The sequence below is a fragment of the Mytilus trossulus genome, chromosome 5, assembly GCF_036588685.1.
Source record: "Mytilus trossulus isolate FHL-02 chromosome 5, PNRI_Mtr1.1.1.hap1, whole genome shotgun sequence".
In the NCBI taxonomy this organism is placed as follows: Eukaryota; Metazoa; Mollusca; class Bivalvia; order Mytilida; family Mytilidae; genus Mytilus; species Mytilus trossulus.
Window position 1 is genome coordinate 4,815,260 of NC_086377.1, and position 72,089 is coordinate 4,887,348.

Below are 72,089 nucleotides of genomic sequence, written 5' to 3' on the forward strand. Positions count from 1 at the left end.
TTATGTTTTCAATTTGTTATAATTTAGTTTCTCAAAAATACTATTAGGCAATATTTGGATAACTGATTTAATAGATACAGTTATATAGAAAGGATGTGTATCTGACCCATCATACACACGTATCATCAGCTATGTATAAGGTTCGTCGGCACTAATATCATCTATACCATATCGTGCGTAAGACAATAACAATCAAAACCAAGGAGTAAACTAAATTCTCCGTTATAGATCAAGGGATATTTGAGCTGATAAAGTCAGTATACAATATTTAACATCAGCATTTTGTTTTATATGTTGATATGAATATGTAATAAAATACAAACTTTGCAATAGGCAAAGTTGCGGGAATGAATTGGTGTTTTTACGAATTTCTGTATTTATTACCGCAAGGAAGCCAATTTTGAAGAAAGCCAATACTGTACATGTATTAGTACCGAAACAAATGAAGCGCCATATGACCAAAAGGAACCAAAAAGTAATAGCCAAATTCATTTAAAGTCAACTTTGCCAATTAATTTGTAATGACGAGGAAGATGTAATGAACTTAACGGACGTTGATCTTAACCAAATGTAGTTGTAACAACGAGTTTTTGATAAATCCGTAATCAAAACTACGACGAAGAACACAAATGTCAAAGCCAAAATGAACTATGGTTGCTAATTGTCGTATTGGCAATTATACCACATCGCTTAAATTCCATATTATCAGAAAATAAATATTATTTTTTGTAAAATGAAGACTTAATTTAACACATTTATTTATGCTATTATTTCTTGTTTCATTATTTAAATATTGTTTATCCCTTCTAAACCACTAGAAAAGAACCTAAACTATTAATGAATATATAATTAATTCAATGTATGCTAATTTTATTCAATACTTAAACTTTAACAAAATGTCTTCTCCATTTTATACGTCTCAAAATTAATTGTAAAAAAATAACGAAAATTACGCCACGCACGCGACAAAGTACAAAGTATGTCTTGTCTCAAATAATTAATATCAATTTTCATAGTAATAAAGGCAGTGTTTTCTTTCTAAAATACTATAACAACAATTTAAACATCTAAGCTGTTATATAATAATACTTTATACTTTTTACACCGGAGATGTTATTCTGTGTAGGTAGCGATCTTTTGTTTGGAGGTAGCGATCTTTTGTTTGGAGGTGTCAATGTTGTATTTGCCTGTGTGGTAATTGTCATAGGTTAATAGATTTGTTAAGATATTAATGCAGAAGTGTCGTCTTTGCATTAATTAGTTAAGGGATATCCTTTATTCGCCACATTATCGGCACGTACACCTTGTATTAGTATTAGTTGCAGTTAAACCTTTCGTAACAATAATGATTTGAAAACTAATTTACTAGTTTTTGGTGGGGTTCGTGTTGTTTATTCTTCAGTTTTCTATGTTGTGTCATGTGTACTATTGTTTGTCTGTTTGTCTTTTTAATTTTTAGCCATGGCGTTGTCAGTTTGTTTTATATTTATGAGTTTGACTGTCCCTTTGGTATCTTTCGTCCCTCTTTAAAATTAGTATAAAAAGGTCACTTTTCCTAAACAACGTCGGAGAACTGTCCGGAGATTGGAACAAACTTTAAAGCAGTTTCTCTTCACTAGAGCTGTTTCAACGTTTAGAACAGTTGTATCGGTCTGCATACAAATCAGAAAGAGAGCTTATCAAATGGTATCAATATCAAAACTGATCAATATTAGTTCGATACTCTGAGCCACGGTAATTGATAAAAATAACACTGTATACATTATGTGGTTCCCAAACGCTTATCTCCATTAGTAACACAGTCAGCTCCTTTTTGGTCATTTTGGTCTTTTGTGGATAGTTTCCTCATTGGTAATCATACCAAATCTTTTTTTTCTACTGTCGCCTTACACACAAACTTTTCTGAATCCAAGTTGATCAGTCATATATATATATATATAGCTCCTCCTGGAGTACCAATATACACATATACGTAAATAAAGACTGACATTACTTTACAGAACTATTTTGCATGGCAAAATGTGTAAGTCACGATGCAATATCTCCTCTCTTGTCCTGCTATTAGTCAACGTTTTTCCGACCTAAATGGCAGGCAATCGTTTGCAGCACCCGTCTTCTATTGTGATTTCGTGTTATTATAAATCAACCATGACCATTGTATTCAGTTATGTCACTTGAAAATCCCGTCATTGTGTTGTTGTGCTATTGTAAATTTTGGTATTCTTGTTTTTCGTGTTTGCTTACGTGCGTTGTCTAAATGACTTTTTGGTTTGTTTTTTTTGGCATATTCGCTTTTTGTTGTAGTTGTTAAGATTATGGTTCAATGTTGACTGCTGTACTCTTATTTTTGGATATTTTTCCTATTATTTCTCTGTTTGTTTTGTTCACACATAATTGTCAATGTAATGCATTTAATGCGACTGTCATACAACAAGTTCAAGTGAGAGTTTTATCTAGTTTTAAAATCTGGTTTAATTCACCATTGTCTGCATAAAAACGCTCCCGCCAAGTCAGAAATATAACAGGTGTTTGCCATTTTTTATGAGTTTGAGTTTTGATTTTATCATATGCTTAAGGACATTTCGTTTTAATTTTCATATGAGTTCATAGATATGGGAAGATGTTGTATGAGTGCCAATGAGACAAATCTCTATCCAAATAACAATTTATAAAAGTAAACCATTATATATAGGTCAATGTACGGCCTTCATCACGAAGCCTTGGCTCACACCGAACAAGTAGCTATAAAGGGTCCCAAAATACTCGTGTAAAACCATTCAAACGGCAAAATCAACGGTTTAATCTATATAAAAAAACGAGAAACACGTATAAATTACATAAACAAACGACAACTACTGTACATCAGATCCCTGACTTAGGACAGGTGCTAACATTGTCAGCGGGATTAAATGTTTTAATGGTACCGAACCTTGTCCCTTTTTCTGAAACAATAGTACAACATCACAACATAGAAAACCACACGATGAAATATCAATTCGTTTTTTTTTTGTTATTATATTATTATATGAAAAAACAAATCTTTCTTTTTACTATTAGTATTCTGTTGTAAAAGTTTGGTAAGCATCAATATTTTATTTGAAACAATAAGGACAGTTCAGTGTGTGGGTGTTTGCTATGCAAGTTGATTTTAACAGTTTTGAACTTTATCAGTATACTTTTCGTAATATCATAAGATATACATTGTAAACAACCTTAGGAAACCGACAAGAAATCAAACCACCACTGCATAATAAATATAGTTGAACAATTTACGCTTGTAAATCGCCGAAAAAGACATTCGCTCCATGTTGAACGGCATTTGCGTTTAATAGATTTATCCTACCGATGTTGGGTCATTATTTCTTGTCATCAATGTAAAAAATATAACGACATTTGATGAGACGTTCATTAAAGTGAGAGGGTAAGCGCTTTAGAACCAGGTTTAATCCACCATTTTCTACATTTGAAAATGTCTGTACCAAGTCAGGAATATGACAGTTCTTGTCCGTTCGTTTTTGATGCGTTTTGTTATTTGATTTTGCCATGTGATTATGGACTTTCCGAATTGATTTTCCTCTAAATTCAGTATTTTTGTGATTTTATTATTTGCTTACTAAATATATTGTTCCATTCAAATATGTCTAGTCATTGGTGTTGTTATGTGTCACATTAGGGTTTACTTCATGGTTCCTTTTTCATACATTCATATCCTATTATAACTAAATTCTTGTTTTAAGCATTATTGATTCACTATTCTTATTTCTACGGTAAAAGGGAGATAACAATTTTCAAAAACTAAAACAAAAAATAAAAACTCTTAATTATAATTGATGCTCGATTCGAACGTAAAACTTTCGCAGTCGAATGCAAGCTAATCCGAAAAATTAAAAGAAACTTAGAGAGAAAACGTCCAAGATCGGCTAAGAAATGCGTGTATTATACCAACAACACCACGATTAACTAAATTATTAGTTGCATTGGCATTCAATCTAACTTGTTAATTTTATTATAAATAAAATAAATTCGTTATCTCCATTTTAAAATTGTGAACATTATATTTAACTTGTGTATGAATGATTCTTAATTCAGGACACCATTGTGGTATGATTCAGATAATGAAATGTGTAAATTGTTCAGGATCTCATGTACAGTGGTTGTCGTTTGTTTATGTAATTTATTCGTGTTTCTCGCTTCTCGTGTTTTTATATAGATTAGACCGTTGGTTTTCCTGTTGGAATGGTTTTACATTAATAATGTTGGGCTCCGTTATAGCTTGTTGTTCGGTGTGAGCCAAGGCTCCGTGTTGAAGGCCGTACATTGACCTATAATGGTTTACTTTTTTAAATTGTTATTTGGTTGGAGAGGTGTCTCATCACACCACATCTTCCTATATCTAAATTGTGTCTATTTGAGAAGCATATAAATTCTTGTCATTGTAATAAACAAACAAATGCCAAATACTTTATTTTTAAATCCTCAAATCGGAAAAGAAGTTAAAATGAAGGTAGGAAAAAAACATTCAACAATTTATGAAAAAATTACCATCCGTAACAGTCGAATTTCCAGTATATGTTAGAAACCAATTAAAGAGAGATAACTCTTGCATATTATGAGCTATGCATGATTATAAGAATGGTTGGTTTTTGGAAACGTATTGTTACTGGCAAAAAAGAGAAAATTTCTCGTACATTGTATGAAATGCTTTATAAACTTGATTCTGGTAATGTTTTCCACTCTAAGTGGTTGAATTGTGTAAAAGATATTATATCTGAATGTGGTTTTATTAATGCCTGGAATAATCAATATATAGATACAAATTGTCATTTGTCTAAAAATGTGAAACAGTATTACCACAATTTGTTTGTAAATGAATGGAAGGCTCAGATATTTAATACCTCAAAATGTTTAAATTATAGAATGTATAAGTCTGAGTTTGGTTTTGAAGATTATTTAACTACCTTGCCTTTTGATCTTAGAATTAATTTGTGTAAATATAGATGCAGTAGTCATAGGTTACCTATTGAATGTGGTAGATTTTATAGCATTGATAGATCAGAAAGAATATGTGATTTATGTAACAGCAATGTGCTAGGAGATGAATTTCATTATATATATGATTGTACTTTCTTTAATGCTGAAAGGCTGAAATTTTTGCCTGCAGATATTTGTAAAATTAAAAATACTATGAGCTTCTCTAATTTAATGAACAGCAAAGATAAATTTGTTCTTGTTGGCTTAGCCAAATTCTGTAAAATTGTAATGTCAATTTATAAATGATATTTACCTTCCCATTTATTCATGCATTTGTAAATATGTTTGTTATATTGTTGTACTATCATGCCTCATGTGAGGCCTTTGAAATGTTTCAATGTTTCAATGTTTCAATGAGTATAACTTGGGCCAGTTTCTTAACACAGATTGTTTTCTGCTTGATAACCGTCTACTTTCCAACGGGTTTACTTTAAATTTTCATGGCATTGTTATTTAAACTTTTACAAACTCAGGCATCATCTATTTGTTAAAATAGTATTAACGCATCATTGGTTTCTTACATCTTAGAACATGTTTTAGGAGACATGACGCTCATATACATAGATTAGAATGGTTTTGACATTAATCAATGCGGTTTTTTTTTCTTTTGAGTTCAAGTGATATTTTATCTTAATGGTTGCTTAACAGTAAATAACTAAAATTTCGAACTCCAAGGAGAACTCAAATACGGAAAGTCCCTTCCTTATCACATGGTTAAACCAAAACCTCCAACACATTAAACGAATGGATAACAGCTGCAATACTCCAGACTTGGTACGGTAGAAAATGATGGATTAAACCTTGTGTTGTTGCCATATTAACCTCTAGCTTGTATGAAAGACGCATATAATTTTATTATATGGAACAACGAACAAAAACAAACAAACATTAAAGTAACACAACAATCAAACATACTCGGTCCGGTAATTGGTAAAAATGTCAAAATAGGGGTACAACTTCCTACTCTTTCTATTCCAAGAATATTTTGTTCTTTTTATTCTTTTGAAAATTCCGGTTTTTATTAAGCATTATTTATTCGCTTTTTCTATTTCTACGGTGAAAGGGAAATAACAATTTTCATACACTAAAACAAAAACTAAAAACTTTTTCTAATTGAATAATGTTGATGCACGGTTCTAACGTAAATCCAAAACGTTCCAAGACGAAAAAGCAACAAGATAACAAACAAATCTGACACCTCAAAAGAAACATGGAGAGATAACGTCCATGATCGGCTAAAAAATGCGTGTATTTGACCCACAACAATACGATTAACTAAATAACCAGAACCTTTAATATAACTTAAATTGTGATTTTGATAACAAATAATATTATTTCGTTCTGTTAAATATTGAATTGTGAACATTATATTTTGATTGTTTAAGAATGATTGCACTTCTCAATTCAGGCCACCGTGGATAATGAAATGTGTGTATTTGACCAGCTTATAAAAATATGACGTTGGAATATAGAAACAAATGTCAAATACTGTATTTCAAAATCCTTAAATTGGAAAGGAAGTTAATATGAAGGTGGTGGGGGGGGGGGGGAATGCGACATTCGTCATTTCATGAAACATTTATCAATCGTAAATGTCGAAGTTTCATCGTATATTAGAAACCAATTAAAGAGGGACAACTCTTGCATGTAATGCGCTATGTATATGTTCTATGTTTTATGTAAAGCGAGAAAGTTTAGTTGGCCCATAGATATTGTGTTACAATTATTTGATGCAATGATGGCACCTATTTTGTTATATGGTGCAGAAGTATGGGGTTATGAGCATTTATAATTTTTCAAGTATAGATTAAGGTTATAAATGTACTCCAAACTATATTGTATATGGCGAACTTGGTAGAACACCCATGTCTATATGTATTAAAGCTAGAATGGTTAGTTTTTTGGCAGCGAATTTTTTTAAAATGGTAAAAAAGAGAAAATATCTCGAACATTGTATGATATGTTGCATAAACTGAATGAAGGTGATGTGTACCATTCTAAATGGTTATTATATATAAAAATTATTTTAATTGAATGTGGTTATGGAATTATTGGTATGACCAATCTGTATTAAGAAATATAAGCCTGTCTACAAATGTAAAGCAAGTTCTTCATGCAAAATTTGTAGAAAGTTGGAAATTACAAGTATATGACTCAACGAAGTGTATAAATTACCGTATTTATAAATCTGATTTTAAATTTGAGAATTACCTCACTGTACTTCCACCTGACTTAATGTATAATCTTATCAACTTTAGATGCGGTAGCCATAAATTGCCAATTGAAGCTGGTAGATTTTTTAGTATCAATTGAACTGAAAGAATTTGTGATCTTTGTAATAAGCAAGTACTGGGTGATGAATTTCAGTATATATTTAATTGTAGCTTTTTTACTCAAGAAAGACTCATGTTTATACCTGATCATATATACATGAAAACAAAAATACTGTAGGCCTGTCAAATTTAATGAATAGTCAAGATAAGTATGTACTTGTTGGGTTATGTCTGTATTTAAATGGTAATATATGAATATTACTCTTTCATCTGCTTACACCTACTTCATATGTATATATGTTAGTTACTATTGTTTTTTAAATTTATTGTTTGTTAAAAAAAAATATTGTACTATTAAAAGTGCTTCATGTGAGACCTTTAGTGAAATAAAAAGGTTTCATGCTTTTAAATAAAACTTGGTCTAGTTCCTTTAATTGACCAATTATTTTTCTTTGCTATATAACATTGTACTTCTAAACGTGGTTCCTTCCAATTTTCATGGCATGGTTATTTAAGCTTTTACAAACTTCAGGCATGACATATTGTATTGGTTTAGATCATAAAAAAGTTGCAATGAATCTTTACATCTTTGCTCAATATTCAGACTTTTTCTATAATGTGATGTTATGCTATTGTTTCAGAAAAAGGGAGGGAGAAGGTTTGGTACCATTAAAACGTTTAATCCTGCTGCAATGTTTGCACCTGTCCTAAGTCAGGAATCTGATGTACAATATGTTATGCCTCAAGTTTGTAAAAGCTTATTCGATGTGAGTTAAGGCTCCGTGTTGAAGGCCGTACATTGACCTATAATTGTTTACCTTTATAAATTGTTATTTGGATGGAGAGTTGCCTCATTGGCACTCATGCCACATCTACCTATATCTATTTTAAATAAGACTTGGGCTAGTTACTGTAATAAATCAATTGTTTTTCTTTGCTAGATAACATTGTACTTCTAAACGTGGTTCCTTGGTATAAAGACATCATTCGTAAATATAGCTCAACATGCAGACTTTTTATACGTTCAGGTATTTCACATCCAATTTTTTATGGAAATATTCTTTATAAAGCACAAAGGTGTCAGTATTCACCTCAGAAACTTACAAAACCTTTAAATAGATTGATTAAGAAGGGATATACTAGTAATTACGATACTGTTGTCAAGTCATTAAAGATTGCATATTTTGGCGTTAATATTGAGTCACTGATATACGGAAGCCCATAGGGGACCTAAAAAAAAATAAAATATTTCGTTATCTCAATATATATATCGTTATTTCGATATAATTAAATCGTTATTTCGATTTAATTAAATCGTTATCTCAATATATTTATATCGTTATCTCGATAATTATTTATTTCGTTATCTCGATATCATTATTTCGTTATCTCGATATAATTATATCGTTATCTCGATATTTAAATCGTTATATCGATATAGTTATTTCGTTATCTCGATATAATTACACCGTTATCTCGATATATATGTGGTGTATGGAATGACTGTAGCGGGTAAATGTCTGTCTGGCAGGTGTCATTTGTCCTTGACCTCATTTTCATGATTCATTGGTCAATGTTAAGTTTTCATGGTTTGGTCTTTTTCTTGTATACTATAAGCAATAGGTCAACTATGTTTGGTGTATGGAATAATTGTAAGGTGTATATGTCTGTGTGGCAGGGTTCATCTGACCTTGACCTCATTTTCATGGTTCATTGGTCAATGTTAAGGTTTCATGGTTTGGTCTTTTTCTTGTATACTATAAGCAATAGGTCAACCATGTTTGGTGTATGGAATGATGGTACGGTGTACATGTCTGTCTGGTAGGGTTCATCTGACCTTGACCTCATTTGCATGGTTCATTGGTCAATGTTAAGGTTTCATGGTTTGATATTTTTCTTGTATACTATAAGCAATAGGTCAACTATGTTTGGCGTATGGAATAATGGTAAGGTGTACATGTCTGTCTGGCAGGGTTCATCTGACCTTGAACTCATTTTCATGGTTCATTGGTTAGTGTTTAGTTTTCCTGTTTAAGTCTCCTTCATTCAAATAATTATCGAGATAACGATATAAATATATTGAGATAACGATTTAATTATATCGAAATAACGATTTAAATAGGTCAACTTTATTTGATGGATGGAATGATTGTAAGGTGAACATGTCTGTCTGTCTTGGTTTATATGACCTTGACCTCATTTTCATAGATCATTGATAATTTTAAGTTTATGTGATACTTGTAGTGAAACTTTATCTGTAGGACTATCAACATTAAACCAATCATGGTTAGTAAAGCAGGCGAGACATTTTAGCGTGTGCACTCTTGTTTAACGAATCCACTACAAAGTAATAGCACTTGTGTAGGACCTTTATAGTGAACACCTATATCAAGTTTGGTTCGATTCTGATAAGTGATTCTCAAAAAGGGAGATGCAAATGTGGTTTTCCATAGGGTTTCAATGCTAATTTTTACCTCCGCTAGTGGCCATACAGTTTGAATTTCGTATCGGCTCAAAAAGTAACAACACTTGTTAAGGACTTTGGTAAGAACATATTTACTTATAATTAGACTCAATCAAATCAATTCAGTAGTTAACTCTTGTGGCGAGTTGTCTCATTGGCAATTATACCACATCTTCTTTTTTTATATTTATATGTTGGTTAGTGTTTTGTTGCACCTAATCTGAAGAATCACATGAGCCTCAGCCATGCCATCATCATGCATCCGTCTTCCGTCCATTAACCGTTTAGTTTAAAAATCTTCTTTGGAATTGGAACCACTATGGGTATTCTGGCATATAGTGTCATCCTTGTCCGTCCGCCCGTACGTACGTACGTCCACCAGGGGACTTTGAACATTCTGTTTGGTCGATTTTCAAGAGTTTTCTATAACTACTGAATTGATTTGATTGAATCTAATTATAAGTAAATATGTTCTTACCAAAGTCCTTAACAAGTGTTGTTACTTTTTGAGCCGATACGAAATTCAAACTGTCTGGCCACTAGCGGAGGTAAAAATTTGCATTGAAACCCTATGGAAAACCACATTTGCATCTCCCTTTTTGAGAATCACTAATCAGAATCGAACCAAACTTGATATAGGTGTTCACTTTATAGGTCCTACACAAGTGTTATTACTTTGTAGTGGATTCGTTAAACCAGAGTGCACACGCTAAAATGTCTCGCCTGCTTTACTAACCATGATTGGTTTAATGTTGATAGTCCTACAGATAAAGTTTCACTACAAGTATCACATAAACTTAAAATTATCAATGATCTATGAAAATGAGGTCAAGGTCATATAAACCAAGACAGACAGACATGTTCACCTTACAATCATTCCATCCATCAAATAAAGTTGACCTATTGCTTATAGTATCTAAGAAGGAGACTTAAACAGGAAAACTAAACACTAACCAATGAACCATGAAAATGAGTTCAAGGTCAGATGAACCCTACCAGACAGACATGTACACCTTACCATCATTCCATACACCAAACATAGTTGAACTATTGCTTATATTATACAAGAAAAAAGACCAAACCATGAAACCTTAACGTTGACCAATGAACCATGAAAATGAGGTTAAGGTCAGATGAACCCTGCCACACAGACATATACACCTTACAATCATTCCATACACCAAACATAGTTGACCTATTGCTTATAGTATACAAGAAAAAGACCAAACCATGAAAACTTAACATTGACCAATGAATCATGAAAATGAGGTCAAGGACAAATGACACCTGCCAGACAGACATGTACCGCTACAGTCATTCCATACACCACATATATGTCGAGATAACGGTGTAATTATATCTAGATAACGAAATAAATATATCGATATTACGATTTAAATATCGAGATAACGATATAATTATATCGAGATAACGAAATAATTATATCGAGATAACGAAATAAATAATTATCGAGATAACGATATAAATATATCGAGATGACGATTTAATTATATCGAAATAACGATATATATATTGAGATAACGAAATAATTTTTATTTTTTTTAGGTCCCCTATGGGCTTCCGTACTGATAAGGTCTTTGCGTCGGAACTAAAGACATTTATTCTAAAAACAGTTGTTGGCATGACACGGGTTATGTTCTTCTCATATATGTTATGATGGTATGATACTAAACCCCTAACGGGTGCCTGATGTTCATATGATAAAATCATAATCTTTCAGTCAGTTTAATTGAAGTCTGGAGCTGGCATGTCAGTTAACTGCTAGTAGTCTGTTGTTATTTATGTATTATTGTCATTTTGTTTATTTTCTTTGGTTACATCTTCTGACATCAGACTCGGACTTCTCTTGAACTGAATTTTTATGTGCGTATTGTTATGCGTTTATTTTTCTACATTGGTTAGAGGTATAGGGGGAGGGTTGAGATCTCACAAACATGTTTAACCCCGCCGCATTTTTGCGCCTGTCCCAAGTCAGGAGCCTCTGGCCTTTGTTAGTCTTGTATTATTTTTATATTAGTTTCTTGTGTACAATTTGGAAATTAGTATGGCGTTCATTATCACTGGACTAGTGTTTATTTGTTTAGGGGCCAGCTGAAGGACGCCTCCGGGTGCGGGAATTTCTCGCTACATTGAAGACCTGTTGGTGACCTTCTGCTGTTGTTTTTTATTTGGTCGGGTTGTTGTCTCTTTGACACATTCCCCATTTCCATTCTCAATTTTATTGACCTATAACGGTTTACTTTTATAAATTGCTATTTAGATAGAGAGTTGTCTCTTTGGCACGCATACCACATCTTCCTATATCTATCATATATTTGTTTAAATCGTAAGAAAGTTGCACTTGTTTTTACATATTTGCTCAATATTTGGGAGACTTGAACGCTCATATACATACATTTTAGCCGCGTCGAATTTTATATGTTCCTGTTCCAAGTCAGGAGCCGTAGCTTTGCAGTTGTATTCGTTTGTTGTGGTTCATATGGTTTTGACATGAATCAATGCGTTATTTTTTTCGTTTGAGTTGCTCAATGTCATATTTTGTTTTATCGGTGGCTATAGTTGCTTAAAAAGTAAAATCACTAAAATACCAAACTTCGAGGAAAATTTAGAACGGAAAGTCCCGAATAACAAAATTAAAAGATCGAACACATCAAACGATGGGATAACAACTGTCATATTCCTTACTTAGTACAGGCAATTTCTTATGTAGATAATGGTGAAATAAACATGGTTTTATTACCAGGTAAACCTATGACTGGTATGAAAGACGCTTAAAATCCCCATGTATTGGCAACAATGAGTGAACAAAACAAACAGACATAATAGGTAAAATGCCAAAATAAGTGTGCAACAGTCAATATCGTGTTATAATTTTAATAACAAAACAAAAACAAAATAACAAATATATGAAACTAACAAACACAAAACAAAACCCATATAGACAAAGCACACACACATAAATAAAAGGTAATATACAACAACAAAAAATACCATAGAATAATAACACAATGACGGGAAATATAAGTACCGAGCCACGTCAAATAGATATCACAAAAAAAATAAAATAAACAGTCAAAAGCAATACTCAAAATGACAAATAAAAGAATACTATACTAGTAACACATTATTACGAGGATAAACAACTTCAGTACCCAGAAACAAGTGCATAATTTAGGAAAGTACATTTTTTACTGCATTTAAAGTCAGAGACATTATCATCCTCTCTGTCTGTTTACTTGTTTACTTTATAACATTTGTTTGCCGAGTGAGAATGTGTATTGCTTACGACGCGTCTCGGTATTTTTCCTCAGTCATAATAACCTTTCATCATTACCAAACTGAACAAAGAAATAACACGACGGATGCCGTATACGTTGCAGGAAATGCTTACCCTTCTGAAGCACTTGATTTCACTCCCGGTTTTTAGTGGAGTTCGTGTTGTTTCTTATTTAGTATTTATAACTGTTGATGTAAATGTCCTTTGGCTTTGAGAGTCATGTTTTCTCCTTGGTTTTGATTGATATTGTCAGTGTGCATCCAAGGTTCGTGCATGTGTTTATGCATGATGTCTCTGTTGTGGTTTCGGTTGGATATTGTGTTATATCTTATCGTCAGTGCTTTGAATTCTGTATTTTCGGTAATTTCAGTTTTGTCTAAATTGTCAATGTAGTCGGGTTCATTTCGATTGTCCATGGATAAAGTAATGTGTTAGTCAGAATATGTATGACGTCGTCTTAGTAGTTATTTCAAATAGCCTTTTATTAGACATTTGCGAAAACTCGCATACACCTACGATTAGGATAACGATTACACTTACAGGTAACATTTAAACTTTGGTCGTCTCAAAGTGTAAATACAAACTGTCGTTCCAAACAAATGCTATCTCTTTTATGATGATTTTAGATGTTGAACAATTGAGTTTTCAAGCAAAACATGTAACTATAATTAACATATTTAATATTGGTCGTTGTATTAAACTATAGTTTAAGTATGCCATATGTTGAAGGCCGTACATTGACCTATAATGGTTTACTTTTATAAATTGTTATTTGGATGGAGAGTTGTCTCATTGGCACTGATACCATATCTTTATATATCTTTATATGAAAAATGAACGAACATCATTTCATGAAATGATTTGACAACTGAGATTTTTTTTAAGGAGAATGAGATTCAACAAGTTGTTGTTTAAGAACTACATGAGTATATTATATTTTTTTCGTGGTATTTCATGTCCCTTTCGGTATTTTTTTTATAATCTTTAACTTTATCTCAATCGAGAAAACAGTTTGTTTACGTTTCCTCTATCAATAAAAACTATAATTCATCAGGGCCGGATTTATGCGGGAGCGTGGCGGGCGTGCGCCCCCCCCCCTCTAAAATTTGCAAAGCATGGGTTGAATTCAACATATTTAAGTATCAGAAGAGACCATTCAATCTTTTTTTACATTCAAAGTATATAAAGCAGTCAGTTCAACAGAATCAACGTGATTACTAATCAACTGGCCCACGCTTTATTAAAGTTATATAAATAATTTCAAAGATAGGTGCCATACGCGGAGCTGCGATTGATGACAAATTTAATAGGTTTTTAGCAGTTAAAGTAAAAACAAATGTTACATTGTATTTGCGGTTTTTATAATCAATTTGTTTGATAATCGAAGTCAGCAGGTGAGATTCTTTTATAATATCCGTAATAAAAGATAGAAATACTGTTTCAAGCGAAAGGTTAGTTTATTAGTTTGTATATCTGTGTCTATATTTTTTTCTCACTTGCAACCTAAATATTTAGCCGAATTCTGTACCGTTTTACTGTATGCTTGGGATCCCAAGCAAATAAATGCATCTCATTCTGACCTTATAGTTATTTTTGACGAACACAGTAAAGTCTGGCACGACCTCCGAAAACCAAAAAAGTAAAAAACAGATAGTATGAAAGGACAATTGAAAATCGCTGGTAAAAGTAGAACTTTTCGTTTGAAAAAGATATTGGTCAGGTGAGCAATTGTGATCTGTCTCGTCTCACTTTGTGTCCATCTGTCCGCCCGTCTATCTGTTGATTGTCGTCCAGTGTGGATTTAGGAGGATGCAGCTTGAAACTTTAGTTCCTCGCTAATTTTAACACATAATAGTTCGTGATATCTACATTTCACTCCTTTAGAAGAATATTTCAATGATTTTACGTAAAAAAAACTCCAAAATTTTTTCGCCACGCTTCGCTCGGCGAAATTAGAAATTTGCGCCCCCCCTAACTGGAATCCCTGTTCATCATCGTCAGACTCTTATAAAGAGACACCAAGACTGCGTAGGAACTTCGGAACCTTTTTGGTAATAAACTTGCTGTAGGCCTCATGATTTTTTCTAATCAAATTCATGAGCGGCATTATGGGGTTTTGGTTTTTGTAGCTTGGCCTTCTTGGCAGCTTTGGGTTGCTCAATTTCCTCCTCATTCGAATTCGTGTCGTCTCGTTCTTTTGGTTCCTCTAGCTCTTTTGGTTCTTCATGTTCTATATTTTTTTGTACTGGAGAAGCATTTTGGGTTTTTTTTTTCGGCTTAAGTGGCCCGTTATTATCATCTTCAGAGAACAGAACCTCAAGTATCTTATCCCTTTTGTCATTTGCAGATGATGGGCCAGGGACATTTTGATGATTTTTTTTATGCAACTATTGTAGAGATCTTGTGCTTCGGTTGTCAGACTATGAATGTTTTCCTTTACTGCGTTAATAATTCTGTCCCACGAACACGGGTGTATCTGATATGCCCTCATCTTAAGTAATAACTCCTGGTCAGATACTGCGACAATTTTTTTTTTTCGTTTAAGGAATTGAGGGTCATGCAAAAAAAGGTCAAATAATTTAAAAAAAATATTAAACAAGAAATTGTAAAAGTTATCAAAACCAGGATATGTTTTTGATAGCAAGACATCTAACGTGAGTTTCTTTAAAGTTCTGATTAATATGCAGAGAAAATGTAGAAAGCTAAATAGACTGATAACCCACTATAGAGTTAAGATTAAACATGCAATCGATTAATTAAAAAAATATAAAGTTATGGGGACTTTGTGGAGCATCCAAGACAGCGATTAACATCTGTTATGACCAGATGCGTTGCCCTCGTTTGCCGCCGTGAAGATTTATTCACATAATAAAACAAAATATTTTACTATGTATCTTTATTTGTTTTTGTTTTTTTCATTTTGAGATATCCCTTTGTTTTTTTTTTTATATGTAGTCGTAAGTCTGCGGTGTAATCCTAGGTGTAGACCTAGTTTCCGCAAATGTCTAAATGCATCACAATTACTATAATTGTTTAACTATAGTATTGTGAAAATAATTGTATGACTTTCAAGATTGATATTCGTTAAAAAAAAATATACGTCACTGCATGTTTGTAATGTCCTGTGTTGTTAATGGGTGTGTGTGTGGGGGGGGGGTCGTTTTTATTCTGCATTTGACACGTTGTATCGACTATGTTATTTATTCATGTGTTTCTTTGTGTTGAGTGTTATTGTTTAAAAAAGAAGATGTGGTAGATTGCCAATGAGACAACTATCCCACACAAAAGACCAAAATGACACAGACATTAACAACTATAGGTCACCGTACGGCCATCAACAATGTGCAAAGCCCATACCGCATATAGTCAGCTATGAAGGTCCCCGATAAGACAATGTAAAACAATTCAAACAAGAAAACTAACGGCCTTATTAATGTAAAAAAAAAATAGGAAACGAAAAACAAATATGTATCATATAAACAAACGACAACCACTGATTTACAGGCTCCTGACATGGGACAGGCACATAATAAATAATGTAGCGGGGTAAAACATGTTAGCGGGATCCCAACCCTCCCCTAACTTGTGTTTTTTGTGTTGCATTTCTGTCCAATAATGTGATGTCATTTTAGCGATGTTTATTAACATTACTATATAAGCAAGAGGTTTGGCAGGCCATAAAACCAGGTCCACCCCACCATCTTTGTATTAAAATGTAATGTACCAAGTCGGGAATGTGACAGCTGTTATCTAATAGTTCGTTTCTATGTACTAGTATGTTCCATTGACGTTTGTTTATTTGGCACTTCAGTGTTTCTGTTCTATTGTTTTCTTCTTGTAGTTGATGTGGTGTGGTAATGAGACAACTCTCTTCCAAGACTCAATTTGTAAAAGGTAGACCATTATAGGTCAAAGTACGCGGTCTTAAACACGGAGCCTTGGCTAAAATCAAACAGAAACCTTTAAAGCCAAAGGCCCCGAAAAGACTAGTGTACATTCATGCAAAGAGGAAACCCAACAGTCTAATCTATATATCTATGTATAAAAAACCTGAAACGACAAACACTTATGAACAACACCGACAAACGACAACAAGTGAAAACAGGTTTCTGAATTAGGATACACAGCTAATTTTCCATATGTATTATTCCTGTACCAAAAATCTGTAGTACTGGAAATTTACTTTTAATATTCAGTACTATTTTGTATTTTTTAGTACTTGTTTTGAACTTAAATATTTAAATGCTATATGTTTTTGGTTACAACGCTACATATTCAGCATTTTGAAAGTATGTCTATTTCAAATCACTTAAAATCATGATTTTTAAACATGAAATATTGTGATCGCTCTTGGTACTATTTCTGTACCTAAATTTGAAGTCCAAATCAAATACTGTAAAAAAACAGTCAGTATATAGTACAATAATTCTAAAGTAAGGAAATACTTATAAATATCAAAAGTGAATTTCCAGTACTACAGATTTTAAGTAAAGAAAAAGTACCAATGCAAAAGTAGAAGTGTAGGGGTAAAACATATTTAGCTTTAAATATTTATAGCATTTACAATTACACGGTTTTGCGATATAAGGCCAAAAATTGGGTGTTTTTTTGCTAAAATTGTTGACATTCTAGGACTGGTCACTTATTAAAATGGGTTCTATAAATATTTTTTCAATTACTAAATAGAAAATACGCCTTGAAATTTTTACCATTTCAGTTTTGCTCTAATTTCTTTATTATTATTTTTTTCGAATACAAGTGGAAAACAGCATTTATCCCCTATGTTCTATTTTTGCTTATTTTTGAATCATATCCCAAGATGTCCGTACAATTTTTATACTGTACTTCCCTAAAACATTTAGGTAAAGTTTGGTAATATTTTTTTCAGATGAGTAGTCTTTTTAAAAGTTTAGGACGACGGAAATGATGGCTAAGGCTCACAAGGCCTTGTTTGCCAGGTTGGCTAAAAAGACAATGAATTGCACATATGACAAATTTTACGTTTGTTTTATTGTCTCTTTACACTAAACCACGATAATAAAACCACAAAAATGTAATTAAAACTTATTTACAAACAAATTAAATTGTTATGTATACAATGTCACACTTTTGTGTATAATTTATTTACAAATTACGGATAATTTAACTTATTTATGTTCACATTGTGGTTTAACTAAATACTTTGTTTTAATTGACATCATTTGAACCGAAGGTGATATAGGCTTTGTGTCGATTATAAAGAATTCGGTTTTGTTTGATAGACTTTCTGACTTAAAAGTTTTGACTCGATCTAATCAAACAATGCCTTCAGTTTTCAGTCTTACGCTAAAGTTAAAGAAGATTTACAAATCATAGTTTTTAAACGGGGGCTAGGATGAAAAATGTTATCCTATATTTTTTTCATTTGAAACCTCTGTCTTGCTTTTTTTATTTGGCAGTCGCTGTTCGTCCGGCTAGCCAGACCAATAGTAAAAAATGTCTTTTTATCCGAACAAGCCGGACAAATAGCATTTTTACGGTATTTTGTTATTTGTCCGGCCAAAATATAATGGTGGTCTGGAGATGTATGAGTCTGATCACTGATTATTGGCTTCAATAGACATATAATATGATTCCAAGATAAGATTCTGAATTTATTGTTTCCTTGAAGTGTATTGCAAATCAAGTCGTCAAAAGATTTTCAGACACGATTTTGTATTCAAAATGTTCGGGGATTTTTAACTCATAGGGACGATAGGCACGTGTCACCTTCCCCAAAAGTAAGAATGTGTTTACGATCGACAATATAGAAACAAATGTTTATTAAGTTAAATAGAAGGGTAATCCTATTCCGAGTCGAGGTATATCAGTGCATGTCCATAGATCTCCATTGTGGTATAGATCTTAGAAATTATGCATCCTAGCATATTTGAATTAGTCATTATCCGAATGTTTTTTGACTCCATGGAGTAAATAAGCAATTTCAGTTTAATGTCAGGCTTTATTTTTCTCAGTTTATACATGTATACTATATACGCTATTGTTCTGAAGTCACTTATAAATAAAAAAATGTTTTAAGGCAATCACATTCTCTCTAATTTTGTTTGTGACATCTTTAAACATAAATCACGATCTCCAATTTTCAAAACGTCAGTTCGAAAAATGCGATATTAGCATGATCCCAAGTTAAGAAAGCTTTGACATCCAGTCTTAGATGCATGATTATTTAATAGTTTTTATTGGCTTTGAACTAGCTGTCAGTTAACTGCAAGTACTGTCAGATCTGTACATAGAGTTTTAGTTGTTGTTGGGATGTACAATTACCCGGCCACGTCTACTTGTATTTTTCTCCACCTGATAAGTTAAGACTTTTTCAACTGATTTTTATAGTGTGTTCTTATGTTGAACTGTTATACCACTGTCCCAGGAAAGTGGAGGGGTAAGGATTCCGGTAACATGTTTAACCCCGCCATAGTATGTATGTATGTGCCTGTTCCAAGTCAGGAGCCTGTAAATCAGTGGTTGTCTATTGTTTATGTCAGTTACATATTTGTTTTTCGTTTTTTTTTGTATAAATGAGGCCGTTAGTTTTCTCGTTTGAATTGTTTTACATTGTCGTTTTGGGGCCTTTTAATGCTGACTATGCGGAGTGGGCTTTGTTCATTGTTGAAGGCCGTATGGTGACCTATAAATGTTAATTTCTGTGTCATTTTGGTCTATTGTGGAGAGTTGTCTCATTAGCAATCATACCACATCTTCTTTTTTTATTATTGGGAACACGACTTAGGACTAAGACGTGTCATAAGATGGTCTAGAACAAGTCCTAATCATAAGAACACCACCCTGGTCTTAAAATTCATTCTAGAAGGCAAAATTTTTTTCTAGCATGAATGAAAGTATGAGTAAAGCAAAAACAAAATATTTTAACTAATTTAGTTGGTTTTGTTTATACTAGTAGTGGTTGTTTGTAACAATCGTAAATGATCTTCGGTTGTTTAATATATTTTGATATAACGAAAAAGAAAGATGTGGTATGATTGCCAATGAGACAACTCTCCACAAGAGACCAAATGACACAGAAATTAACAACTGCATATATTTACATAGGCGGATCCAGCCCCAAAAATTTGGTGGATTATATAGGGAATCAATGAAGCATGATGGCAGAGCCACCCTTTTAGATATGTTAACCCTTCTTCCTAATCAAAAGTTCTGGTTCCGCCTTTATCTCAAATTTCCCACTTTTAATTTGACAGTTTTAAATTTGATATGTGTTGTGATTAAGAAAAATATTTAATCAAAAACTGCATTCCGACCTGTGGACAGTGTATATATCTATGTTGAATTCTTAAAATTACTGCAAAAGCAAAAGATAAATGGACGGTTACACGCTACTTATTCTTGTAAGACGTTTCCCTCTTATCTTTGTAAGCGACTATATTCTTTACATCAGTTGCGTTGTAACAGTAAACCAATCAAAAGCCCGCATGAAGTTACAGGTCAAGGGTCATTTAACCTAACAATGTAAACATGAGCACATGTAATTGATAGATTACGAGGTTTATGGTCGGTCTTCATCACTCTTGATCGTATCGTACAATTTATAGCAAGAATTTATGTGATTTTAAACAATTTCAGAATTCTGGGATTTTAAATCTATTGACTTATTGTTGATCAGCAGATATGGAAAGTAAGTTTGATTTTTTTAAATATTTTTTCCCCAGAAAGTACAAAATGTAAAGTGACTTTAGGAGGATTTATTTTGTAAATAAGACCTTTCTTTATGCATGCATATACTATTTTCTGTTAGGACAATCTATGATGAGAAGGAAATTTCACCTAATTTCAAAGAAGAAGAAAAAGGAATTGTGTAATCGATGCACACAAACTTTTATATATGTAGATAATAGAATTACATAACAACTAAACTGCATGCATTAGACCTCAGCATAATGCATACTTTTAGCAACACAAGTTTATTATTTGTATGTTAATATTTTCCTTAATATTACGATTATTTTCACCAATGATAAAACCTAAAGACATTTATGTATAGTACAACACATGTTTTACTATAAATGTCAATATTTTACTATAAAGTTGTACAATATGTTACCACAGAAACAAGATGACATCAATACGTGGTGATCAGCTGGTCTCCATCAAGTTTATAAACCTCATTATTCCTTTGTTATTAGAGATAGCCATAATTACTGTGTATTGGGGAATTACATCAATTTCTGTATTTCTTATACTAAAGATATCAGACGGGTTTTTTTTATTGAAATTTTATTTATTTCTATTTTTTCAATCAAAACATTGTGATAATGGTCCATCATTTTACCCCGAATTAATTTAGTACTGATCGAATCCACTATTACCTTCATGCAGATATGTCTCTGCTTCAAGAAAGAGAGTGCTATTTATTTATGTTTAAGTCGATCATGTATTTAAAACAAATATCATAAATGTAATAAATCGTTAAGTGTTCGTTGAGATATGACTGCTATGAATTTTGGTTTGGTTGGATTGATAGATCTAGGAGGCATATATACGTCCTTGGAGAGATGGGTTTTAGTCAATGTGTTTAAAAGGGTCATTGCACACTTTGAGTCGTATTTTAGCGTGCCATGCCACTATGTATTAAACAGTACCCTGGTAAATATGTTAGCCCAATCCAGACACATGCATTATCCTGTTTTTGAACCGACCAGTCATATAATAAGTGCCTATAGAAGAATCAGCATAAAACCATGTGACAGCACTGCCACGTACTATTTTGAGTCTTTGGTTTGACCAAAATAACTTGAATTTTCCGCAGATATTGAAATCTATACGACTTTGAAATCTATACGACTTTAAATTCTATACGACTTTGAATTCTCGTAATTGACCGAATAATAAATTACGATTTTCCTTGTAACTGAATTTTTTAATTGTGTTTTTTTTTTCTATTTACAAGTGACTTAAAGAAAAAAAATCTGACAGCAAGCTTCCGGCAATGCAATTGTTTTTATTGAATATTAATACATTTTCATACGTTATAAATATTCATTAGGTATTGTCTTATTGGAATCACATGAATCTTATGTGCTATTTATAATAGTACAAGTCACAAACACTGCCCTCAGCAATAAAATAAATAATAATCTGTTATCGACAGTCATAAAATTTCAATAAAATGAAGATTACACACACAATAATGGACCCCATGCATTCTATTTGTTTAACATGTCCTGTTATCCCTCGGGGTCCAATAAAATGTTGTACCTTGAGAAGAAATAGTTAACCCTTCCGCGTCTTCACTGTGTTTTATGGTTTTTATATTTTGTTAATTTATGTTTATAAATCATTGACACGGTATTTTGTACATTTAAATCAAAACTGACATAAAATTTTGTAGTATCCATGAAAAGAAGAAAAATTGACTCATTTTGGTGATGTTTTTCGTGTTTTTTATTTTGAACTTTATCACGAAAGGTCATTTGAAGGACATTGACAGATTGGGGAATTTATGATGATGAAGTAAATGCATATCGTGTCCTCGAACCAAGTGGACGTAAAAATATGGCGGGATTGACATCTTTTTTATATGTATGACCACTATGAGACGGTTATGTGGAGTTGTTCCTTTTTTTTTCAAAGTACTAAGAGAGATACATAGAAAAATAAAGGTCAAACGGGCATCAAGTTACAGGATAAATCGTTGGATAATTTGGAGAAAAATTTGCGTAAGCAATAGGAAATTGCGATAAAAAGCTATTTTTAATTTGGTTTGCAATTTTATATCATATATCAAAAACCACAAACAAAAACCTTAAATCCAGTTGTAATATCGTTTCACGGTTTCATAGAAAATTAAATATAGACTGGACAAAAAGGTCACATACATTTTTGTAATTCGTAGTATTGTGAAAAGGGAGGGATAATCAATAAATTAAACGTGCATTTTTATTTTATATAAATACAAAGATTTCATGTTATAAAAAGCTTAGGTAGAAAAGGACGGGAACTCTAAATATCATCAAATGATAAGAAAATATTGTAGGGTTTCATAAGGGGGAGGATTGTTTTTTTATGGCTTTCTAGTTGAAACCCTAACTTATTATCGGGCCCGTTATTAGCAATTACAATTATGTAGAAGCCATAATGTTTGTTTTGCAGTTACGGGGAGTATGTTGTCCACCAATTAAGCTGTAAGGTTTCTTTGTAAAGTAAATTTCGACATCTGATAACAAATGTCCCCAGCTAATGTTCTACAAATTATTGTAATATCTCCTTTTTGTTTAATTAAGTTTTTTTGGGGAATAGCTTCTTTCAGAACCATCTTGTGAAACCCCTCACTCGTATGTACCTGGAATTCACAGTACTAGATTTTCCATTGCAAAAATGCATGTACAAACACTATTATACTTGTATGCGTCGTTTCATTTATGTACCGGACTTCCAAACTAAAGTACAAAACTAAAGTCAGAAAGGCACAACTTTGATATGACAAAAGTCACAAATGATTGATAAATAATGCACGCTATGTTATTTTTGTTTAGTTTCAGTACTATGAGGTAAGGGTATTGAAAACGGGTATGCGCAAAAGGCTGTGCTGGGGTTTAAGCATAAGGCAACATTCATTTATATCACGACCGACTCAAAGGGATGTGCTGGGGTTTAAGCATAAGTCAACATTCATTTATATCACGACCGACTCAAAGGGATGTGCTGGGGTTTAAGCATAAGGCAACATTCATTTATATCACGACCGACTCAAAGGGATGTGCTGGGGTTTAAGCATAAGGCAACATTCATTTATATCACGACCGACTCAAAGGGATGTGCTGGGGTTTAAGCATAAGGCAACATTCATTTATATCACGACCGACTCAAATGGATGTGCTGGGGTTTAAGCATAAGGCAACATTCATTTATATCACGACCGACTCAAAGGGATGTGCTGGGGTTTAAGCATAAGGCAACATTCATTTATATCACGACCGACTCAAAGGGATGTGCTGGGGTTTAAGCATAAGGCAACATTCATTTATATCACGACCGACTCAAAGGGATGTGCTGGGGTTTAAGCATAAGGCAACATTCATTTATATCACGACCGACTCAAAGGGATGTGCTGGGGTTTAAGCACCAGTCAAACATTCATTTAAACCAAATTCGACCTATAACTGGATGTGGAAGGATTATACTCTATGAACGTAGTTTTGTTCCGAGAAAAAAATAAAAAAACATTCAAAATTTGATATGAGCTTCACCTGGTTTGAGTTCCTTTTAAGATTTTGTAGAATAGCACCTTTATTTTGAAAGAAATAGCTACCCCCAATTCACCCCCCCCCTTTCCCCCAACAAAAAAATATAACAGTCTATGACCTAGACGATGCACAACTTTTTTTCGCAGATTTTCAAAAACCAATAAAATGTGTAAATTTGTCCTCAAAAGTTTTAAGTATGCCATTATAGATGATTTTTCGTCTGAATCAGAATTGTCACTTGATAATGGTCTAATCTCCCGCCCTCATTGTCAGAACTAATTGGTTGTTATTCATGTTCGATTTAAGCGGGCTGTATAATTAACATCTGGCGAATTCGATGGAGCCAAAGACCACTTTTCTTTAACAATGAAAATTTAAATGTCGATTGTGTAGGGACAGATGATGTCATTGTCGTCTGCTGGAAACTCGCACGTGGCTGTCGCGTGAGCTCTCAACAATGTAGCTGGATTTTCGTATCTTTTTTAATGTCAAATGAGTTGAACTTAAAAGTTCAATTTCCTTTTTTGCAGAAATAAAGTTTATATTTCAAAGAATTGAACAAAATAAATGCGACTTTAAAAAAATCGTAATTAAAGTTCATTAGTGTATTGAAAAATTTCGCCGTTATAATGATGATCAATGACCCTCAGATAATAAGTTGCATACCGGTACAGCCTCCATACCTTAATCAGAAATTATGAATGAAACGTATTTTACCTGTGATAATAAAATACCGTTACCTGCACAGGTGTGATCAGGTGTAAAATGTTTATCGTATTCCAACAGGTAGAGATATTTATAAGGCTTTGATTACAATCAGAAAGAGATATCTGTTTATTGTCAATCACAATGAGAAGAAGCCTTCTGAAGGGTGATGTCGGATTACCCGTGACACAATTATAATAGGATATTAACTATGTAATCATATTGTATTAATTGATTATAATTATGACAGAGATGAAATATGATTGACAGGTAATTCAGATCGTGCAAATTATAGCACACTGTGCACATGCAGAACTAGTAAAGAAAATAAAGATATATATATATATATAAAAAGAAGGAAATACGTGCATAGAAAAACTTTGAATATAATTCCTTAATGTTATGATTTGGTATTCTAGTTTCTTCTAAACAGAAATCGACCTGTAATATGTTCTGCTGAACGGAACTCAAACGACCTAAGAATAATCTGTTATTTTATCCTCTTTTTTACACCAATATCTTGTTTTTTTCTTTCCATGTTTTCATTTTTAAACATCTTTATAAAAAGTTTATAGTATCATCAATTTTATACTTCCATGTAATTATTACATTTATAAGTTATCATTTTCTTCTTAACAGTAATCGGCTAGTAATATTATCTACTGAACGTAAACCAAACGACTAAATTGGTTAATGCCGGCACAAACCTTCGGTTTAAAGCAATGTTAAAAATGGCCCTTTGAAATATTAAAGCTATGTAATGTTTAAGCAATTCCCTTGGTCTTTCATTTAAAAAAATATTTGTACAAACATGGACTTCCATGCTTTAAGCATCTGGCAGTATTACAAACTTAATCTTTGAAATAGAAAACCAATTTTAACACGTCCCTTTGTATAAGACAAACAATTCCATGGTGCCAGCACGAAACATGCAGCTTAAAGCAATGTAAAAGATGACCTTTTGAAATAATTATTATAAAATGTAATTATATTAGAGTTTGAATTTCCACTGATATGCCTCCATGTTAGATATAATGGCGGATCGATAGAGAGACAAAGGGAGAACAAAGAAGACATGAAAAGACAAACATCGTCATGTTAAACAAATGTTACTGAGAATTATAATTACAAAATTAAATCGACGACGGAAGAGGACACGTAAACTTGACCATCTGTACACAGAATTATTAGTCAGAATACTTTGTATGATAAAATTTAAGGGGTTCTTTTATAGTTTTTGATAAAAATTGTTTGCATGCAGAGTTTTATTATTTGGTTATGCTATAAATTATTAATTGTTCTATTTGTCACTTAATTGACGATGATTCATTAATTAGAACAACCTCAAAATTATTCCCAAAACCATAAAGGAAAAGTAAGGATTTTCCTTTATTAAAATTTACAATAAAACTGTAAGAATCACAAATAGGAAATAAAATTTATAAAAAGTTTGACATGAGAAAACTGAAACAGAATGTGAAAAATAATTCAGTCCTGTTACAATTTTTTGTTTTGAAATTATCCAAACGTGAATTAACTCCTTTGAAGATGAATTTAGTCATCTTTTAAAACTTTAACGGAATCCATAATTGCATGGTAGATGATATCTAGATATATGAAGATGTAGTTTGGGTGCCAATGAGACAACTTTCCATCCAAATAACAATTTAAAAAAAAGAGTAAACCATTAAAGGTCAATGTACGACCTTCAACACGGAGCCTTGGCTCACACCGAACAACAAACTATAAAGGGCCCCAAAATTACTAGTGTAAAACCATTCAGACGGGAAAACCAACGGTCTTGTCTATATATAAAAAAAAAAAGAGAGAAACGAGAAACACGTATATATCACATAAACAAACGACAACTACTGTACATCAGACTCCTTACTTAGGACAGGTGCACACATTTGCAGCGGGATTAAACGTTTTAATGGATTCAATCCTTCTCCCTTTTTTTCTGAAACAATAGCATAACATCACAACATAGAAATACACACGATAAAATATCAATTGGCAGACTCAACTCAATAAAAAAACGTAAATTAATATCTGTATATTATAATTCTTCGGGTCAGAATAAATTATTGGCTTACGGTTTAATATTACTTTATACTCAAAGCAACCCTTCTGCAAGCAATGATTTTTTTGTCGGAGGAAAATTAAGGTACAGGAAATACCCCATGACGAATTTATTTTTCACCTAACCCGAATAATCCAGTCTGGAGGACAAAGACCATAACGGGCGGTGTAACTATTCGAGTTATTTTTCACCTTGTGAACTTCACTCTTCCTTTCTGAAACAAATATATTTTTAGGAAATTTAAAAACATTTAACCCCGTTATACAAAAAATGAAGATGTTTTAAGTCGATGTCTAAGCGGGGTTTTCAATCACATTGCAGAACCTTGAGACGGAAATTAAATATAGGATGTAAAGAAAGTATCTATAAGCAGACACCATGTATATTTACAAATATAAGTGCTTTGATGTGTGTCCTGTAAGCACCATCACTCCTTTGAGATTACTCGTTCTCATCTTACACCGATAAGGCTGTCTAAACACCGGATCTCCCACCGGGTTCTGTTCCGGTTTAACAAGATCCCAAGAGGGAACACACGAATTATCATATCTGCATCAAATAAATCCGATTAGCGTCCGCCAGTTGACATGCTGGGTACAATAGAAGTTGTTTATCTTATTAGAGGCGTGTAATATTTCCGCGAGTGAGTCGGGTAGATGATAAAATCAATAAACGGTCTTCTTTAGAATTAGTATTATTTGAATTGCGAGAGGAAGAAGATGTGTGTACAATAGTTAGGAGTTTATACTGTGACGTATTTTTCGTATTTTTCAACGACTGCTTGTGACATTACAAAAATGAAATCTTTCACGGGTAAGAATTTAATTTTATCTTCATTGTATACTATATATAAAATATTGACTTGTGACTTATATAGTATAGTGAAGTATTCCTAAATCGCATGTTTATGTTTACGTGTACATTGTTATAATCTGAATATTTTATAACTGATAGTTCATTGTAATAACTTTATTTGGAGAAGACGTTCCTTTGAAACAATTTTGACGGGATATCTGAGGTTCTTGAGAAACAATTGTCTTCATTTAGTCATAATGACTATAATTTTTTTTTTATATAGACAAGACCGTTGGTTTTCCCGTTTGAATGGTTTTACACTAGTAATTTTTAGGCCTTTTATAGCTTGTTGTTCGGTGTGAGCCAAGGCTCCGTGTTGAAGGTCGTACATTGACCTATAATGGTTTACTTTTTGAAAATTGTTATTTGGATGGAGAGTTGTCTCATTTGCACTCACACCACATCTCCCTATATCTATATACTAATATGTCAAAATTAAGATTATATGTTCACTTTGGAACTATTCTAACTTCTTAATGTGCGAACTGTTATCGTAGTATATACAATACAAAGTGAATAATTAAAGGTTTCTTATCTGCTTTATTTTTGATAACATTTTATACTTCGAGTTAAGCATTAGATATCCTTCATACCCATAACGTAATCTTAAGTCAATCTTAAAATCTAAGCCTAGAGCGACTGAAGAAATGTCTGTTTCAATAAAATTGGCATGGCGTTAATCGTATTGGCTTGCCTATTCTGATTAACGGCCGTTAGTGGTATATTGGATTGCCTAACGTTTACCTTCCAGATTCGTTACTACCCAACATCAAGTCTGACCGTGTATGTTATAAATATTATAGCTTGCTGTTTACTGTGAACCAAGGCTCCATGTAGAAGACCGTTCTTTGACGTGAAATGGTTTTACACATTGTGACTGTTGATGGGGTGTTGTCTAATTTTCACTCATATCACATCTTTTTCTATCTATTAACATCATTTATCAGTATAATTAGGTATATTTTGTACTGTTATACCGGTATATTGTATACCATATCCGCAAAACTGCCGCTGATTTCGAAAGACAAATTTAGGGCGAACAATTATGCCAGGGGGAGGGGCTTATGAAGCTACATTTATGGTTAATGGTATTCCATAGGATAAGAAACGCAATAAATCTGCATTGCGTGTGTAAAGCAGATTACTGAATGTAAACTACTGAGATTTATAAATCAAGCCAAGACATAATAGGACGACACTGCGACTGTAACAAGGTGTGAAAACAACCATACAACTCGTGTTTACAGGAATATACTATCATGTTCTAGTTATTCATTCTGTCCTGTACTTACATTCTACATTCATTTGTCTTTTGATTTTTTTTACTTAAAATGTCAATTTTACATAAACAGACACAGCTTTAAATAATTTGAATTTATTTTCCTCGTGATTTTATTATTTTTCTTTCTGATAATGTCTGAAGACTAGCTCAAGTTATTGTACACTACTTAATTCACCATAGATTGGTTGATTGTTGGTAGCTAAGCGTTCACTTAGGGGGATCTAGCTATATATAAAAGGGGTTCCCAATTCCCAAGCCACTCAAGAGAAAGGGGGTTCCAACTTTGCTTTGTCAAATGCATTGATCGTCTCAAATAATCGGAGAGGGGGGGGGGGGGGGGGGGGGTTAACGCCAAGAATCACCCCGATCCACCAAGGGGGTTATTTACTTGCAACAATATTATCTAAAAAAAAGTCTTATGACAAATTTAAAAGATCATAGCACAGCAATTTAAGGGATTGTTTTTGAAAAAATGATTTGAAACTATAGGTTTTGCTTTTCAGAGTGATTATTTCGAGGAGGGAAAGGCTATAATTTCTGTGACAAATATACATATCTTATCAATATGATAAACCTGTCTAGTGGTTGTGTAATATTTACATTAATAATTAAATACACTAATCATTAGGGTATGCTAACATGTTGTGTAATCATGTTGATTTGTGTAAAAGGGATTTACTGATGTAACACGTGGGGAACGTGTATTGATGTTCGATAAATAAATAGATTTCCTATAGATCGACAAAGATACGTTACCCAGGACATATCAAGGTTAAGATACATGTAAATATTTTTACAACCTTCAAAAAATAAGTTCGAACAAGTTTTTAAAAAAAGTAGGGAATCTGTGCATATTTGATTTTTGATAACATGTATATAAATTAGTCCGTTAGTTTTCTCGTTTGAATTATTTTTAAAGGAGGTTATATAAGACGCATTTTTGGTCATAAGAATGTACCTTATTTTGTGTTTTTGTGATGAACAATAAATGTTTTTTGCTTCCAAAATTAAAATCAACAATTCATGGAATAAGAAATAATAAGAGATTTGAGGAGCTTTTGAGTCACAGAATACGTATGATATATATCATATATAAAACGTTGAAGCTCTGTTGCTCACAAATAATGAATAAAAACAGCTATTGATTGAAGTTTTATATTTTGTTCTTGTGAATTTGCACATTAAAGGTTAAAACGGCACACACATAAAAAGTATTGAGAATATTTTCAACCATCTGCCATATTTTTACAGACTCAGACTGCTATTTTATAGTTCCCCAAAAATGTCAAGCATTGCGAGCTTTTTATATGTTGTTAAAGGCAATGCTCATCTTTGTTTTACGAGTCTTATATATTCAGCAACGATTAAACTAAATTGTGGTCTAGTTTGATATTATTAATGGCAATAAGCGTGCTTAATAAATTTAATGTGAAAACTATTTAGGATATTAATTAGATTTTATTGACTGTCCAATTTGTGGAAAGATGTGTAAAGATATCCATCTGGAGTGTGACAGATGGCGGATTGTACAGATGATTCTAAAATTATAAATTCAAACGCGACCATATAAAACTGTACTGTATTATGATATATAACACATTTGCTACGTTCTGGTTTTCTCGTTTAAATGGTTAAACACTAGTCTTTTTTATCGGACCCTGTATGGCTTGCTGTTCGGTGTGAGCTAAGGCTCCGCGTTGAAGACCGTCCTTTGACCTACTAGTATAATGGTTAACTTTTATAAATAATGACGTTGATGGAGAATTATCTCGTTGGCACTTATTCCACATCTTCTTAAATCTAATTAGAAACCCTTAAACCTCAAAAATTGAAAAACATTGCTGTTAAAATACATAAATTTAACACGTCAAAAGCTATATAGTATTATAAAGAAATAGTCAAATCAAATTTGCCTGAGGGAGTTGAAACTTGTGTTTTCTTACTAGTTTACAAATTTATCATCAAAGAATTTGAACATAATTTTCTATATCAAAATTAGTCCTTCAAACTCTTCATAATTTATAACCGTTTAAACTGTCATCATGGTCATAAGATCAAACTGCTATAAATAGATAAATATTTTTTCATTGAAATATATTTGAACTTATTAATAAGTTTGCTAATTTCGCCTGGTTTTCATAACAATATTTGAATGTTTCGAGGCTAAAATACTGGTCTGATGTTGATTTATTATCAATGTATAAACTCTTATGCAATATTATGATTTTAAAGCGATTAAGGTACAGATAAAGACCGACGAATTCCAGATGATCGAACGCTTGGACCCCTCAGGATATTGAGGGTGTATACGATTTTAAACTTGATGACAAGACGATATGTGAAATTTATCTGTTTTTGTACAAATTCCCAAGGACCCAATCATAGTGTACATATTTTGATGCGGGAGGGTGCATTTTACTAATGTTAAATTTGAACATTCGGATTTTCTAAAGCAAGAATTCGATATTTTGAAGGAAAAATGATATTCATTGTGGTTTTTTTTTTACATTGAGAAAAATCGTTTATCAGGTTTCTAAACAATACGGTACCATACAGTGAATATTCTAACTGTGTCAATACAGCGAACGTCGAAAGTTAAAAAAAACACACAACATAAAGCAATTTATTGCGATGACTACAGCTCCGTTGATAATGTCTGTATAGATATCGTCAAATCTTCAATACCAGTAGATAGATCTACCGTCTATTAATTGATATAAAGATACATGTGCTGAGATTATTTCATATTCTCATTTGTGCTGATTCATCAATTTATGTGAGAAAGTTAATTAAGAAAATGGCATCATTAAATCTTGTAGGACTGACCACTACAATGTTGCCTAGCAACGGAACAGACATTATTGTAAACAAGGAGATGCAGGTTGAGACGGTGATCGTGATTCTGTGGATTTCGGGAGGAATATTACTGATAGCACTGATTATACTGTTGGCATGTATACTGAGGACAAACAAGAAAGGCAGAAGACGTTCTAATCCTTTACGGTATGGATACAATATGTCTCTCTCTCTGTCTGTATGTCTGTCTCTCTCTCTCCCTCTCTCTCTTTCTATCTCTCTCTCTCTCTCTCTCTAGCAATGAGTATACTGTTGGCATGTATACTAAGGACAAACAAGAAAGGCAGAAGACGTTCTAATCTTTTACGGTATGGATATACTATCTCTCTCTCCGTTCTCTTTTTCTTTCTCTCTTCCCATCTTTCTTTCTATCTCTCTCATAAGGTGATACAACGTAACAAATATTGAAAAGACAAACAAAAAACAGTTAAATGTTTTCAATGTATTAAGTTTTAGTTCCCACCGCTTTCTTGCATTATGCTATTTTTCATGGCTACATTTTTTACTAGTGTCTTGAACTTATTTATTGTGCTTATGGTGCAATTAATTTTATGTCAAGATAAGGCCCATCGCCTTATTCAAAATATTCACTTAATAGGGTTAATGAATTATAACATCCCGGATATGATTTCCCTTCCGGATACATTTATTAACTTCTTTTAAAATTTTGTTGACACGCCGGTCTAAAGCAAATAAATGAGGTTCTATTAGTATAGGGTTTAACGAGTCTTTAGCGAGTGACTTCCGCATGATGTCACTTAATCGCTGAGGGCCAATATATAGCTTAACTAGTTTTAAAAATGTTTCGTAACTTATTTGACAACATTGGTATAATGGCGCTAAAATTGATAATTCATCATGTTTAGTCTTTCCAAATCCTCGGCCATTATCGTAATGTACGTAAAATGTGTTATTTCCGAACTCTTTGTATGTTTCGTAATGATGGCGGTCCATATTTCCAATTAAAAAGTCGAAAATATGCATATCAATGAGTTCTATTAATCGTCTGTTGTTTTTGTATATTGCCTCCTGCTTAACTCCCTCGCAATAATCACTGTTACGTTCCCATGATGCCTTTGTATGTTTGCTATATGACCGTCGCCATGGATTCAACCACGTGACCCTATCTGCCTCATCTAAAGATGGCAGAAATGTAGCAAACGAACCTTCAATCAGATCAGGTTTCCCGCAGATAGCATGTTCTGAATCACAGTAATAATCACAATCACCATAGAAACATAAATTACCTACTGGCGATTTAAAGAATTTCTTCTTCAATTTCCTCTCAGCGACATTTAATATTTCAGAAGTCATATTTATTGTACGTCCTGCCGTTGGTGGAACGCGGTAAAATCCCATTACCCAATCAAGATGAAATGCTGCTATTTCCGCATGGTGGCGTTCATAATCACTGAAATAATAATGGTCCGGGATTGTTTCGACCTCCCTTGCAAACCTCATAGGTTTAAATAATGCACTTCCGCCGTTATGAAATGAAATAAGAAGTTTTATCTGAGTCCCTCCACTCTTTAACTTTGTCCTAACAATACGTTGGTTTGTGATATCGTTCAGTAAATTTTCAATATCCGTTTCCATTGGGTCGTATAACGCCGTCTGGTGGATATTTCGTTGGAATTGTAGCCAACTCTTGTTTGAGTGTATTTTAGGATATCTAAGTCCAGAAAGGTAACGTCCTTTTGGTACAGGTTTATGTAACTTATCTAAAAGTTCTTCGAATTTGATTTTCTCTAATTCTCCCAAGTCAAACATGACATTACTAAAATTAAATAGTTTCTTCAATAAATAGTCGACGCCAGGATCGCTATAATTTACAAAATCTGACGAGTAAGTAGTTTTGACAGTAGGTAACACTCTAATAGGAAAACTGCCTTTACTCACATCATTTTTTATTTGATTTTCAAATCCGCTCGCCCCGCTAGTATGATTAAGGTTGGTCTGTCTTACAGATATTTGAACACTTTGAGTTCCATTGTTTGTAACGTTTTGCGATTCAATACTATTCCATCTCGAGATGTTCATTATATTTATCAAAGCTAATACGAAAACGAGGCTAAAAAGAAAAATTCTCTCCTTGTATTTCATTTCTTAGTCTTTGTTACTGTCATATAATGCGTGTAGTTCTACACCTATAATACTAAATCTAAACCCTCTCCTTGGTCTTCATTGCTTAACCTTCGTTTTCTTGCAGTCTAACATTCTATACTTTTATCAAAAGACCTAAGCGGCAGCTTGGAAATTACGATGTTTTGTGACATTGGAAAATTGGTAAAGTCAAGCGCTGTAAAACGAACAATTACGTATCATCAAAGATAAACTAGTTAAAACAGTTAAATAAAATTCCGAGTAGATATTTGGGTATTTTTAAAGAAATTTGCTCTTTGAAAGTGTCCAATTATTAAAAAAATACTTTTTATCCTTAAAAAAACTTTACAGAGACATTGACTCGCAAGTTGTTCATTTTGAAGTGGACATATCTGTTCATTAAATTACTTAACATGTTTAAGGCCGTATTGTTTTTATTACTCCTTGACGGAACCCCACAAGGTTACTTGCAGATGCTGAGTATGTAAACGACGATGTCTTTGATAACCGTCACTTGTGATCAGTCAAGCATTACATTACTTGTGTCACAGGTTGACATTATGTGTTTTGTTTCAATATTAAAATCTATAACTACTAGTTAAAATAAAAACAATATGTTTTAATAAATGTTAAATCTATAACGGATTGAAAAACAACAATTTATATGGTAAAAATACTCTACATAGTATCAGCTCACTATGCGACATCATGGGCTTTTCTCATTGTTGATGGCCGAACGGTGACCTACATATGTTAATTTCTGTGTCATTTGGTCACTTGTGAGAAGTTGTTTCATTGGCACTTATATTGTATACCACATCTTCCTATTTATATATCTATGACTGAAAACACAATAAAAGCAGAACTTCTATACTGTTAATGACAAACCAAACTTTGAAAATGTATAATTCAAAATCTAAAAGTAGAACTTGTCAAATTTTGTGGTATGAAGTCACTGGTATTGTAGTTAATGTAACGCGCATTTTGTCAGTAAAGTCTATATCTACATAAAAAAAACTCACTAGAAGTTAAGTCCAGTTAACACATTCATCTGTGTATTTCATTATGTTTCTGTGACAATAACAAAAATATTTAATGTATTATTTCAGGCCTGGTGTTTTTAGAGTACTGGAAAGTGCAAATGGCGGAGTTAATCCAAGCTACACGAGTTACGACGAGATTTGGACATGGATTCCAGTTGTCAGGGGCGACGAAGCTTCATGTCCTCCACGTCCGGAAACTTCACGTAATGTAACCATATCACCGGCAGCAACGTCACTGGCGTCTAATCTAGAACCACCACCATATAGTGTGGCCATTTCTACGCCATCTAGACCTCACAGCATTCCACGCTATTCATCGGCAGCTATGACTGTATCCACGGCAACTACCTCGTCATATCCGGTTAGTAATATAACATCTACTGTCTCGATTAATGGTGAAAGGTCAGGTCAAACAATTGTTAATTCATGTTCTCCTGTAATTAGCCCACGTGCTCAGAGAGATAGGCATCACATATCAACTCACAATGCACAAAATACATTAACGTCCGGTCAAATATTCACTAGCACCCCTATTTCAAGTCCTCGAATTAACCAAAGAGTAATGGGAAGAAACGAACCAATCAGAAACCCTGTTATGAATTCAAACCATGGGAATATTACTAGTAGTCAGATTGATAGAGCACAACGACCCCATAGTTGTTATGAACAGCCTAACGATGTGAGGAGTCCCATGGCTAGCAGACGATCATTGTTTGGGCCGGAAGTCAATTCAAACTCAACTCGATTGTATAGCAGTCGGGATAGAATACACAGACATGATGTACAAACGGCTTCACCTGGCCAGGGAAATGCTCAGATTGAGACGCCACCTTTCACCTATGATCCCGAAGAGGGCGTTTACTCATACCTTGCGGGAGGCCTTGGGCGACGGATATGGTGTGATATTCCCCCGAGTCTGTTAGACGAGGACGGTCCACCACCATACACCCGCAATGCAGATCTTCGAAGTAGGGAATACTACCAGAGAAGACCCCGAACAGATCGACCTGCGCCCATGGTTAGGTACAAGTGCATGCCAAATATATGTTGTATGCGCATGTCACTTTCTGAATGAACTCACTGAGTAAACTGTGCACCATGTCCCCAATTCTGACCTTTATTCTAACTAATTTTTTTTCTGCTGCATGGTTGTTGTTTGTATGTTGATAATATTTATGTTTCTTTGTCTTCATCCCCACATAAATTCTAAATGATCCAATTTGTGATTCTGAGTCCGATTTTTTGTTTTTGTGACGCACATACTCCCTTGTTTATTCCTATTCATTCGATTCAGGACATGTTTTGTCAGATAACTTACATTAAACCGGTGTCGTCCGTGCTACCGAAAACATATATGGCTTTAAGATTCCGTTTAAATTTTAAGTTTCATTACCTAAACAGACCTGATATGTTGTCCTATAGTCTACTCAAAATCTACAATGTTGTCAACTTTCAAGTTGTTTTTTGTCGCATGCTGAGATGTTGTAACTGGCAAAAGCTTCTTCGTTATACAAATCAATGAAAACAGTATATACATGTCTTCTGTTCGTGTATGGACACCTTTGACAACTAATAATTGTATCGCTCTCGCCTGAATCTAACCGTAAAACATTGGATGTTACTCTTAAGAGTGCGGTTTAAAGCACTTTATTGCACCTGCAGAGAGAACCTAGGATTAACAGCTTTTTGATCTCCTCAATTTGCATGAACCATTGACTTTGTATCATAACATTATACTTACTTTAATTTAATCTTCCTAAAAATGTTTGCCTATATAAAAATGCTTGTCCTGCATGCATAAAATAGTAGAAAGGTTTACGAAAACGTACGCGAACGTCAAATTTTGGTATTCAAAATATATATATTGACCACGGCACGGTTAAAAGCATATATTACAGTATAATTCAATATATAATGTGTGTCTGGCATACGTTTTTGTAGTAAATCATGTTAACCTTAATTAAATTCAATGCAATATTAAATGATATATGTATTACTCTTTTACCACCGGATGTGTGACTATAGTCATGAATGATTAAAACCCTTTTAGTGGCTTATAGAATTTGAACAACAAAAAAAAATCATATGTTAATTAGATATTTTCTTTCCTTTTCAGGCTTGAATATGATTATTTCTGACAACGACCGTATCATGTGACTTACGTGTGATGCGTACGCATAACACCAGGGACGCCATTAGTGCCAAAGAATTCCGAATGGTGCCGAGACTATGACACAATACTCAAATACATGTGTTCAGATATTGCTATAGTGCCTTAAAACGTAGTGCAATTGTGTTTTTATATTTCAATGTTGTTTGTGGCTGAACAAATGTGTAATATGCTAGAGTAAGCTTATGGTTTAGGCTACTAAATGCAAAACTTTTGTGTACAATCTTGCCAGTAATTGATATATTATGTGTGTGAAGACAGTAAAAGTATCAGAGAAGAGATATAAGAGAAAATTATAACCATGTATGTGCCAACGATGTGTGAATGTGTGTTGTGTGTGTGTGTGTGCCGGGAAATGTATGTGATGCTGTTTTCTTTCCTAATTCATTGCTTTTGCATTCTTCATCCAAAACATCCTACACTATATCGTATGTATGTGTCTCATTGTTGAAGGCCGTATAGTTGGCCAATTGAAAATAATTCAACTTGGATTATCTCCCGTTCAATAGAAAACATGTCAGCTTAGAATGCTTTAGAGTCTGAAATTATCTGTTATAAATTTTATGGTAACAGATTATACCATTTTTATTAAAGTTAGTTGTTCTATACATTATAATTATGGTGAATGGTAAGGTATGATTCGGCGAGCGTAGGAGAGACTGAGCGATACTGATTAAATGGTGCTGATTGTATATAACTGATCAATATGTATTTTTTTTTATGTTTTTATCTTACAAGCATAGTAAGAGTGTGCCGAAAGGAGAAAGCCATCGGTTCTCTTTTTTAAATTATCAATGTTTTTAAGGCCTAAGTTGCTATAGTAATATTTTGTAGGAAATTCTCATCTTGTCAAATGCAATTCACTTGTATTATTTTTTACTAGTTCCATGGAGAGTTGTAGGTTTTGGGTAATAAGTTATCTAATCAAACATTTTTTTTCTATTTTTTTTTAAATGAGATTGAACGTGGTAGATTTTGGGTAATTACAAATGTAGTCAAAATTTATTTTAATGAAATTTTAAACTTGATCTAAAGTCGTAGTTTTGGGGAAATGTAAAATAAAGACGAAATTTCTGTAAACGAAAACGAAAGACTTTAGTTTGAATTGATAACAAATCTTTTATTTTTGTTTAATTTTAAGATAAAATTACTGCGAGACTACAGTTAGAATATACAGACTCAGTGAGCAATATAATTACATTAGATGTATATGTTTCATTATACTACGTTATTCTGATTGGCTAACTGCACTTCACGTATTATTCCTGAAGCAATTGCAATACTCAATAAAACTTATCATTCATGATAACACGAGGTCCCACAATAAAGTGCACAGGTGAATTATTAACTAAAACAAATATAAAATTCGTGTTTTCAAGATTCTAGCTAAAAAGTGTAATTATAAGTTTTGCATGCTTCTTTTTGTAACTTTATAGGGTTGTAAAAGCGTTGATCGTGCGCACATTTTTTGAATGAAGCGCTTCGGCGCAGCGTTCAATTCTCAAATAAACATACAAGTATCTAGTCAATGATATTTACATTGAAGCCATGTCAGTATTATTAATAACCTTATTTATATGGATCCACGTCTTGTTGTTATGAGAGGCCCCTCATGGGGGTGTCCAAGTAATCACATAATCACAAATGATTTGCCAATATAATCACATAATCATTAACTATTTGTTTAAACAAGTTAATAAAAAAATCAAAAATATAGTCCTAGATTATCAAATAATCACTCAATCATGAAGTATATTTTCTGGTAATCAAGTAATCACTCTATCATCAAGTATATTTTCTGGTGATCAAGTAATCACTCTATCATGAAGTATATTTTCTGGTAATCAAGTAATCACTTAATCATGAATTATATTTTCTTGTTATCAAGTAATCACTCTACCATGAAGTATATTTTCTGGTAATCAAGTAATCACTCAATCATGAAGTATATTTTCTGGTAATCAAGTAATCACTCAATCATGAAGTATATTTTCTGGTAATCAAGTAATCACTCAATCATTAAGTAGTTGTCTGGTAATCAAGTAATCACTCTACAAACGGCATAGTAATCACATAATCAAAAAAAACATGAGGAGGTTCGTATGAAGAATAGAGATGAAGACAACCCAACCCACCGAAACGTTCATGATGTTTTGAAAGGTACATTTCTATAGGGCTCGCCGCGATATAGCCTTTTTGTTGTTAATGTCTGTGTTATTTTGGTCTTTTGTGGATAGTTGTCTCATTAGCAATCATACCACATCTTCTATTTTATATTTTTGTATTAAGTTGACGTAAAGCAACAATCAATCAATAGGGCAGCGGCTGTTTAAGATAGGAATATTTAAAACTTTTTAACAGAAGACATTCAAGTATAATTCAATACAATTAAAACAATAAATTCTTGATTGCATCTTAACACCCTGATTGTATTTTTTTTATTATTAACTAATTATTTTGTCTTAACAACTTGACGTGGATCACATGATTATATTCTATCAGTATTAGACAATAAGTTAAGTGTGTAGATATATATATATAAATGATGTTGCTATATATTGTGTAGTCTATAGTTAATATTAATGTTGCATTATTTAGCTATAAGATAAGTTATATTAGCTATTAGATAAGTTATATTATCTGTTTCTGATATTTATGTTTCTGTTATTATATGAAATTTGATATGTGATTTAATTCTGTTTGTTTAGTCAGGAAACAACCAACCAAGGATTTGTATAGAAATCCTTGAACCAACTAACTTTAAAAAAGGGGTATAGTTATTATAATTCTCTGAAATGATAATACAAATTAATTTTTACTCAACAAACATTCATTTTTTCAGTTCTCGAATTGTATTTTAAAAGAACTTTTAATTTAAAGGCAAATATACTCAATCAAACCCTTCTCTAAAGGTCAGATCAACACATTTCATTTTTAAATAAGAAATGGGAATAGATCTTTTATAGAAAAAAAACCCGCCCCTTTCTATGTAGACTGGTTGTTTCCTTACACTTGATTGAAATCTCAAAAATGGAACCATTTCAATCTGTCATCCACAAAGCCATTTCATATTACTGTTTTATATAATTTGTATTTTGCCAGACATTTTGTCTCAGTGCTTCTTTAATAAAACAATTCTATTGACACTGTATTGTTCAAATTACAATACGATTGCATAAATACACTTGCTCATTGTGAAAGACCGAACGTTGATATATATTTATAGTTTTACCACGGACTATAGAAAAACTCACAAATCTTTTGTTTACAGAACAACACCAAATAAATAGAGAACCACAACACGCCAACTATAGAAAACAAAAATGTGTCCCAAGTACACGGATGCCCCACTCATACTATCATTTTCTAAGTTCAGTGGACCTTGAAATTGGGGTCAAAACGTTAATTTGGAATTAAAATTAGAAAGATCATATCATAGGGAACATGTGTACTAAGTTTCAAGTTGATAAGACTTCAACTTCTTCAAAAACTACCTTGACCAAAAACCATAACCTGAAGCGAACGGACGCACAGACGGACTAACGGACGCACAGACAGACGAACGGAGGCACAGACCAGAAAACATAATGACCCTCTACTATCGTAGGTGGGGCATAAAAAATATAACTATATTATACAAGAGAAAGTTGAGAGACTGGATGGATTTCTATCAATGAGTTTATTGGGGCTAATTGACATTTGAGTTAGTGGTATGGTAAAAATATAAAGAATGGAAAATAGATAGCACAATACAAATTAAGAACAAAGAAAACGGCATATAATTAAAGAAGGCATGCATGGATATATGAAACCATCCAAACTCTCATAACTGAATGGAATAATTAATGAATATAAAAAAGAAGATGTGGTATGATTGCCAATGATACAACTATCCACAAAAGACCAAACTGACACAGACATTAACAACTATAGGTCACCGTACGGCCTTCAACAATGGAGCAAAGCCCATACCGTATAGTCAGCTATAAAACGCCCCGATAAGACAATGTAAAACAATTCAAATGAGAAATCTAACGGCCTTATTTATGTAAAAAAATAACGAAAAACAAATATGTTACACATAACTAAACGACAATCACTGAAATACAGGCTCCTCAAGAAGTTTGCTAGAAGTTTTAAGATAGATATGAGAAGATGTGTAATGAGTGTCGAGTCACAATTTGTAAAAGATAACCATTATAGATCAAAGTACGGCTTTCAACATTGAGTCCAGACTCATTCCGAACAGCAAGTTATTGAGGGCGAAAAAATGACAAGCAGAAAACCATTGAAACAAAAAAAAACAACGGTTTAATCCATAAAAAAAGATACGATTAACACTTTATATGAGCCACATTAACAAACGAAAAACACTTATGAACCACATCAACAAACGAAAAACACTTATGAACCACATCAACAAACGACAACCACTGAACATCAGGTTCCTTACTTATGACAGGTGCAAACAAATACAGCGGGTTTGTTTGTTTTGTTTTGTTTTGTTTTGTTTTGTTTTGCATTAAATCTGTTCTAGTTATTCAAACATAATCGTGTTGGAAAGCAGGGGATCACTGACAACACACATTTTGCAATATCAATGCTTACAAATTTACAAATATGAAATATACTTGTAATGATCCGTAAGGAATAAGTGAAAAGGCTCAAATTAAAAATAGAAGCTGTCTCGGACAAAACAAATTAAAAAAGGAATACTATATCTAGCTGTGCAGGACAATGTCTGTTCATATAGTGTGGAAAACTAAATGTAAAACTACACAAAGACATATCTATGACAGCCCTCTGTCTGACAGAGGTGATTATTATGTAATGGGGTTAAACTGGTTTTGTGGACGCCGAACATTGTATCTGTTGTTGATAGTTGGCAATCGTAACATAATCACTGAAGAGACGTGTATTGTCGAAATGCGGATATGGTGCAGAAAAATTGTATCGTTAATGTTATTACTACCACTGGATCAATGCCTCTGCTAATGGACTGTTAGTCCCCGGGGTATCACCAGCCCAGTAGCTAGTACTCAGGTACTGGCATGAAAATACGGATTTTTTGTGCTATCAAATTTGCTGTTTCAAAATGTTAAAAATTATTATATATCAAGGAATGTATCTCCCTCATGCAAAGCTCTGATTCCGTTCACGGATTTGGCTACACATTTTTGAACCTTCGGATTATAGCTCTTCATCTTTTATATAAGCTTTGGATTTTACATATTTTGGCCACGAGCATCACTGAAGAGATATGTATTGTCGAAATGCCTGGTGCAGAACAAATGGTACCGTTAATGCTGTTACTATACCTCCTTGTTTGTAGAAAACAATTAAAGTAAAACTATAGATTAAATATATATATATAGCCCAGGTGGTCGTGTGGTCTAGCGGGACGGCTGCAGTGCAGTCGATTTGGTGTCACGATATCACAGTAGCATGGGTTCGAATCCTGGCGAGGAAAGAACCAAAAATTTGCGAAAGCAAATTTACAGATCTAACATAGTTGGTTGATGTTTAGACGAGTTGTATATATATATAAGTACGTCTGAGTCAGTGACAACCCTATAACAGATGTATCCATCGGATCGCCATCAATGATCTGTTGTAGGGTTGTCACTGACTCAGACGTACTTATGAATATAATTATTTTCTGTGACTGTATCTTACATTAATTTGTAGGATCCTTTACTATAGATAATTTAGCTGATCTGTAACAATAACATCTTCATGCCTTATATATCATGTACTGTAGTAGCGGGACGGCTGCAGTGCAGGCGATTTGGTGTCACGATATCACAGTACCATGGGTTCGAATCCCGGCGAGGGAAGAACCAAAAATTTGCAAAAGCAAATTTACAGATCTAACATTGTTGGGTTGATGTTTAGACGAGTTGTATATATGCAGCCATCCATATCACAACAGTTGCTCTGTAAACAACAATGCGGGGTCATAGCTATATTTTGACTAGGTACTGTTTTGGACCACACAATTGCAACGAAGTCTGTAAAGGATAAATCACAAAAAATGCGAAACTCCGAGTGAAATTAAAAAAGGATGTCCTCAGTCAAATGACAAATTCAAAAGCTCAAACACATAAAACAGATACATGGATAACAACTGTCATATTCCTGACTTGGTACAGGCATTTTCATATAATTATGTAGAAAATGGTGGAGCAAACTTTCATATATCTAAACCTCTCGTCTGTATGACAGTCGCATAAAATTCCATTTTAAAGACACCGATGTGTAAAAGTCATGATTCGTTAACATGTCAAAAACAGGGGATACAGAAGTCAACATCGTGTTATAGTCCTAATCACCACAAGACAAAAAAATATATCACAAACAAATACAACAATGCGTACAGACACAGCACACCAGCACACATGAAAGACAAGAATACAAAAATTAACATTACCAACACAATGACGGGATGTATAAATACCATTACACGTCAAATGGATATTACTAAAAATTAAATAAACAGTAAAAGTTACATCAACAAAGACAAAGAAAAGAATACCATAAAACGTTATTGAGATGATAATCAACGTCCGTACCCAGAATCTACAATTGAAGAACATTGTGTATTATTTGGTAAAGTTGATACATAATATTTACCAATAAGAGTTTGGCATCTCCCTATGAACGTTAACTGAAACAAGGACTAGACGTTGTTTGACATACCCCTGGTTCATCAAATTTCTGCTCAAACATTTGTGTCGGTCAGCCCAGGAGGAGTAGCACGGAATAATTTTGGAAATATGTATCCCACATACAGGTGAAGTTGGTATATTGATTATTAGGTGGGGGGATTAATAATTCAAAAATATAAAATCGTCTCGTTTGTAATAGTTTCTGGTACTTATTTATGTCAAGTTCGAGGTATAAATCTAAGTATAAGGCAACACTGATACACAAATTAACAAAGGACTACTAGCAGTAACTGAAATGTCAGCTCCAGACTCAAATTCAACTGATTAAAAGCTTATGTCTTCAACATATGAAAATCAAATACAATCTCTCCCGTTGAGGGTTAAGTATTATACCATAATAGTATGTATGAACAGAACATAACATACACAGCCAATTTTGAAAAGGTACTATTTTTGTACCTAAAATCTGTAGTACTGAAAATTTACTTTTGATATTAAGTATTATTATACCTCAGTATGTTTTTTCTTTATAAAAAGTAATGAAATAGTTTGGCTATTTCATTCCACAGAACCATTTGCCAGTCAATAGTTTCAAATACTATTGCCCCGGTTAATAGTTTCATAATCATCTTCCTGTAATTTTTCATGCTTATTTTTCACGACGGGTGCCGCATGTGGAGCAGGATCTGCTTACCCTTCCGGAGCACCTGAGATCACCCCTAGTTTTTGGTGGGGTTCGTGTTGTTTATTCTTTAGTTTTCTATGTTGTGTCATGTGTACTATTGTTTTTCTGTTTGTCTTTTTCATTTTTAGCCATGGCGTTGTCAGTTTGTTTTAGATTTACGAGTTTGACTGTCCCTTTGGTGTCTTTCGTCCCTCTTTCATTGGACGATAATGATGTCATTGACTATTCTGCTTGGTTACGTATGCTTTGCAACGTCAAACTCACTCTAATATTATATAGATGGAATCTGTTTGTGTTGATTGTAATTGCAATTACAAGAAGCAATTATAAAAGAGAAAGAAAATCTTCACGGGAATTTTTTAAAAGATCTAAAATATAGTACCTTATTCATAATATGACTTCGCCCTCCGTATATTAGAAGTGAATTTGCGGTTGGTGTACTTAAGCTTTATAATAAGCACGGAAAGTTTAAGACAAGTATTTCAAGTTTTGATTGAAATTAAGGAAATATTTATAAATACAAAATGAATTATAAAAACAGTAAAGTTCATCATGTGCATGTAAAGTTATGTGACATTTTTCTTTTTCTTTCAGATGAAAAATATATATACACTTTTAGAAAATAAGTTATTCGGTATATAAAAACATTAAATGGCTATGTTGTTCAGTATAATAAAACACCTAATAACTGGTTGTGCGGGTAATATCGGCTTTGCCTCGAGCAATAATTGGTACCCCAGGGACAACAAACTTGCTATTACCCTCACACCCAGTCAATAGCTGTATACTATTTCTTTACTTTAAAATTATTGTACAATTTACGTAGCTGTATTTTACAGTGCTCGATTTGTAATTAAAATTTTGGTACAGAAATAATACCAAAAGCGATCACAATATTCCATAGATATAGGAAGATGTGGTGTGAGTGCTAATGAGACAACTCTCCATTCAAATAACAATTTAAAAAGTAAACCACTTGTCTAGTTCATACTCTACTAAAGTATCTGTAGGTTCTTAGTTAATTTCCATTAATTGAATTATCATCATTAAAGAGACAATTTTCCAAAATATAAAGTAATTTTCATTGAGCTTCTTCGCGACGGCTAAAAGTAATCGTTTTTTTTTAGAAAATGTACATTGATTTTCCAAAACATTGGTGAAATTTGATTTTGAAAGTAGCATTTTAATTTTTGAAGCAAATACATTATTTAACTGCTTGTTAGCTTCATAAACATTATAATATAAAGACTCATTTTCATTTGACTTTAAAATATGTACACAGAATCCTACAGAAGACTTGAGGGCCTGTATACCAATAGGGTACATTCCCAATTCAGCGAATACAGCTGTATTTACTGCCTTTGATTTAACATTTAGAAGACCTTTCGCAAATTTGATCTGGAGTTTTACTGATTCCATAGATAAGCATTAAGAATAATAAGAAACTGTAGCATACTTATCACTTGTTCCTCTGTGTAACATGTTTTAAGTATTTAGGCACTACATATTTTTGGTTACAACGTTACATTTTCAGCATTTTGATAGTATGTCTATTTCAAATCTCTTTAAATTATGATTTTCAAACATTTTTGGGCCCTTTATATCTTGTTGTTCGGTGTGAGCCAAGGCTCCGTGTTGAAGGCCGTACTTTAACCTATAATGGTTTACTTTTTAAATTGTTATTTGAATGGAGAGTTGTCTCATTAGCACTCACTCCACATCTTCCTATATAACATATAGACATATTGGTATCTGTTTTGTTGTGTTGTTCACGGTAAGCTAGAATGCATAACGGATTTTTGTCTCATGTGATTATACGTTTCTTTGGTTATTTGTAAAGCAGACTGAGATCTAAATTACAAAAAAAAACAAGAGATGTTTCATTTCAAGAAAGACTCACTCATTGAACAAACACCTTTCATATCAAAGTTTGTAGAATATTCATACGATAAAATACAATGACCTATCACATTTAAAGTGTGTACTGCATGTAAGTGCTGTATAATTCAATGTAATCCTATCATGGAAATGTTAAATAATGTTTAACAACACGATCAACTAGTGCAGTGCCCTCACTTGGATTTTGTCAAACGTAATGGGGCTAATATTTATAGAAAGGAATATCAAACGGCAACATAGATAAATAAATGTATACTGGATATGACAAATCTTTCTTAAGTGTGATGTTCCACTATTGTTTCAGATAAGGATGAATGTTGGTACCAATTAACACGTTTAAACCTGCTCCATTTGTTTGCACCTGTCTTTCATATCTTTAGTGAGGAATATGATGTTCAGTAGTTGTCGTTTGTTGATGTGGTTCATATGTGTTTCTCGTTTCTCGTTTTTGTTATATAGATTAGGCCGTTGGCTTTCCGGCTTGAAGGGTTGGTCACTAGTCATTTTTGTGCCCATTATAGCGTACTGTTCGTTTACCTAAGGCTCTGTGTTAAAAACCGGACTTTGAGTTGTAATGGTTTACTTTTACAAATTGTCACTGGAATGGAAAATTGCTACATTGGCGCTCATGCCACATCTTCTTATATCTTTTCAAGTTGAGATTACATCGATTCGAACCTTTTACCTGTATTAAACTTCAAAAAATCTTATTCAAACTTTTGACTGTTAGTTGACTGAACATGGATGCTTGTAAGTGCGATTGTAGTTTATGGAAACATATAGACATATTCTGATCTTTTTTGTTGTGTTGCTCACGGTAAGCTAGAATGCATAACGGATTTTTGTCTAATGTGATTATAAGTTTCTGTAGTTATTTGTGAAGCAGACTGAGATCCAAATTGCATGCAAACAAGATATGTTTTCCTTTCAAGATACATGTTTTAGTAGTTGAAACCTGTAAATATATTTAATATGTTGATATCACATGTACTTTTAAAATACATATAGGAAAGGATTATCTAACAAACACGCGTAACATATAGAAGTTTTAGAAAATATATACGGTAAAATACAATGAACTATTACATGTAAATTGTGTACTGCATGTAAGTGCTGCATAATTTAAAGTAATCCTATTATAGAAATGTTGAACATATTTAACAACACGATAAATCAGTGCAGTGCCCTCACTTTTGTTTTGTCAGACGTAACAGGGCTATTATTTATTTATATATAGAAAAGAATACCAAACTGCAGCATAGATAAATGAATGTGTACTGGATATGAAAAATCTTTCTAAAGTGTGATATTCCACTATTGTTTCAGATAAGGGTAAAGGTTGGTATCTATTAAAACGTGTAGACCTGTTGCATTTGTGTTCACCTGTCTTTCATATCCTTAGTAAGGAATATGATGTTCATTAGTTGTCGTTTGTTGATGTGGTTCATAAGTGTTTCTCGTTTATGTTTTTTTATATAGATTACACGGTTGACTTTGCCGTTTGAATTGTTAAAGCTAGTCGTTTGTGTGCCCTTTATAGTTTACTGTTCGTTAGACTAAGGCTCTATGTTAAAAAAACGCACTTTGGGTCATAATGGTTAACGTTGACAATAAGTCACTTAAATGGAAGGTTCCCGCATTGGCACTCATACCACAGCTTCTTATATCTATTCAAGTTGAGATTACATCGATTTGAAACCTTTTTATATATATTAGAACGTTTTCCGGTTTGAATGGCTTTTCACTCGTCCGGTTTTGTGCCCTGTGCAGTTTTACTGTTGATTTGACTGAGGCTCTGTTTGTAAGACTGTACTTTGACCTATAATGGATTACTTTTACAAATTGTGACTTGAATGTGTTGTTGATTCATTGGCACTCATACCACACCTTCTTACATCTATTCAAGTTGTGAGTACAACGATTTAAACCTATGACTCGTATTGAAATTTAAAAAATCCTATTCAAAATTTTGACTGTTGGTTGGCTGAACATGGATGCATATTTGTGCGATCGTAGTTTATGGAAACATATAGACATATTCTTATATATTGTGCTGTGTTGCTCACTGTAAGCTAGAATGCATAACGGAATTTTGTCTAATTTGATTATAAGTTTTTTGGTTATTCGTAAAGCAGACTGAGATCAAAATTACAAAAAAGAAAAACAAGAGACGTTTCATTTCAAGATAGAACCGGTACATCAATATTAAATCTGTTATTATCACATGTACTTTTAAATTCATGTAAGGAAAGGATTATCTAACAAACACGAGTTACATATAGTAAGTTTTAGAACATATACAGTAAAATACAATGCCCCATCACTTGTAAGTTTTGTACTATATGTAAGTTCTGCATAATTCAATGTAATCCTATAATAGAAATGTTGATCACATAAAACATGTGTAACAACACGATGTACACATAATACATGTGTAACAACAAGATGTACACAAAAAACATGTGTAACAACACGATGAACACATAATACAGGTGTAACAACACGATGAACATACAAAACATGTGTAACAACACGATGAACACAATACAGTGTCCTCCCTTGGATTTTTTTCAGACGTAACGGGAATTATCTTAATAGAAATGAATATTAACTGCAACGTAGGTAAAGAAGGTATGGTACTGGTTAACTGGGAGTATTCAGGTTGGGATCACATCGATTTCAACATATGACACGTGTTCAACTTTTACAACTTTTTTTCGGTCAACTGTTCACGGATGACTGAACATGGATGCATAGTAGTGAGGTTGGGGCATATATATATATATTCCTATTTTTGTTGTTGTTTTAATATGGTGCTGAAATATGACATGGATATACAAATGTTAAAAAATAAACGCATAGTACCAGATTCCAAACTAATTTATTCTCCCGGTTCGTTAAATAACAGATGTTCCGTCGTTACGAGTACGACTATCACGTGATCCAACATTGAACTTTTTACCAAACGGGAATTTCCCTGTCCTTTCTATGAGACGCTTTACTCTAGTATGATTATCTGGTTCTAGGGTATCAGTGAAGACGATACCAGTCGGTGTCATAGTAGCTATTGTAGTTATGACAGATTTATCTTTCTCTTTCCGCTCTTTTGAAACACATAATTGCCTACTGACGTCACAGTATAAATCGTCACTGTTCATACAATGTGGACAAACAGGTCCGAGACTATATTTTGTCAATGCTGCTAGCTCGTGGTCATATCCTTGTCGATTGGTTAAATGTTCTACATCCGGGAAAATTGGGACCCATATCATTTTGTGGTCCGGTCCATGATTTTTAATTGATTTTGTTGGATAAGTTTCTGCTGGATCGATGCCTTTTGAAATTAGTTTTTGCCTATAAATTTCAAATACCTTATCGATAAATGCGTGAATTGGAAAGAATATAGGATCAAAAGTAGTTGTATTTGAAGGTCCGATCGTTCCACTTATCCAATCATGAATCCCTTTATGAAAACATTCCCAACTATATTGTGTTCTGTCTTCTTTCGCACAGGGGGAAGATTCGGTGAATTCAAATAGTGTTGGTTTCTTTAACGCCATTTTGATGTCATCTTTCGATACTAGCCATGCAGCATTGTTTATGTTCCGAATAATCGGAAGTAATGTAGGTAGGTTTTTCATAATTCCTGTTTGAACTACGCCGTATCCATTGCCAAAGTATTTATCTGACCAGACGATAGATTCCGTGGGATCGTTCATTGCATGGTCTGGAGTAGTATCCCAATATGGGATTGGACAACCCAAAGCAATCTCCATTCTAAAATGCATTTTTTTTTTAAATTTTATTGATCTTTTTGGTGTTTAAAGTACGGTGCATACATACATTTTACAATACATAAGTGAATGACATGACATCTATGGCATTGTTATACTATTGATATTTTACGAATAAGACATAGTAAAAATTTACAAGCTAATGATGTGAATACTCAGTATAAAACATGTATTTTTATTGATTATTTTAAAATAACGCATTAAAACGTGTAGGTGCATTCAACATTGACAAGCAAGTTTCCAGAAAGGATCGTTCATAGTATCCTCGCGTTGAAAATTTTGCGACCTCAAAACGGCAATTTGCATTATATTTTAATCCCCTCTTTTTCCTGATGGTTGGTTAGGCAAACGATACAATCTAACAATAAGAAAGGAAAAAGGGGAAATGGAAGTTCATAGTTTCAGGGGAAAAGAAAAAAAGATTAACATAAAACACAATACAAAGCAACACGAATCCCACATATATCCTGGATTTATCTCAGTATCTACGTAAATATGCTTGTTGCAGTTGTAATGAAACCTGATTCGTTATGAGCTGTTTGATGACATTGGCTACAGTATGTAGATTGTCTACATCATTTTAATGGTGGTGATATTCTAAATGCTATGTTAAGAACCTCTGTCCGTCATGAGCTGTTAGAATGATCTTTGCAGCAACATGTTATGGTAAATCGTGATCATTATACTTAGATATGACAAAACCATCGATGCCATGCAAAGAAAACTCGACCGGCATGAGCTGTCGGACTACATTCGCTGCAGTATGCAGACTACCTTCATCCCTATACTTACATTCGTAAATACTCTCGTTGCCATGCAAAGAAGCCCGGTCCGTCATGTGCTGTCGGAATGACCTTCGCGTCAGTATGGAGTCCGACTTTATCACTATACTTACATTCGTAAATACTCCCTGTGCCATGCAAAGAAGCCTGGTCCGTCGTGTGCTGTTGGAATTACCTTCGCGTCAGTATGAAGGTTGGCTACGACATCATATGTGTTCATGTCTGGTCTGATATCCTATAACAAGGATGAAGAAAGTTAGAATTCAATATATTCTTCTTCTACACAGCTACTGTTGCATAGGTACTATATCTGTACTAAAAAATTGTAGTACTGGAAATCTACTTTTAATATTCAGGACTATTTTGTTACTCTAAAATTATTGTAGTATTTAGGCACCTGTATTTTATAGTAAATTATTTGTTATTGAAATTTAGTTACTACAGATTTTTGGTTACTACCGTTACATTTTCAGCATTTTGAAAGTTTTTCTATTTCAAACCTTTTAAAGTTATGATTTTCAAACATGGAATAATGTATTATTTCTGTACCAAAATATTTAGTACAAATCAAGTACTGTAAAATACAAGTAGCTAAATATTACAATAGTTTTAAAGTAAAGAAATTGTACAAAATATTAAAAGTAAATTCCTATTTCTGTATTTATTTAGTACATAAATAGTACCTGTGCAAAAGTAGCTGTGTAGGTATAAAAAGGTAGTGAATGTAATTTTCATTTGTGTTTTAATAAACAGGAAATACTACTGATAAATTCACTCTAAATTGATCTTTGAATAGTTAAATCTTTAAATTGCTATTTCTAATTTGCTATTACAGCTTGAAACAAGAGAATGATTGAGTTCAAATTAAAAAATTATGTAATTTTGTGTGTACTGTTATTAGTATGATGGTATTTTCTTTCTTTTTTCAGCCATGGCGTCGTCAGTTTTTTTTCGCCTTTAAAGTGCAAATGTTCCTTTGGTATTACACACATCTCTTTTACATGCAGTTTATACAAATGACAATGATCAGAGTTTTTGAAACTCAAGGACTCGAAAAGCAACTGACAAAAAACTTCGAAAATTCTGCAGGTTTAAAATTTATTAGTCTTAGGTGAAATTTTCCTGAATTCTTAAAGGAGGATACAATAGAGTGTATTCGTTAATTATGTTTCTACATGCAGAAGTTCAATATTTTGTCTTTAACGTTTTATGGATATGTTGGCATAAATTAAACATACTTTGCTTTAGAAATGTCTTTTTGATCTTTCATTTTGGTTAAATATATTTATTGATTAACTTATTATTAACTATTCTGGTTTTATCGTCGCGTGTAAATTGTAATTGTTTGAAGGTAATGATAGATTATTTAAAAAGTTATCAAAAGTACCAGCATCGACCGAGTGGTGTAAATAGTTATCTAAGGTACCAGGATTATAATTTAGACGCGCGTTTCGTCTACATAAGACTCATCAGTGACGATCAAATCGAAATTTTTAGAAAGCCAAACTAGTACAAAATTGAAGAGCATTGCTGATCCAAAATTCCAAAAAGTTGTGCCAAATACAGCTAAGGTAATCTATGCCTGGTATAAGAAAATCCTTAGTTTTTCGAAAAATTCATAGTTTTGTAAACAGAAAATTTATAAAATGACCACCCCATAATTGATATTCATGTCAACACCGAAGTGCTGACTACTGGGCTGGTGATACCCTCGGGGACGAAACGTCCACCTGCAGTGGCATCGACCCAGTTGTGTAAATAGTTATCAAAGGTAAACTATGATTCCTGTATAAGGAATTTAGCCTGTACATATATTTAAAAGGCATTCCTTTTAAAATTTAATGTAATTTCACCGAATTCACAACTTCATCATGATGTGCTATTTAAAAGGGTAAAATTTAGATTTTTTTTATATCCTGATTTATGTATGATTGCTTTTCGGTATTTTGGATCTTGGATAAAAAAATATATAACATTTTATAAAGGTTAATAATTTATCTAATTACTACTTCATTTTGATATTAATTAGTATTGTAATTTTCGTTGTTATAAATAAATGTTTTATCAGTATTACAAACCTAATCTTGGATTCTATCCTATTTATGGAAAACTTTTAGAATTTCAAATGCGTTCATCGCTTTGTCTAATTCGGCTGTGAATTTTTTTTATGTGCTGGTTTATGTTGTTTTATGTATCCGTTTTCATCCTGTAGTTAGTCACCACTTCGGTTTTATTACGTATATCTATTTTATAGTCATTTAAAAAAAAATGGTTGCAAAAGTATGAATTATTCTAAATAACAAGGATGTTCATATCCAACGCAAAAAACCCTAGCCGTATTATCCACAAATTTTTGGAACTTTTGATCCTCAATGCTCTTTAACTTTGTACTTGTTTTCGCTTTTGAACTCTTTGATCAGAGCGTCACTGGTTTGTCTTGTGTTGATAAAACTCGCGTCTACCGTTCTAAATTTTAAACCTGGTATCTTAGCTTTTATTCGTGTGTTTCTTTGTCCAATATGTTCTCCCATTTACTTGTATTGTAGTCCTGTCATGCAATGTTGTCATTTTAATTTTATATTTAACATTGGCATAAAAGCGGGAGGTTTGGCAGCCACAAAACAAGGTTCAACCCACCATTTTGTCTCTGAAAATGTCCTGTAACAAGTCAGGAAAATGACCTTTCTTATATTATTATTGTTTGTTACTGGGTGTGTTGTATTGTAATGTTGTGTTTCTGTTGTGTCGTAGTTCTCCTCCTATATTTGATGTGTTAACCGCAGGTTTTAGTTTGTAACCCGGATTTGTTTTTTCTCTCAATAGATTTATGAATTTCGAACAGCGGTATACTACTGTTGCCTCTATTTGAATTGAATATAAAGAAATTCAGATTATCAAGAGGGTATTTGATCTCATGTTTGCTTTAAACCAGATTTGGTTAAAAAAAAAACGCTTTAAAATAATATGTTGTTTGCTAGAATATTTGTGTATATATGTATTAGAAAATGAAACCGTTGTATGTGGCAGATTCAGTTGACATGTGCTATTATTTTGTTTATGATCATCTTTCAGACTATTACGTAGACTTCGAAATAACGTTGAACAAAGCTTTAATATAAAACTCACACGCAACTCCATAGCACCATATATTGTTTAACTGTTCTCAAAATAATAAATTACATGTCTGCATTGAAGAATGTTAATACATAAAGTTACTGTAACACTTACATAGCTATGTTTCAAACGTCTAACGGCTTTAACATACCGACCCCAATTATCATCATAGGGAGGCTCTCTTATTTCCTTCCGGGTCAAAACTCCAACACCAAATATACTCCTCTTCTTCCGCTTTTGGTAATCTGCAATCCCAGAATGCACTCCTCTTAATAAATGGCTGACATAGTTGGCTACATTGATGTCCTTCATGTTTGTTTTCCATATTTGTGTCTGTTGTATAAATAATTCGTTACAGTTTTGACGGATTTTAGTTAAAGACAAATTTCTCACCTCGGCTTCTGCTAAATCGTAAATAATACAATCAGCATAGCTACGTATCTTTGACAAGCCGCCATTACTCTCCATAGAATTATTCCTTTTTATCAACTCATTACCTTTTTTCATATAAACTAAATTTTCACTTTTAGATATCCATACCATATTCATTAAGATTGTCCAATGGAGAAATATGGTCCACATCATCTAAAAGTATAAACGGAATCTTGTTAGTGTTTGGCACAATCGAGTTCAACCGTAAAAAAATCACAATTCTTGTGAATAAAGTTTGGAGTCGAGCATACCTCGCTACGAGAATAGTTCGAATTCGAAATCAAAATCTCAATGTTGACGGATAAATGTGTAGATTAACTTATGTCTATTGGGTCTTTATCACTTGTTATAAATCCGGAGATAACGGGGTTCTCAATTCCCCCTCCAAAGAAAAAACAACACACACGCACACACAAGCACAAATGATTTTAGCAACTATCTTAAACTTAAATCCGGTTCGTCATCAAATTTTATTGGAACAGTGCTAAGGAACAATGTTATCAGCCATAATTCTTACTTAATCCTTATATAGACATATTAAACTTTGAACCAATATTAACCCAATTTTCCGTGTCATGCACATACAATCCTTTTATTTATTGGGAAATGCATTATTCTTTTAAAAAAGGTTAAATATTTAACCCAATTTTCCATGTCATGCACACAAAAAATCTTTGATTTATTTAAACATGCTTCAGTATTAAAAAAGGTAAATATTCATTTAGACCAAAAATAATTGTTCCTTAACCTACATGCACGAGGAAAAATGTGTATTTGATTAAGGTAATGTATGGTTAATGTCACTTAAATGTTATTTACTAAAGTAACAGATCGGGTTAAGAAAAGGCGGGATAAGTGTTCGACATCCCAATGACGTCGCACGTCTGTCAATACGTCGTCTATTTTCGATACTGGGGATAGTAAGCTGAAACATGACAATCAATTATAAATAAAACCTATCATTACACACACAAGTTACAAGCCAAATTTAAATAAAACCTATCATTACACATACAAGTTACAAGCCAAATTTAAATAAAACCTATCATTACACATACAAGTTACAAGCCAAATTTAAATAAAACCTATCATTACACATACAAGTTACAAGCCAAATTTAAATAAAACCTATCATTACACATACAAGTTACAAGCCAAATTTTTGATTCCTTTAAAACGTTATTTTCATTTTGGTGTACGAACAATGAGATTACCAATAGCCATTTAGATTATGAAAAGGCGAATTGTTGAATGCCGTACGGTGTTGTTAACTTTTATACCATTTTGTCTCTTGTGGGGATAATTTTTTTTTTGGCAATATAAATTCCACATCTTCTAAATTTATAATGCACGAAAGTTGCAGCATATCAGTGAAAAATTATATATTGAGCGCATGCGCAATAACATTTAAATTGTGATAGAGTTGAGTTAAATCAACAAAACTTCTTTATATTTAATTTAATTTAATTTTTTATCTATTTAAAGAGGGTTGCCAACAGCCAGAGGCTACGCGTGGATCTCCTCAACATCGATATATACAGATTCACAATTATCAAAGTTCTTTATATTCTAATGTTTAAATCAAATTACTATCAAAATTTCTAAAATTAAGGTTAAACTAAGTGGACACGAGTTTACACTTAGACGAAATTCAGAAAAAGCAATCCTCTTCTTCGGATTAATATGTGACAGTAAATAAATTCGTCAAAGATACCATACAGATTTGCAATTTTTGATTGCGCCAGACGCGTGTTCCGTCTACAAAAAACACATCAATGGCGCTCGAACCAAAAAAACTAAAAATGGACAAATAAATGATCGAAGTGAAGAGCATTGAGGACCAAATATATCAAGTGTTTTGCCAAATACAGCTGAGATAATCTTTCCCTGAGACAGAAAAGGCAATACTTTTTGAAGAAGTCTATTAACGGCACTGAAGAGTTTTTTGTAGATAAAACGAACGCCTTTCGTATAAAATTATAAAGCATGCAACTATGATGAGGTTATTTACAATTGAGTTGCAATACGAAGATGTTAGGTAAAAGATAAAGTAATGACTATCTGAGGAGTAATTTAAAATGAAATCTATCTTTTGATCATAATGGCTTCATAAGAGAGGCGAAAGATACCAGAGGAACAGCTAAACACATATATCAAAAATAAACGAATAATGCCATGACTCAAAATGAAAAAGATAAACAGACAAATAAGTACATAAAAAAAACCATAGAAAACTAAAGACTAGTATGATCTTACACATTAAAACTTACATTAAAATGCAATTGAGAGGTTAAACTAGATATAAAAATAGATTTAATGAACAATGTTTTACACAAGGAAATTCCTGTATCAAGCAAGGAATATGACCGTTGTTTGGCATTGGTTTGATGAGTTTCAGCTTTTGGTTTTGTCATTTGATAAGGAACTTTCAGTTTTAAATTTTGAAGATTAGACAAAATCAAATTTATTTCATAAAAAATATCCAAAATGAACTGAAGGATTAAGTCACAAATGATTCAAACTGAGAAACAATCCTCATAAATGGGTACCTTGATGGAGTTTCCGGGGTAAGCAATAATGGTAAAAAATAAAATCACCAAAATACTGAACTCTGAGAAAAATTCAAAAAGGAAAGTCCTTTATAAAATAACAAATTCAAAAGCTCAAACACACCAAATCAATGGAAAACAACGGTCATATCGCCATATTCCTGGCTTAGTTCATACATTTTCATAAGTAGAAAAACATGAATAAAACCTGTTAAGCTAGCTAAACCTAATATATCTTTTGTATGCCAGTTGCATCAAATTCCAATATATTGACATGTAGATGTGAACAAAACAAACAGACATAACAAATCAGCACAAAATGGCAAAATGTTGTATAGAGACAATGGACAAAATTAATAAAGATTTGAAAATAAGGAGGTATCACACTATAGATAAATTGAGGAAAATGAGATCCATAAAAAGAAAGAAATGAGAATATGATGAACAAAATAAATATATAATAGAAAAAAGGTCCTAAATTCATGTGATAAATAGCAATGAATACTCAACCGCTAGACCCTCATAAATACACAAATAAATGTTCGTTTGATTTCTTTCTTTGTTATTGAAGTGTAACACATGGCCACGCGTGACTTTGATATTCAAAGAAATGTCAGATTTCTGATCAATGCATATGTATAAGGCAGAGGCGTATTTAGGAGGGGCCAGGGGGCCCGGCCTCCCTCTTTTGGGAAACAATTGGTTGCTTATATAGGGAATTACTGAAGCGTGACTGGAGCGGCCCCCTTTGAGATCGGTCAGTGGACCCCCACTGTTAGGTAAATCAAGAAGTGCATTATTGATACTCTAGAAGGAGTGGGTTATTTCAGCCAGTATGTTAGTATGATTGGTGTAATCAATTAGAACAAGGGCAAGTGACAGAAATTATAGTCAAATTACGTTACACTTCAATCATCTATATAATATTATTTCTAAAACGTATTTTGGTACGCGCTGTCAGGTATTCAGTACCTAACTCACAAGCATACCCATCGACATGTATTTTTCATATGTAATTGAAGAAATAGTTCTCCGTAATAGTTTAATGCAATTTTAGATATGGTTTTTGTTTTATGTTCCATGTTTCATTTCAATGAGTAAAGGGAAACGTTTTTATTTCGTTTCGAGAATCTCTTGAAGAATATGACATTTTGAATAGGCAGAAGTGAGATAATAATTACAGAAACTGTTAGCAATCGTGTATAATTAAACTCAATTTTGTATTTACGCTAGACGCGCGTTTCGTCTACAAAAGTATCCTCAGTGTCGCTCGAATCCAAAAAAGTTAATAAGGCCGAATAAAGTACAAAGTTGACGAGCATTGAGAACCAAATATTCCTATAAGTTATGCCAAATACAGCCAAGGTAATCTACTAATCTACTCCGGAAGTAGAAAAGCCATAGTATTTCAAAATGCATAAGTTTTGTAAACAGTTAATTTATAAATATGACCTGTGATAATTTCACAGGGGGTGGTGTAACTTCGATATATCTTGGTAGTGGTGTGCCATTTTTGCCTAAAAAAACGAACCCGTTTTAATATAACATTCACTGAAATACATTACATATAGTTATATAAATATTTAAGAAAGAATGACCTATACTAATATACAATATTTAAAATATTACCCATGCTTATATAAGCACTTACTCCTCATCACTCATAATTCATAAATATACCAGCTTCCCTTAAGTTTTTATATATGAATTGACATCGTTTGGTGCACATGCATTTTCTCGTTATATATGATATGTAGATCATACCCCCAATCAATATACAGTTATCAAACAAAATGCATTTTAATATAGGATATCATTAAAAAGGAGGGTCATTTTTATATAAAATCTCGCAAAATTATAACCCATAATGAATAGAATTGAGTTGAGAATTTTTTTTTCTTCTAAATGTTATAATTTTATGCTAATTTTAAGGGGATCATGGAGTCTTACATTTTAACATTTTTTGTAAATTTTCTATATTTGTATTTAATTTGTTTAACTATTTGTGTTTGTATTTAGAAGGAAATAAACTTATCATAGATACCAGGACTAACTTATATATACGCCAGACGCGCGTTTTGTTTACAATGAGTATTTAAATTTTATATTAATCAAATATTTTATCTTTATCGATTGTGAATATAAAGGTTTAAAAACATAACATTTTTCTAAGATATGCAACACATATATGTAAATAGAGTATTACGGAGAAATAAAACAAGTAAAATATACACAATCGGAAAAAGTCTTGAAAACGAGCAAAATTACCTTACTTTATCCTTTTAGGGTTTAAAATTTGAAGACACCTATTTTTCGTAAAATACTAAAATAAGTAACTCTAAAAAAATAAAGAAAATAAAGGTATTACAGCACGTCCAATGAAGATTACTTTCAAAGTCAAAGTTAAAGTATCACTGGACCATCATCTTCCGAGTATCCCTTGTAAGATGAATTTAAGTTTTTGATCATTATTAAACCAAATTCATGAAGTGAACTTTTAGGAAATAATTATAATTAAACGAATTCAATCAACTTTCGAGAAATACTTGACTTTCTTTGAAATAAATGTATATTATCTGTAAAATTTCTGTCTTTAAAGACCATGTATACATGTTGATGTATGTTTGGCTGTAAAACGTGTTGCCTCGTAATCGTTTACTGTGATGTGGTGTGTCTGTCAACTTAGAAATGATCGGTGTAAACTCGTCGATCCTTTGAGAAAGACATAAACTTATTCTTAAAGCTGTCCGTTTTAGCACTGTAATAATATCTTTGAATAATGTTCTATAGGCACTTTTATTAATTGTTATAAATAAATTTAAACATATTTTCTAGTGGATAGTGGGGGAAGATTTTGATTTTTTCTTTCGATTTATGAGTTTTGAATACTGGTAAACTACTGTTGCCTTTATTAATCAGACTGACCGGATCCTCACAAACAGTTTGATAAAAAAAATATAAAAATAAGATTATTCATCTGGAGACGAGGTAATTTAAATCTTATTTCTTTCTAATTTGTTTTTATTTTTGTTTTAGAAAAGGAAAATAATAAAACAAAACTTACTCTGAGAATAATTCTAATGTAAAGTTCCTTAGCAAATAAATGGCACGGAGCTGTTCCTTTGCTTTATTGTCCAATTTTTGTTGCTGTGCATGAACCGATTTTGTGTCATCCCATGTCAATTGATTTTCTGATAGTATATAAACTCATCATAGATACCAGGAACAACTTTAGTATAAACGCCAGACGTGCGTTTCGTCTACAAAAGACTCATCAGTGACGATCGAATAAAAAAAAGTTAAAAAGGCCAATATGCATTTTTGTAAAGTAAAATGCTATCCAATTATTATTGATTATTTTGATATAATTTGAAAAAGAATCCTATCTCGAAAAAGAATGTCAATGAGTTACATGTTACTTTGATGTATTATTTAAAATCAATACAACATGAATGTTAGAAAGTTTAAAAAGTACATATTATGTATACTGAATAATGTATAAATAATGTATAAAAAAATCAGCTACTTATGAAAATAATGATTTTATGGATCGAAGCAAACCACACAGTTAGACGCTATCCAGATTATTTGTAGTTCGTTGTATCACATACTGTTCCGCTACCAAATTAGGGTACACGAACAATGTGTTGTTTAATTATAAACAATTGCAGTTGTCAGTTCTACTGTGTGATACTTTTTTGTAATTCTTATTTAATGTTTATATACGTATGATTTTAAATATATGAACGCTAATCACTTTAACTTCAAAAGAGGGACGAAAGATACCAAAGGGACAGTCAAACTCATAAATTTAAAACGAACTGACAACGCCATGGCTAAAATGAAAAAGACAAACAGAAAAACAATAGTACACATGACACAACGTAGAAAATTAAAAACTAGGAGTGATCTCAGGTGCTCCGGAAGCGTAAGCAGATCCTGCTCCACATGTGGCACCCGTCGCGTTGCTTATGTGATAAAAAAAATCCGGTAAATAGTGTAATTCGATAGGTCACATTCATGAAAGGGAAGGGGATTGTAGTTACTACGTAAGGAACATATCCGATATCATTTGTGAAACGGTTATTCCATAACGGTCAACCTATTCGTGATGGCGTCCGTAAAATTTACGAAGGGCTGATTTCAGCTTCACCATTTGGAACTCTTGATTTAATAGCTTTCGTGTGAGCAGCAACCCTCTATCAAGAAAATCATGATAGGAGATGCAAGCACGGGAATAAGTGACAAGAAACAGAAGCAGATATATATATAGGAAACAACTTTACTTCATGAAGTACTCAAGGGGTAAAACTGTTATGTTTTTTGGGGGGCAATTTGTTTCTTTGTTATCTGTTATTTGGGGGGAAAATGGTGTTCGCTGTTATTGTATTATTCCTTGTTACCTGTTATAGGACTATTATTTTTTTCTAGCCGTTACTGTGAGAATGGATTAGCTGTTAACTGTTATTGAAAATTGAAATGTAAGCCCTTTGACAGTCAATCATTATTAGAAACTTAAAATCAACGAACATTTGGGTCTTTCCACTGATAATAGAGTGGTTCCTAATTCGGAGAAGGATTACAGTAACATACACATCATAGAAACTTATTAAAATCTGTCGGGTCCAGGACCATTCCAATATATCTTATAATATTCCTATTTAATTAATTAAATTTTCTAAGACCATTCATTCAGATTTATCCCTAATTGGTTCACACATTTTGTTAAGGAATAATTGTTTCAGCATTTATTTTTATGCTTTGAATGAAACTCACAGTGCTTGTAATTTTGATAATGTGTGAATCCTTTGAAAAAAATCACAGAGCTGAGTCTGTGTCCCTTGTTGTATAAAATATATACATTAAATAATACACACTCAGCTCTGTATAAAAAAGGTTTTCTGATAAGGTCGTATGGACCTTAGCCTATCCCCCTAATGTATCCCTGGCCATATGTTTCCCTCTTTGAATTAATAAGGATTGTTCGAATTTGATTTTCATGTATATATGAGAATATATTTTCCCTAGCTGTACCACGGTACGTAAATATTAAATTCGAACAATTCTTAATATTACAAAATGAAAAACATACAGTCAACATATCATACAATATCTTTATTGTCATCTAAAGATAAATAGTGTGTGGAAAAAGCAAAAACAAAAACAAAACATGATATAGCAAAGAAATAACAACTCTAAAAGAAATAAACACCAGGGATAAAATGAATAGCTATCCATATATGGTATGCTTAGTATCTCCGGGTTGTTTGAACAAAAAGATTACTAAGGTAGCAATAAACAGTTAGGAAAAAATACTAAAATTTGCCCTTATGAATTTTACCATTCCCTTTGCTTTCTTGCAATATCAAGCTTACTGTTTGTGTCATATATGGGCATATGTATGTAATCAAAATCTTCCATAGATTTTATTTTCAGTATATAAAATGGTAAAATATAATTTCTTTTTGTTGTAACCATGGCAACAATCTGCATTTATTTGTTATAAAATATTGCAAAAAAGGGGGGGGGGGGAAGATGTCTCATATTTCCCCAAAATTTGGCTAAAAGTAGAATTTCAATCGCTTGAAGTTATACCTTTTCTGAAACTGTGTACATATATCATTCAGGAAATCCAATGAAAATCATATGTCTTTCGTCTCATTTTTTTGTAAAATTGCGTCAAAAAATTCGTGTAGAAAAAGAGTGTTTGTAAACAGTACATTATTTTCTGGCCCGATGGCCGGTCTACCTATGAAAATACGGACTGTCAAACAGAAAACAGCCCATAAAACATGTAAAGAATAATCTTGATGCTCTTATAAACCATCTTTGAAGGCTAAATTAGCACTCATCTGTCTAAAAATGAATTTTATTACACAATAACTTTCCTATTTGAAAAATCCACAGGGGCCATAATGCGAAACTAAACTCCTAACTGTGTATTGCTACCTTAATAATAAATATTTTTTTCAAATTCTCCCTTTTAACTTATTTTCTGAGTTCTGCTAGCTAAAACGAGTAAAATGGCCTTTTATTTTTGAAAATTGGTTGAGTAATGAATATTTTACGAAGGTTAGCAGTTGACACTGAAACGCGACAAAAACTGATTTTAAGAAAGGTGCCAAGTCAAAGTGTAAAATCTTGTCTCTACCTCAATTTTTAGCCAAATCTTAAAAAACTGTACCTCTTTTGTCAGTTTTTTAATGTTGAATATCATAATAAGACCTCTGATGATGCAACATTGTACAAAATTTATCAATTTTAAGCATAAAAATGTTAATCTTCATGCTTATTGCATACCAAAGACTTGATTAAAAAACTTGGTGATAGGGAATCAATTTCTTACATCTGATTTAACTATACATTTAATATATTTTTCAAAATGTAACATGAAATCTTGATAAAAACAATAATTTGATATATTCGCAAGAAAAAAACCAACACGTTCAATACTTGGGCTACTACATGCAGCCCAATCCATCAGAAGCAAGCGTTAAGCCGATAGAGTACAAATATAAGCCTAGTGTCAAAATGTCTAATTTTGGTTGCTAAGGACTGTAAACAATAAAATTGACACATATTGTCATTGTTAAACACTTAATTTACTAAGAAGTTGATTTTGAATCTAAATATCAATAGATTTGTGGCATGAAAAGTCTTAAATTATACAATTCTGAGCTTGGTAAGTATGCCATAAGGTAGCAATAAACAGTTAGGAAAAAATACTAAAATTTGCCCTTATGAATTTTACCATTCCCTTTTCATTGCTTTCTTGCAATATCAAGCTTACTGTTTGTGTCATATATGGGCATATGTATGTAATCAAAATCTTCCATAGATTTTATTTTCAGTATATAAAATGGTAAAATATAATTTCTTTTTGGTGTAACCATGGCAACAATCTGCATTTATTTGTTATAAAATATTGCAAAAAAGGGGGGGGGGGAAAGATGTCTCATATTTCCCCAAAATTTGGCTAAAAGTAGAATTTCAATCGCTTGAAGTACTACCTTTTCTGAAACTGTGTACATATATCATTCAGGAAATCCAATGAAAATCATATGTCTTTCGTCTCATTTTTTTGTAAAATTGCGTCAAAAACTTCGTGTAGAAAAAGAGTGTTTGTAAACAGTACATTATTTTCTGGCCCGATGGCCGGTCTAGCTATGAAAATACGGACTGTCAAACAGAAAACAGCCCATAAAACATGTAAAGAATAATCTTGATGCTCTTATAAACCATCTTTGAAGGCTAAATTAGCACTCATCTGTCTAAAAATGAATTTTATTACACAATAACTTTCCTATTTGAAAAATCCACAGGGGCCATAATGCGAAAATAAACTCCTAACTGTGTATTGCTACCTAAACATTTCTATTGGTAGATTTCCAAATGAAGCTACATTGACTTTAATCAAATACATGACTTTTCTTGCTGTATTTTCTATATTTGAAGTAAGTTTACTATTACTATTTATAAGAGTTCCTATGAATGTATATTCTAATACATTTTTCCGACGTAGTCGGTATAGTTTCGGTTTGTGCACTTTGAACTTAAGGACGCTTCACTATGGCAACAAACTACGCATGCTCGAAAATCCTTTCTGTGATTGGACAAAATGCCGTCATGGTGGGTGATTTGGTTGTGTTTGAAAAAACGTCTCGAAAATTATATCGTAATGGAAAGCAAGTGAAAAACTATAAATATTAGAACTAGATCTTACAAAGATTTATATTTTTATTAAAATAATTGTTTCTCCAATAACTCTTTGCATCCATGAAAGCTGTTTATTCGGGACAACTATATAATTATATAATTTTTAAAATAAACTTTGTAGTACGAACGTTCATGTTTTTTCGAACGCACCTACGCATGTGAGATTTACTCGGGGTTTTGGTGAATGTAAACAGAAAGATACTACTTATAATACCAATAGTTTCTAGCTTTGTTAACCATGAATTAAGTTTAATGTAAACAGTAGTAAATGTAAATTTGTTTCTTTTTATTTGCACTAGATTTTTTGACAAATAATTTTTTTCGGTGTCATCACAATATTCTTATGTATTATTGCCTTAATATAACCAGTCTTAGTAAAGAATTTCTTGTAGTTACATTCAGATGGAGATTTTATTAAACATCATTAAGTCATTGTGCTTCTGAAGTTTATCGAAATTATAGTTTTAAACGTATACACAAATTTAAATATGTCGGATATCTTTTTTGAGGTTCATGTGGACCCTATGGCTAAAATGGCCGTATTTTCACCTCAAATTTTTCTCTGAGTACAGGTAAACCTGTGCATCTGGAAAAGTTTTAAGGCATAACATGCCCTAGATAAATAGAATTCAAATGCATTATATGATTTAGAAAATTTGTAACTTAACTGGATTTTAACGTACACTTTTTTTCGTCTCTGCAGAAGATGATAAAATTATTGACATACAGTTGAGTTTACCTTGATATGGTCCACTCAGGTACACAGTTTAAATAACAAATTATTGTCTGGTATCTATTGTCCATCTAATGTCCATGTCAATTAAAAATGCTCACTTTAATTTTTACCTGTGGGGAAGTTCTCAAACCTGTTTCCCAACTTAGTTTATTTTGGCACCTTCTGGAGGAATGAAAAAAAGTGCACGGCAAAATCCTGGTAAGTTTTTATTTTTCTGAAACATAAAACATACTTAAAATTCATTTATCTAGGGCATGCTATGCCTGAATATTTTTACAGATGCCCAGGTTTGTCTGTACTCAGAGTAAATTTTGAGGTGAAAATACGGCCATTTTAGCCATAGGGTCCACATGAACCTTAAAGATGGTTCTTGTTTATCATATAATCAAAAGGGTATGCTAATTGTTTAACTTCATTGGTTATATGATAAAAAAAAATGTATAAGAATTTGGCAATATGTTGCTGTAAAATCGTTATTTTAGTTTTATTCAATATGATCTCATATTAACAATAAGTTGGCAATTTTCACAGAAACTACTAAATTCATTTATACTCTTGTAAACCTTCATTACTTATAAGAAGATAATCTACAAAATATTGTGATCCAAGGTTGGAGTCTATTAGTTTCGGACAACAACGAAATATTTCCATACATTGATTACTAGTAAAACAATTTTTGATAACTCTAAATACATGTTCATTGAAAATTGAATTTATCACAATGAATTATAATAATTATGCTGGATTGGTCTTGGACCCTACAGATTTTAACAAGTAACAAGTCACAATAGAAAGATACACGGAAGAAAAACAAATTTTGTTTTGTTTTTGTTTTTATTTCTTCCAAAATATGGAGTATGTTGAATCTTAAATGTTGAATGTTGAATGTTGAACCAACTTGACATCCGTTATTGAAAGGAAATTACATAAATAAATAATAAAAAGACGATGTATACACTGAAGCAAATCTCAAATAAAGGCAACAGTAGTATACCGCTGTTCAACACTCGTAAATCTTTGGACAAAAAACAAAATTGGGGTAACAAACTAAAACTGAGGGAAAGGCATTAAATAACAGATGAGAGCAACGACACAACATTAAAATGTAACACACACAGAAACGGACTGAACATTAAACATAATCCGATGAGAATAACAAATATAACAAATAAAACATCAAAACTATCAATGCCAAAAAAATACACCCACAATCACCCACCAAAAACCGGGGTTGGTCCAGAGGGTAACGAGATTCTGCTCAAGATATGCCACTCATCGTGATTTTTTTGTGCTTCAAATATATAAATTATTCAATACTGGTAAAGATCTTTATCAACATCAAACCCTTATAGTAAAAACCAACGAAAGAACGACAGCAGACGACCACTGCACAATGCAAATGTTTTTAAATAACTGAATGAAAACCAATCAAAGAAAAAAAATATACAAACCGTTTTATTAGAGAACCCCAATATTCTACATCAACATTTGTACTTTCTCATTACACTGTTGAAGATGGTTGACATTTGTAAATCTATCTCAAATTGTTTTATCAGAATACAAAAAAAGTATCCCGAAAATAATACGGACCATTTGTCTCATGTTCCAATGAATATATTTAAACCAAATACAATTAATCTGAACATGACCATAACCACTTATACTTCCTGAGTATGCATTCTCCTGTATAACAATAAATAGCCACTTATTCTGCTTCCTCTGTTTAAATTATCTTGTATGGCAATCTAAAATTAACTTGCCCTGCTTCCTGTGTATGCATTTTCATCTGTATTATCATGAATCTGAATAGGATTATTGCTTAATACTTTGATTCCTGTGAATATGTTTTATGTATAACAATGGATTTTTAATTTAGTTTCCAGTGTATAATTCGGAGTTTAGTATGACGTCCATCATCACTTTACCAGTATACATTTATTAAGGGGCCAGCTGAAGGACGCCTACGGGTGCGGGAAATTATCGCTACATTGAAGACCCATTGGTGGCCTTTGGCTGTTGTCTGCTCTATGGTCGGGTTGTTGTCGCTTTGACACATTCCCCATTTCCTTTCTCAATTTTATCTGAACATGAAAACAGCCACTTACCCTGCTTACTGTGTATGTATTTTGATGCAAAAAAAATGAACCTGAAGATGAAAATAGACACGTATCCTGCTTCTTGCATATGTACTTGAAGATATGTATATAAAGATGTCGTGTGAGTGCCAATGAGACAACTCTTTATCCAAATATCGGTTTATAAAAGTAATCCGTTATAGGTCAATGTACGGCCTTCAACACGGAGCCTTGGCTCACACCGAACAACAAGCTATAAACGGCCCCAAATTTACTAGTGTAAAACCATTCAAACGAGAAAAACAACGGTCTAACTAGCTTCTTACTAGCTTCTTTCTAAGTATGTATTCCTAAGTGTTAAAACAAATCTTAATATGATCGTAGCCGATTACACTTATCCTGGGTATGTATTTATCAGGATCCAGCGCCCTCAGGCAAAGATGACATTAGACATATCTTGTTACTATTTTAAATTCCCCTGTTTAGATATTTATCTAACCGGCTTTCCACATCTTGGCTTGGAGCATTTCTGGTGAACCTTTATCCAGTAATGCGCTTCGAATTCGGACACATAACATTGATAGCATTATTTTCAATTTGAGTTTTGCAATGATTCCGAACATATGCATGTCCACGAACTCCTAGATATAAGTATTATAATGTATAACATGGTAAATAAAATATTGATACTATCATAGTGAATAAAGTTAATACAAGGACATATAACTTACATACGTCCTTGGTTTTGAGTAACAGTGTGTGCACTGCGACCAGTTTCAATGCAAAGAAAAACACAATATTAGAAAGCAGTATGAGGTCTGTAACAGCCGTATTAAAAGAGGGACGAAACATACGAAAGGGACAATCAAACTCGTAAATCTAAAACAAACTGACAACGCCATGGCTAAAAATGAAAAAGACAAACAGACAAACAGTAGTACATATGACACAACATAGAAAACTAAAGAATAAACAACACGAACCTCGTCAAAACCTTGGGGTGATCTCAGGTGCTCCGAAAAGGTAAGCATATCCTGCTCCACATGTGGCACCCGTCGTGATGCTTGTGTGATAACAAATCCGGTAAATAGTCTAATTCTGTAGGTCACATTCATGAAAGGGAAGGGGATTGTAGTTACGACAAGACATCACTCGTAGCTCATACTGAAGATAACAACACACACTCGCAGTCGTCATTGAAGGCATCAGCACGCACACGTAGCCGTTTCTGATGACAACAGAAAGCGCCCGAAGTCATTATGGAAGACAACAGCACGCGCTTGCAGACTTCATTGGGGACAACAGCATTTGTTCCTAGTGTTATAGATCTATAAAAATCCACATCAGAAAATATCAAAACATCAAAGTCTAACTAACTTCAGTATTAGGCAACCTTCGATTTATAAACACTTACTAAGATGCTGTATTGAAAACTCGAAGAAATAAAGAGATAAAACGGAAAAATATTAAAAAAAAAACTCACTTGTCCAGATTTCTTATTCAAAATTCTCCAAAGGTTTTGAATTTCATAACTATATGATTTATTAACTATATCATAGCTATGTGTTTCATGTTTTTTCCCAACGTAACTACATATTTTCGTACATGTTAATTTATGTACATATACATAATTAAAGCACCTGTTACCAGTGTACAAGATAAGTATACTAGTGGACAAAATATTTCACTGTTGTTTTATTGTTTACATACAGCTTAAGCCCGTGTATGTTTTTCATTTGTAAAGGTCATATGACATATGGAATTTTTTCAATATAATTTCGAACAAGCAAAGGTCTCGACAACTGTGTTAATGAATATTAAGGCGAACAAATATACACTTGTTTTCTATTTTTCCGAAAAACAAAGTATGAAGATAGATATGTAGGTAGGAAATAATTCGTTTGATGTTTCAGCTTTTGATTTTGTCATTTGATTAGGGACTTTCCATTTTGAATTTCCCTCTGAGTATTTTTGTGATTCTACTTTTTGATGTCTTACATTTTCATGCCCATCCCTTTGTTATGAACAATTTCAAATTCGTTCCTCTAATTGTGTTTTTATAATATTTTTACCCAAAATACGGTCATAGTCATTATATTTTATAGCAAAAAAATCATCAAAGATACCAGGATTAAATTTTGTATTTACGCCAGACGCAAGTTTCGTCTACAAGACTCATTAAGGATGATCGAATCCAAAAATGTTTTAATTTGCAAATAAAGCACGAAATTGAAGAGCATAGAAGAACAAAATAGCAAAACAATTTAGAAATATTACCTTGTTTCCGATAAGTCATACGTCATAGAAAATCTCGTTAAATCAGATTGTTGAAAGAAAAGTTCCTTTGTATGGTGACGATAGAAACAAAAATTGAATTATTTTCTTCGCAAATAAGATATTATTCACATTTATAAAACTAGTGGACATCAAAAGCTGATATATTCATTATTATCAAATTACAGATAACATATGGTAAAACATCAAAGTTTGATAAGCACACATGTTTCAAACAAATACACATTCTTTTACTAAAATGTTGTAGTAAAACCATGTATAAAAGCTAGCTATTATAGTCATGTTCAACTATCACAAAACGTCTTTTGATGTCTTATCCACCCAATGGTACCATTAAGAGCTATTTATTCTTTAAGGTCCTTATATATTGAACAATGTGTGTTCAAATCAGTAGACATGAAATTGAATTTATACATACACTCATCATAGATACCAGGGTTGAAATATTAGAAAATTGAGAATGGAAATGGGGAATGTGTCAAAGAGACAACAACCCGCCCAACTAAAATAACAACAGCAGAAGATCACCAACAGGTCTTCAATGTAGCGAGAAATTCCCGCACCCGGAGGCTTCCTTCAGCTGGCCCCTAAACAAATATATACTATTTCAGTGATAATGACACCATACGAATTACCAAATTGTACACAAGAAATTAAAATTAAAATAATACAAGACTAATGTATATTTACGAAACACGCGATTCCTCTATATATACACAAGACTCATCAGTGACGCTCGAATCAAAATAAAAAGGCCAAATAAGGTAAGAAGTTGAAGAGCATAATTAACAAAATCCTAAACAATTTGTCAAATACAGCTGGGATAATCTGTTCGTGAGGTAGAAAAGCATTAGTATTTCAACAATTCAAAGTTTTGTTAACAGTTAGTTCATAATTATGATCAATGATAACTCAAGTCAACACAAAAGTGCAGACGACTGGGCTGGTGATACCCTCGTGGTATCAAAACTCCATGAATACATGTATAAAACATAAGTGGATTGATAAAAAAAATACAGGCGGATAAGGCTCTAAACATGTTTGGAATAGAACATGTTAATTTATGGATTATTAAATGCGTTCGAGTTCAAAGTGTGTGTAGTGAGTGGTATGTCGTGTTAAATATAAACTCAATTTATGTCATTTGGTCTATCATGTTTGGGGTTACAGAGGACGTCTATATATAATTTCAATTATTGTCCCATCCTTTGTGTTTGATTGTACGCAGATCATGACAGTTGTCAATCACACTGTTAATGTAACAATACACTAAAGTAAAAAGGCAATACATGGTCAGTATTTGAAAATGTAATGCCAATAATTTTTAAAATAATACTCTAAATGAAGATATAACCAAATGTCTTTCTAGTTCACTAGTGCATATAAACACAGACAAGAAAACAATTGGGAACAAAATGTCAGTGTGTATAGATTTAGTAGCTTATCTGTCGACTTTCTGTTTGGAGGCCAGTGTCAAAGAAAAGAATTGAAGCAAGATCCAATCTTTCCAAAAAGGGTAAATAATGAACAAAGTTGAAGAGAATTGAGGACCAAAATTACTAAAGGTATTGCCATAAACAGCTTCAATAACTATACCAGGGGAAGACATCCCTTAGCATTTCGACAAAAATCTAGTTTTTTTTAAGTTAATTCATGATTATGACCATATCAATGACAAGTCATGTCTACGCAGAAGTGCTGAAGTTATAGTACTATTATATTGATATCAATGATAATGCAAATAAAAAAGGTTGTGTTATTGTTAAGTTCATTTTATTTCAATTATTCCGATTTTGGGTTTTTAGCAAACCTCATTTTTTACTTCATACATCCTGTATTCAATAAAAAGTAAAAACACAAAAAAAGTGAGCTCCGAGGAAAATTCAAAAAGAAAAGTCCAAAATTAAAAGGCAAAATCAAAAGTCCAAAATCAAAAGGCAAAAT

General features: G+C 32.7%; 2 protein-coding genes across 6 annotated transcripts; one reads left to right on the forward strand and one right to left on the reverse strand.

Annotated features, from left to right (window-relative positions):
* The first annotated feature begins 20,565 nt into the window (after positions 1-20,565).
* LOC134718472 (uncharacterized) lies at positions 20,566-39,691 on the forward strand. Of its 5 annotated transcripts, none has more exons than XM_063581016.1 (4): positions 20,566-20,735; positions 32,048-32,231; positions 35,297-36,253; positions 37,347-39,691. In XM_063581016.1, the coding sequence occupies exons 1-4, from the start codon at positions 20,729-20,731 to the stop codon at positions 37,366-37,368; spliced, it is 1,170 nt and encodes a 389-aa protein (XP_063437086.1). In that variant the 5' UTR covers positions 20,566-20,728; the 3' UTR covers positions 37,369-39,691. The 5 variants fall into 5 exon arrangements, with proteins under 5 accessions (XP_063437086.1, XP_063437085.1, XP_063437089.1 ...); XM_063581015.1 differs by lacking the exon at positions 20,566-20,735 and adding an exon at positions 27,613-27,904; XM_063581019.1 differs by lacking the exon at positions 20,566-20,735 and adding an exon at positions 31,478-31,614.
* Positions 39,692-49,523: 9,832 nt separating this feature from the next.
* On the reverse strand, positions 49,524-54,923 carry LOC134719370 (tyrosinase-like protein 2). Its single transcript, XM_063582374.1, has 3 exons — positions 54,457-54,923; positions 51,342-51,463; positions 49,524-50,429 (listed from the first exon to the last, which is right to left on the reverse strand). Exons 1-3 carry the CDS (start codon positions 54,889-54,891, stop codon positions 49,550-49,552), a joined length of 1,437 nt encoding a protein of 478 aa, XP_063438444.1. The 5' UTR covers positions 54,892-54,923; the 3' UTR covers positions 49,524-49,549.
* Positions 54,924-72,089: the final 17,166 nt, after the last annotated feature.

Coding starts and splice junctions, on each gene's coding strand:
- LOC134719370 (XM_063582374.1), bottom strand. CDS start 54,891: ATGAATATGGTATGGATATCTAAAAGTGAAAATTTAGTTTATATGAAA. Junction 51,464..54,456: donor GACGTTTGAAACATAGCTAT/GTAAGTGTTACA, acceptor TCCTTGTTATAG/GATATCAGACCAGACATGAA. Junction 50,430..51,341: donor CACAGGGAGTATTTACGAAT/GTAAGTATAGTG, acceptor AATGCATTTTAG/AATGGAGATTGCTTTGGGTT.
- LOC134718472 (XM_063581014.1), top strand. CDS start 32,026: ATGGCATCATTAAATCTTGTAGGACTGACCACTACAATGTTGCCTAGC. Junction 32,232..35,296: donor AGACGTTCTAATCCTTTACG/GTATGGATACAA, acceptor GTATTATTTCAG/GCCTGGTGTTTTTAGAGTAC. Junction 36,254..37,346: donor CGACCTGCGCCCATGGTTAG/GTACAAGTGCAT, acceptor TTTCCTTTTCAG/GCTTGAATATGATTATTTCT.